At 31.6% G+C, this 71,134-nt stretch overlaps 8 protein-coding genes and 2 non-coding genes across 12 annotated transcripts in view; 4 read left to right on the forward strand and 6 right to left on the reverse strand.

Annotated features, from left to right (window-relative positions):
- Positions 1-1,116: 1,116 nt before the first annotated feature.
- TRNAR-UCG (transfer RNA arginine (anticodon UCG)) lies at positions 1,117-1,190 on the reverse strand. Its single transcript has one exon. It is a non-coding gene; the product is annotated as a tRNA-Arg (tRNA).
- Positions 1,191-1,262: 72 nt separating this feature from the next.
- TRNAR-UCG (transfer RNA arginine (anticodon UCG)) lies at positions 1,263-1,336 on the reverse strand. Its single transcript has one exon. It is a non-coding gene; the product is annotated as a tRNA-Arg (tRNA).
- A 7,321-nt stretch (positions 1,337-8,657) lies between these two features.
- LOC114189622 (trihelix transcription factor PTL-like) lies at positions 8,658-11,273 on the forward strand. Its single transcript, XM_028078243.2, has 2 exons — positions 8,658-9,205; positions 9,856-11,273. Exons 1-2 carry the CDS (start codon positions 8,754-8,756, stop codon positions 10,961-10,963), a joined length of 1,560 nt encoding a protein of 519 aa, XP_027934044.1. The 5' UTR covers positions 8,658-8,753; the 3' UTR covers positions 10,964-11,273.
- Positions 11,274-21,152: 9,879 nt separating this feature from the next.
- Positions 21,153-23,221, forward strand: LOC114189475 (cytochrome P450 77A3). Its single transcript, XM_028078037.2, has one exon. The coding sequence runs from the start codon at positions 21,366-21,368 to the stop codon at positions 22,899-22,901; it is 1,536 nt and encodes a 511-aa protein (XP_027933838.1). The 5' UTR covers positions 21,153-21,365; the 3' UTR covers positions 22,902-23,221.
- A 6,241-nt stretch (positions 23,222-29,462) lies between these two features.
- On the reverse strand, positions 29,463-32,228 carry LOC114192594 (putative RING-H2 finger protein ATL61). Its single transcript, XM_028082367.2, has 3 exons — positions 31,699-32,228; positions 31,038-31,135; positions 29,463-30,109 (listed from the first exon to the last, which is right to left on the reverse strand). Exons 1-3 carry the CDS (start codon positions 31,855-31,857, stop codon positions 29,683-29,685), a joined length of 684 nt encoding a protein of 227 aa, XP_027938168.1. The 5' UTR covers positions 31,858-32,228; the 3' UTR covers positions 29,463-29,682.
- A 3,491-nt stretch (positions 32,229-35,719) lies between these two features.
- LOC114191607 (transcriptional regulator ATRX) lies at positions 35,720-42,653 on the reverse strand. Its single transcript, XM_028080889.2, has 5 exons — positions 42,370-42,653; positions 39,477-39,597; positions 38,807-39,243; positions 37,963-38,281; positions 35,720-36,997 (listed from the first exon to the last, which is right to left on the reverse strand). The coding sequence occupies exons 1-5, from the start codon at positions 42,645-42,647 to the stop codon at positions 35,930-35,932; spliced, it is 2,223 nt and encodes a 740-aa protein (XP_027936690.2). The 5' UTR covers positions 42,648-42,653; the 3' UTR covers positions 35,720-35,929.
- Positions 42,654-44,480: 1,827 nt separating this feature from the next.
- Positions 44,481-54,007, forward strand: LOC114192687 (Galactose oxidase/kelch repeat superfamily protein). Of its 3 annotated transcripts, none has more exons than XR_014996746.1 (16): positions 44,481-44,711; positions 44,821-44,918; positions 45,155-45,293; positions 45,375-45,403; positions 45,520-45,616; positions 45,716-45,771; positions 45,865-45,972; positions 46,679-46,735; positions 48,136-48,227; positions 49,140-49,236; positions 50,114-50,266; positions 50,647-50,744; positions 52,448-52,580; positions 52,693-52,805; positions 53,279-53,360; positions 53,823-54,007. XR_014996746.1 is itself a non-coding variant. In XM_028082469.2 (16 exons), the coding sequence occupies exons 1-16, from the start codon at positions 44,650-44,652 to the stop codon at positions 53,877-53,879; spliced, it is 1,497 nt and encodes a 498-aa protein (XP_027938270.1). In that variant the 5' UTR covers positions 44,488-44,649; the 3' UTR covers positions 53,880-54,007. The 3 variants fall into 3 exon arrangements, 2 of the variants coding, with proteins under 2 accessions (XP_027938270.1, XP_027938271.1); XM_028082469.2 differs by having other exon boundaries at positions 44,488-44,711; positions 52,448-52,606; XM_028082470.2 differs by having other exon boundaries at positions 44,488-44,711; positions 49,152-49,236; positions 52,448-52,606.
- Positions 54,008-54,292: 285 nt separating this feature from the next.
- Positions 54,293-56,549, reverse strand: LOC114192539 (uncharacterized). Its single transcript, XM_028082289.2, has 4 exons — positions 55,974-56,549; positions 55,108-55,218; positions 54,742-54,822; positions 54,293-54,538 (listed from the first exon to the last, which is right to left on the reverse strand). The coding sequence occupies exons 1-4, from the start codon at positions 56,214-56,216 to the stop codon at positions 54,455-54,457; spliced, it is 519 nt and encodes a 172-aa protein (XP_027938090.1). The 5' UTR covers positions 56,217-56,549; the 3' UTR covers positions 54,293-54,454.
- Positions 56,550-61,853: 5,304 nt separating this feature from the next.
- On the forward strand, positions 61,854-67,389 carry LOC114189756 (uncharacterized). The gene is made up of 3 exons (XM_028078429.2): positions 61,854-64,566; positions 65,816-66,126; positions 66,660-67,389. Exons 1-3 carry the CDS (start codon positions 62,312-62,314, stop codon positions 67,025-67,027), a joined length of 2,934 nt encoding a protein of 977 aa, XP_027934230.2. The 5' UTR covers positions 61,854-62,311; the 3' UTR covers positions 67,028-67,389.
- Positions 67,390-68,866: 1,477 nt separating this feature from the next.
- The window catches only part of LOC114191881 (pleiotropic drug resistance protein 2-like), a 14,205-nt gene continuing 11,937 nt past the window's right edge, over positions 68,867-71,134 (reverse strand). The window contains exons 17-20 of the mRNA XM_028081326.2: positions 70,413-70,640; positions 70,054-70,225; positions 69,682-69,936; positions 68,867-69,390 (exon numbers count right to left, since the gene is read on the reverse strand). Of these exons, the coding sequence (XP_027937127.1) occupies positions 69,121-69,390; positions 69,682-69,936; positions 70,054-70,225; positions 70,413-70,640 (925 nt within the window). The 3' untranslated portion in view covers positions 68,867-69,120. The remainder of the gene's footprint in view (positions 69,391-69,681; positions 69,937-70,053; positions 70,226-70,412; positions 70,641-71,134) is intronic.

Consider the following 71,134-nt stretch of genomic DNA (forward strand, 5'->3'; position numbering starts at 1 on the left):
CGTAATTGAGACTTTTTTTAAACCGGGTACCAATTAGAAACTTCAGCACCAAACTGGATACTATACGACTAATTATACTTTTTTTTTCCTTCATTCTCAAGATTAACTCATTCAAATAGATATCATAACATTTAATTTCATGTAATTAATTTTAAATTGTATTATTCTTTTAAATAGACACCTCTACTTTTAATATTACCCTAATAAATCTTTAAAAAAATCAATTTTATATTAACAATTTCTCTAGCCTATTGTTATTAAAATATTTATATTAAATTTACTATTCATTTTTTATTTTTTAAAATTATTTCTTGTATATTAAAATTCATTAAAAACAAGATTTTAAAAAATAAAAATTAAATTAATTAAAAGATCTATTTGATTTTCTTAATACTAAAATTTATTATATTTTAGTGTTTTAAAATCATAATATGTTTTGTATGAACAAAGGTGTGTTTTTATTATACTTATTCTTAAAATTATGGCAATAGTATTTTTCAATTCATTAAAAGTTCGACATTATACTCACAGTACATAATTATTAAATTTAATAATTATTATTTTATCTTTGTATTCAATAATCATGTTAATTGTGGGTGAACCATATAACATTCAAAACTTTGTATTGACCCTCTTATATGGAAAAAATAAATAAAATGAAACTAGGTTTCATTTTACAATTGTGGGTACCTCAAGGGCTTAGGGACTTATTATATTGTAAATTTCATTTCACTCAAAGTTTGGTGTTGTAATAATACTTTGGTCTCACAATGACATTAGCCTTTGCAATGGATAATAATCAGAAACCAAACTCCTAAAACGATGAATTTTTACAGACTTCCCATTTTTTGTTTCTTAAATTTGTTGAATACATATATTATCAAAAAGAATATTCTGCAAAAATAATTAAAATAGATGGGGAAAATTACAAATACAGTAAAAAAAAAGAAAAGAAAAGAAGAAGAACGTAGTTATAATAATAAAGCCCCAAAAATAAACCTGTTTGGACCTAAATTGATTTACGGGACAAACTCACAAAGTCGTAATGGGCCATTATTTTGACTTAGGTGGACCGAAAGAATAGCCCATAGAAAAAATATGACATAAAGAAATAAACGACCACAGTGGGAGTCGAACCCACGACCTTTTGATCCGAAGTCAGACGCGCTAATCCACTGCGCTATGCGGTCTTCACATAAGCTGATGGGCCAATTAATTTTATAAACTATGATAAAGTAAAAACAAAGCATAAAAGAATTAACCGACCACAGTGGGAGTCGAACCCACGACTTTTTGATCCGAAGTCAAACGCGCTAATCCACTGCGCTATGCAGTCCTCACATGTTGCAATTGCCATTCAAAATATATTTCTTATTTAAAATAGTATATAAATATATTTAATTATTGTTTTTTCAATCAAAAATAATAATCATACTTTTTTTTCAATAATAATAAAGAGTTAACAAAGACGTACTTAGATTAATGAGGAAGGAGTTGAAAATTAAATGCTCAATAGCATCATTATTACTATATACATATAAAAAAAAATACAGAAGTGATAATATTAATAAACTTTCCAAAAAAACATAAAATTATTTTGTCTAACATGTTTTCCTCCCCCCCATCCCAATGTTTGCACACAGTATTTCATGAACTTTTCCCCCCTTCATCATGTTTCATTATAACAATATCTTCATTTTCTGTCTCTCTCTCTCTCTCTGATGTGTTTGTACTTTTTGGTTTACATCAATATCATCTTCATATGCTTACCTAATTTTAGTCCCTTGCTTCTGTAGTCGTGGGACATTATAACTATTACCTGATGTAATTAAAGTATATTCTCTCAAATTATATATATTGGAGCATGGTTACCCCACCCATCCACAAAGTCGAAGATCATATAAATTCTCCAAAAAAAATTAATTAAAAAAATTCGGATAAACTAAAAATAAAATTAAACATATATATTTTTATGAATTGAAGAACCGAGAAGAAGAAAGATGGTGTGTGGAAATTGTGAATACAAGATTCTCCGATGATGAAGATGGAAGGAGGGAACAAAAGTTCGATGATGTTTGTTTATTTTACGGAGTGAATGAATGATGATGCAATGGGATCACAGCCGTCCATTCTCCCATCGTGGTCCCACACTTCTCCAATTGTCCGTACAATTGTTATGATCAAACCATGTTGTCTAGCTGTCCTACTCTAATCACCTTTCCTATTTAGGCAGGGACAAACACTTCTTTCTCATCATCAAACACAAACCCACATTTTTCACTTTCTCTTTCTCAAATTCTCCACCTTTTAATCATGCATGCCATCAACTTTAACACAACACTTTCCCATGAGAACGACACCATCCACACTCTATAATCAGCGTTCTTCTGTACAAATTTTCGACAAAACTATCAAAATAATTACACTGCCTTTATAAATACTATTGTCACTTCAATATCAAACTTAAACAAATAAATTAAGATGATGTGGATTCAGCTTTCTATTTCTCTATATTGCAAATTGAATGTATTTTATTTTAAATAAATGCTTTTACAAAAGTATAGTGAGATTAAATAAAGTTCTAAAGTAAAATTCGAAGCTAGGTGCCTAATATCCTCCACTAGATCGACCTAGTGAATATTAAGATGTGATAAAACATCGAAAGGTTAGCATCGAATAACTAATTAAGTTAACATGCAATGCACCAAGTTTGTATAGAACCAAGGCGCGTAAAAAATGAAAAAATATAATTCGAGTACATTACACTATTAAAAAATGTTTTGATCCATTTTTTATTCATTTTTAACTTACATTACACTATTAAAAAATTAAAAATAAATAATTTAAAATAATAAATAAAAAAATAAATTAAAATATCATTTTCCTAAATATAATTATTTATATAAATACCATACTATTAAAAATAAGAAAATAATTACTGAATAGGATCTAGAAAAGAAAAGAAAAGAAATGAAAGAAAAGAAAAATAGAATTAAAATTGTTATGATGTGACATGAGCAGTTGGAGTGACGTGAGAGAGGTTACGAGGGAGATGTTGGTTTTTGTGAATTTGCAATAGTTTGTGGTTTGGTTGATTCTTCTGCGTTTTTGTTATATATATATATATATATATATATATATATTATATATATATATATATATATATCGCGGCTACGTCAATGTGCATGGCAGCAGGGAGAAAGAGAGAACGTGGCCTACACTCACATACGCTGCTGCAAAATCTGCTCCCACCAACGTCTGAACCAAGCAATCAGTTCTCACAGTGATTCAGTCACTACAACTTTTTCACTTCCTTTCTTTTCTTTTTTTTCGAATCTCAATCACTCACTATGTAACACTTCCTTTCTTTCTATTACACTATATTCCTTCTATTTCATTATTACATGTATAACAAAAATTCATTAATACTGTCTTATAAAAAAAAACATAATAGTCTCTCCTGAAGACAAAATGAAGGTGGCACCTCCACCAAATCTAATAACGATTGTAACACTCTTGTCTATTTTCAGATCTGTTGACAAAATGAAACAAGACTAACAAATTATTCATCTAACACGTGAAAAATAAAAATAAAAGAGAAAAAAAGTGATAAAAACTGTTGCGAGTTGTATAATTGTTTTGTGACGGAGGTCAGGTAGGTCAAGTCATAATTCAAGTAGGATTCTTGGTGCTGAGAGAGAGATTGTTGCATGTGTCATCAATTGTCTCGTAACGGAGACCAAGTGGGCTGAACCGTAATCGAATCGTGACACTTGGACTGTTATGCTCATAAATAAAAAAAATTATGTTCTAACTAATGACTATAACTTTTAACTGGTAGTAAACGTTCGACCCTAACATTTGATATCATAACTAAAATCACGAGTTTGATGGACAATTAAGAGTGAATAAACTGTATAAAAAGTATATTTGTGTTTTTTTAGAAGAAGAAAAAAGGTTGAAAGGTGCATGATTATTGTTGGGGTGGTGGTGGTGAGTGAGAGGAATGAGTGAAGAAGATTAGAAAGGGTTCGAAGTTTGAGGCATGTGATGAGGGAAGAGTGGTGAAGAGAGAAGTCAAATATTAGGTACGTAGTCTATTCCATGTAAATGCCTTCAGCAGCCACGATTCCCGATTCTGGCCCCCCAACCCCAATTCTCTACCATTTCTCAAACTTATTATTCTTCTCCTTTCACACAGATAAGACAAATCACAACAACTACCATACTACATACACCAAAATTACTTCCATCAAGAATAAATAAACAATGTGTACACATTATTTAATTTCGTAAAAATATTAATTATTTAGTGTTCTATTAACATTAAAAAAACGAATGATGCTCGACATTCATAAAGTTAAAAACATTTACTTCACAACTTAAAAAAATATTTAATTTTATACATCATTGAGAAATTTGTATATTACTCACTAATAATTATAATTTAAGTTTATCAACACTCACTAATAAATTTGTGTTGATAATTATCGACACCATACAAAAAATTATTAAGTAATAACTAATTTTATAACTAAAATTAAATAGTCATTATAATGATTAATTTAGATACTAATTTATAAAAAAATTATTAGTAATTAAAATAATTTCAAAAATTTATAATAGGTTTCTAAATTAATAACTAAAATAGTTTTTATTACACTAACATTAATCACTCAAGTTTTCACTACTAAATAAATTGGTCTTTGGATTCATCTTTAATTAAAAAATTAGTTTTTAAATATATTTTTTATCACTAAAATTAATTATTATTTAAGAGTTTCTCGTAATCAACATATTCTAATTTTTGACTAAATAGGCAATTGGGTATTCTTTCTCTTCTTCTTTTTTTCTTTTTACTTCGTATTCTTCTTCACCTCCTCGTTATAGGATTATCTTATTGCATCCACCAATGTAACCTCTTATCATCTTCCTCGTTCCTGTTCTCTTTCTCATCCCCCTCCCCTCAAATTTAACAACAAATTTGTCACAAAAAATGTGTCAATAACTATAATTAAAAGTTACCAATAAAAATATCCATTAATAATATAAATTATAATTTAATGACAGATTTGTTACTTTGTATATAAAAGTATATGTTAATAAATTAAGTTATAAATTAATCGTAAAAATCCTTGATAAATTTGAATTTATCCCGACATGTTTTTGTTGTTGTTAATAATAATCTACGAGTAATTATAAATATTATTGTAAAGTGATATTGTTATTATATTTTATAATAGTTACTAGCTTGGCGTGATTTTTTAAGTGGTTGAAAAAAAATTGCTTGTCGATCCAATTTCACGTCCCAACTTTCAATTCTCTCTGATATTTGAAATTAGATGAATAGAAAAAACTGAAATTATAATGGAATATGTTATTGACAATACATAATTGATTTTTATGAACTTTAAATTCATTTAAATAAATATTTTAGTTTTGAAAAGCCTCTGAAAGTCTCACTTTCACATGGTTAAAGATTGGGTATGCTTGTATATAAAACTAACTTGACTTGTGAAGGATCCTACAAGTCAATATGTCAATATTGAACTAGATGCTGATTTATATATACACTTAATATTGTCTTTTGAAATTCCTAAATTATAAATTAAATGAAAATTCTTTAAATTTATTGGTTACGTTTGAAATGTTATTAATAAAAAAAATCATAAAATTATGTTTTATATAGTTATAGATGATCAGAAAATTAATATTAATATTTATGTAATTAGCTAAAATTTTAAATTTTTAGTAGTGTTTTTATTAAATATTAACTTAGTTTTGGGATTACTGTGAATGTTAATGCAAGTGGTAGATATATGAGTATAAACATCATTATGGGGTTTTTAATTTATTTTACTAAATGGTATTTAAAACAAATATATATATATATATATATATATATATATATATATAAAATAGTTTTTTGAATTTGACGTAACATTTTTAATATTTCTCGTAATTATGTTAAACATGTATGAAATAAAGAGATATTTAAATAACTCATAAATAAATAACTTTAATATATATATATATATATATATATATATATATATATATATATGTATGTGTATGTATGTATGTATAAGCATTGTATTTTCTCATGATTGCATGCTGCAGCAAAGTAAAATGAATTGAACATGATAAGGTGAGGGAATCGGAAAAAGAAGATTCTCACCTAGACGCTGAAAACGACTTTACTATATAAACAAGAAAGACTAAAATAATGTTTTGATTAAATAATGTAATATTTTATCAATAATATTTTCGGAGATTTTTGGTTGTTGGAATTTTTTTTATTTTAATGAAGACTTTTATTAAATAATTTATACAAGATGAAATCTTCACAAAATTAGCTACTATTAATATCATAAATATTATTAAAATTCTTGTTATATCCTCATAATTAAAAATGCATTGTGAAGTACCAAGACCAGTTAAATTTTATTAAATATTTTTAAAAAATCATAAAAAGTTTGTGTATTAAATATTTTTAAAACATTTATATATTAATTTATTTTTTTCAAATTTTTATCTTCCAAATTGACTTCTTTTCTGCAATTGTCTCATTAGAAATTCTATTTATTGTGACTTGTCCATCAAACTCATAACCTTGATTCCTTAGTTAAAGCGTAACTCTTAACTGTCTAGATGTTACGATTCAATTTCTAAAAAGCATGGAAAATCGATTTCTCATACAACAAAAATCTAGATTTGTACTTGGTTAAGGATGAAAGTATGAAAATAGTGGAAATGGTGGCACCTTCATCTATACTAGCAGTTTCGATTTGAATGAAAATATCTAATTTATATAAACTGAGGTTACTTTGCCGTTTTGCAATCATTCAATTATTATTATTTTTTTAATAAAAAGGTTCACTGATGGCATACCTACAATGTTGACAATTGAAAATCTAACAACTAAACAAAATGGTACAAAAATTAAGAAAAATAAAATTTCTTTTATCATGTCCTTCTTTCCGGTCTTTTTATTAAAAAGTGCAATGAGTGTTAATATAATAATAATAATAATAATAATAATAATAATAACAATAATAATAATAATAATATCTACATATTTCAAAGAAGATTTAACTATTTTAAAATTATAATTTTACATTCTGCATAAGAGTCGAGGATTACATCTCTTTTTACCATTTATAATATTTTTTAAAGAAAAAACCGTGACTGAAATACTCTTCAAAACACACATTACCTATGAATTTATAATAAATATAAATAATTTAAATTATATATTATTATTATTATGATCAAATTATTTAATCCATTATTGATATCCACGTATATCATTAAAAGTATTTATTTGATGATCATTACAGATTTTAGCTGCATACATTTGGAGAGAATAATTTTTTCCCCATTCCTTTCTGTTCCCTAAAAGTAAAAAAGAGTGCCATTCAAGTGCAGTGTATTTTGGAATTCTCCAGCAATTGAGTATTTAGCTCAATTATAAGTTGACTTCTCAGAACATCTTTATTTATGATGATAACTAAAGTTGATTAATATGGATACTTGTCTCATTTACAATATATAGATATTATTTTCAAGCATATAATTGTAAAATCACGAAGCAAGCACTGTTTTTTTAATTATTTACACTGATATATATTCTTACTAGATGTCACTCAACTGCTACAGTATTATAGACTCATTTTTTACCAGAAAAAAAAGAGTTAAAAGAACCTAACAAAAACACAGACACAAACACATGTTAGGTATTAACTGTAGAAACTCTTTACCAATGAGATTGATGAATAAACAGCAGGAGATGGTAAATACTTGATGAGAAGGATTTGGTTTAAAGAAATGAAGATGATGTTAGATAGAAAGGGAAGAGGAGGAGATTGAAGTGGAATGATTAAGAAAGGTGTGTTGGCTTTAAGCTATGTTATGGCAGCCTCCAGAAAGATGCTGCTGCTACTGCAACTGCTGCTAAAAAGCAAGTAAAAGTAGTGAAAAGGTTAAGTGTGAAGTACTGTGCATCCGTCACGATTCATCGTCTCATCCCCTGCCATTTGTCTCTCTCTCACTGCCTCAAACAATAATATTTTTGGTTTAGAATGAGAGAAGAGAATTTAACAGCAATTGTTTGTCTGTGTAGAAGATGAATAAGGAAAACCATTTGATGATGGTACTTTTATATCTCCTAGGTATGGAAGAAGTAAGAATGGGTCTAAGAGGAACCTATAATTTACACTTTCCCTACCAAGTACTTCAATCCTTACTATTTAAATCACCTTCTTTAATTACCTTCTCTTTCTCTTCCTCTCATGCTCTGACCCAGATGAGTCTAACTTTTAAGAGTTGCGGTAGACTCGGATCCTGTCCCCTCTTCTCAAATAATAATAATAAGTTACTAAAACAATCAACGTCCGTTTCGTCCTTCACAATTAATACTCATCTCTTATTACTACTGCACACTCTCTTTTTTCATCTTTTCTTCTCATTCTTTTTACGTCACATTACTTACTTTCTTCCTTCTCATTGTAAAAACACCTCATAACACTAACTATATTTTTATATAATATTTTTTCTACTAGGTAACGTGGCTGCCGTCAAATTTGTGAAAGATGAAATAGAGGGTGAAAAGGTAAATGAAAAAATAAATAAAAAGTGTTGCTTGTTGTGTGATAGAATAGAACCAAGTGAGTGAGACTCTTCTCTCATCCCTTCTGTGTCTTCTGTACACACTTCGTTTTCCTTTTCCTTTTCTCTCTCACTGTCTTTTCCTTATGGGTGACCCATATGGGTTGCCGGAGGATCTCCGGCGGTTTATACCACCCAGAACCCATATGAACCCTTCAAACACGCACCTACTTGAGCCACTGTGTCTTCACCATGGTCTCAGTGCGGTTGCTGCTGCTGCTACTACAATTCCACCGAACACCTATGACCCCAACATGGTTGGGGACGTTTTCTTCCCTCGTGCCTTCACTCACTTTGCTCATCATCATGACTATTCCTCTTCTTCTGGTGTCAACCCTACTAATGCTGCCACCGGTGCTGTCTCGGATCATGCATTCTGCAGCATGGAGAGTGCAGAGAAAGGGTGGTTTGGGTTTGATTCCGGGAACAACAGGTGGCCGAGACAGGAGACCCTTTCGCTTCTAGAGATCAGATCTCGTCTTGATTGCAAGTTCAGAGAGAATAATCAGAAAGCACCCTTGTGGAATGAGATTTCTAGGTATATGTATACACTAACTTCTGAAAAAAAGGAAGAAAACCACTGTTTTTGCTTTCTGTTTTGTTTTCAGACTCAGAACGAGTTGGGGAAATGCATAGTGAGGTTGAGGAGTGAGGAGTGAAGAAATATGTGGTTGTTCTTTCTGTCTTTTCCTTTTATCTTGCTGGTTTACAATTTTTTGGGGGGTGGGAGGCTAATTTCCTCTTTGCATTTGAAAATGACAGGCCATTACTTACAGATAACTGAGAGATCCATGTGGCTTTTGTTATCTATTTCTAGTTTTGTCCAAGAAATCCACTGACTCAATGTGTATACTTGCACTGGTTTTTCTGTGAGTAAGTAATTATGGGTGCAAGGATTTTCAGCACCCTGAAAGCCTGTCTTTGTTTTTAGTACTATTAGACCTAGCTAGCTACTTTGCTCAGCTAGTTAGGGCTATATATCGGAGTTTATTTCCTTGATTGATTGAACTCGGATAATTGTATTCTTGTTTCTGACATCTTTAATGAAGAGAGAATGTTTTCATTATTTTAATCCTTCACCACACATGGTCAAAGAAGATACAATACAATGATAATAAACATAATGGAGAAATCTTAAATCCTAAATCTTAAATGGATTTACAATTTTTAATGTGCATGCGTGTTTAGGATAATGGCTGAGGAATTTGGGTACCAAAGAAGTGGGAAGAAATGCAAAGAGAAGTTTGAGAATTTGTACAAATATTACAAGAAGACGAAGGAAGGTAAAGCCAGTAGACAAGATGGGAAGCACTACAGGTTCTTCAGGCAGCTCGAAGCAATATGCGGAGACCAAGCAAACACAAACCATGCCTCAACTTCAGATAAACCCCATCGTGGTGGTGGAAACAGTAACAACACTAACAACATTCAAACACCAACCTTCACAATCAACCAAGACAACAACGGCGATTCTAGTAACAACCCCAAGTGCTCAGAGAGCCTGAGCATCTCAAACTCGTCCGAATTCGAGACATCCTCGTCCGAAAACAACGAGGAGGATCTTTCCGCCATTGCATTCATGATGAGGCAGTCGAGGGAGAAGCAGAAAGCGTTGTCGGATGAAAGACACGGCGATGAGAGGAGGTTGAGAAAAAGCTGGAGAGCGAAAGTGGAGGAGATTGTGGATTCCCACATGAGGAAAATCATAGAGACCCAAGATGCTTGGATGGAGAGAATGCTGAGCGTTGTTGAACAAAGAGAGCAAGAGATGTCATCGAAGGAGGAAGAGAGGAAGAGGAAAGAGTCGATGTGGTTTGACCAACAGGTGCATGAGCTGTGGGCTAAAGAGAAAGCGTGGGTTGAAGCTAGAGATTCTGCATTGATAGAGGTTGTGAGGAAACACGTGGGGATCGAACTTGAAGCATTGCCTCTGGATGAAGCCATGGTTGAAGAAGCAGGAAACAAGAACAAGGGCCAGGGAAAGATTGAATTTCCGTCGGAGGGTGTGGATCAAAGAGGTAGCAGTAGGTGGACAGAGATGGAGATTTCGAATTTGATACAATTAAGGAGTGGTTTTGAGCAACGATTCAGAGAAAATGGGTACTTGGAGAATGGGCTTTGGGATGAAATATCAGGAAAACTGGGTTGTTTGGGGTTTGAAAGGAGTGGAAGTGAGTGCAAGCAAATATGGGATGAGATCAGCATCTCTCTGAGAAGAACAGTGGATGAGTGTGATGGTGGGAAAAGAAGGCCTTGGTATTTGGGACTTAAGGTGACGGATGATGATGATCTTTGACACATTCTTGTAATAACGCAGGCTTCATCAGAAAGGTTAAGTATATATCACACTTGCTTTTGAGTTCTGAGCGTTGTTAAAAGGAAAAAACTTTGGGAGAAACATCGTTGATTAGGATTAATTAGCAAGTTTGAATCATTCGCAAATCACCATGTGTTTAACTTTGTATTCAGTGTGTAAGCATTGACTTTGTTGATTATGATCAGTTTTATCCATGCATGCATCAATGCCAGAGTTTAGTTATTAATTATCTATTATGCATCTATGTAAGTTTGTAGAAGTAGAAATCTATAAGTATCTTCTGCGTTCATGTGATTGATTCTAAAAGAATGCAATACCAGTTTATGTGGAAATGTACCCTTGAAAATATGTTTATTACTGGATGCAATAACTGGGTATTTGGATTTGGAGGTAGGCATTTATTATATCAACTCAAGCTTAACAAGATTACATACGATTCTCGTATTAATTTAAGGATTACTTCATATGTTTGTTATTTGTAGAAATGATTAACCTGGGATCACTATATATGTTGTTTTATAAATCTGACTAGTTTTTCTACATATATGTTTAAAATTCTCAATTTCAATAAATTAGTCTCATTCATTTACATCTCATATATATAGAGATTAATAATGACTATGATAGTTTGAATTATCTAATAACTTTTCTTCTTGTAAATATAATTTTTTTGGGTAAGAGATAACACATAGAAAATCAGGGATGAAAAAGGGAGATACATTTAAGGAGATATTTTCTATAAAGAAGAGAATAATGTGTTTTTTGAAGTGAATGCGTGTGCCAGAAGTAAGAGAAGGAAAAAAACATGTGGAATTAAAATAGGAAAACTATATTTTCACACTCATCATTTTTTCTTACTACACTTCCCAACTTCTTTTAAAAGCAAAATATTATATTTAACTAATAAAAATAAATATAAATAAAAAAAATTTAAAAATAATTTGTAAGGGTATTAAATGAAAGTGGAATAAAGAAAAAGTATCAACATAATATCCATTAAAATATGAGGGTATGCATGTTGTCTTACTCTGAACCTCATACGACAAATATACAACTAAAGGCTAAAACTTTTTCAATTTACTAAATTGCCCTTCTGATATTCTTTCTCATTTCGCTTCAAAACGTCATTACCAGTGTCTACAGTAACAGTTATACCATACCTGTTAATTTTTTATTTTTTGCAACTTTTACTTTGATAACAATTAAGAATTATTATCATCCTCCTCTTCTTCTTTTTTTTTTTCACTCCCTGAGTTGAGCATGTAAAGCCAACCAATAGGCTTATAAAATCTCGAAACTTTTGATCGGTTTAAAATAAATCGATAGTAGTTTTTCATCGCATTATTATATCTACATTAAAAACTACTATATGTGTGGATAATTAAGTTTATCAAACAGTAGAAGATGAAAAATAGAAAGAGAAAACAAGTGGGGAGGAATAGACATCTCAAATGTGAGCCGATCCGATTTATACGGGTCGGTTCATTATGAGTCGGATTGAAAATGAATAACTCTAACCCGACTCATTTTATGGTGAGTCAGAAATTTTGTAATCCAGCTCAACCAATCATAGGTTGGTAGATTAAGTGGGTTGTTTTACCAATTCACATAAAAAAATATTTATTTATTTATTTTTTTGTATTCAAATATTTAAATAAATTTTTAAGTAACTCATGAGATGACAATTATAGTAAAATTAATAACCAATGTCTTGATCATGCTCACCTTCAATATAGGATGAATTGTTTCTAATAAAGTATCCATATAGTCTAAGAAAACATAGTTAATATTACACGTTTTCTGTCATGCTATTCAACAAAATATAAATAAAAAAACTATACATTTTTGTCATGTTAATTTAGACAAAAATTAGTTATAAAACGACTGCTTGAGTAATTTACTATAAAGATTATAGTTAAAGATTAAAGTATAAACATATATAACTTGATAATCAAATTAATTCAAATTAATTAAGCATTCAAACTATTCATATATTATTGAGTAACATTTCTAGCATTTAAAAATATGAAATTGTGAACATATATAATAGGAGTAGTAAATAATTATTAAAAAATTATAAAAAAATGTTGATGGATTAAGTGGGCCAACCCACCTTCAACCCGACTCAAACCTGTTTAACCCGTGGGTTAAGTGAGCCGGGTTAAGTTCAACCCACTTTTGAAAAAAATAAATTTTTCTGAATTCAACCCAACTCAAACCCATGATGAGCCGGATTAGCTCACAAGTTAAAACTCATTTTACCATCTCTACAGAGAAACCACTACTGATTAATAGAGATAGAGAAAAGTTATAAGTAACCTTTAAAATCTTGGAAACGAATATTGTAAGGACAAGATAAGATTCTTATAAGCATATTTAGGAAAGAAGAATACTATGAAATACATTTTTTATAAACTAAATTTAGTTTTGAAAAATTATAAATTAACTTATATATAAATTATTTTTTATTTATGGAAAATAATTTTAATTATTCTCCATGTTTTTACCTAGAGAGGAAGGATGTTTATTTAAGCCAAGGCACTTTACTGGCTGATTCTCAACTTTATTATTTATGCTGTCTGCATTTTCCAGTAAAGAATGCCAATAATTTCAAAAAAAAAAAAATTATGGAAAAAACAAATCGTAAATGTAACTCTCTTTGTATGTGAATCCTAATTGGTTATCCTTCCTGTGAAACATAACTTAATAATCAGGAATGTTTCAGTTTTATTTTAAAAAAGAAAATATTTCGAATTGTGTATTTTCAAATAAAAGAGAAAAAATAATTTTACATTGTATTTTATATTTTAATATCCTAAAAATTATATTTCAAATTATATATTATGTAATGTAAAATTTATATTTTTAATTGTAAAATCTGAAATACACAAAAGCTATACAAAAATTTATGGAAGTGCAAGAAAAATATTTGTGGAGGTGCAGAAAAAAAAGCTGGTAGTTACGTTATTAAAACTTTTTAAATATGGTCTCAATTCGGCAATTGTATATGGGCTTTTTTACTCTGCACCCGATGACTACTATCTGCACTATTATTACTTGTTGCACCATACCGCTGCTGCTATGGCAGCTACCACCTCCAAATACTTATTTGGAAAATCTTGTTTTGAAATGCATATCATATATTTGAAAAAGTTTTTTCTGAATTTTTTTTATTTATATTGCATTTTATATATATTTTAAAGAACTTGTTCGAATAGTTGTTTTCCAAGGATTATATTTTGAAAAATTTTAAAAAATAACTTGGTCTGGAATACTTTCAGAACAGGTAAAAGTATTGTTATGTTAATTACTGAAACATTGTTTGTTATGATATAAATGGCAACGAAGGAGTTGGAAAGCAGGTGGATTTCACAATAATTGTTGATAGTTAGTTTTTTGAAGTTATTTAGTTATTGATGCCAAGGAATTATTGTTTGTCTAATTGTTGACAGAGTTCATTATTTTATTTTATTTTCATGTTAACTCTAAATGAATGTTGTAGGGTTTAATGATCGTGTCTCACGACTTCACCTTTTTTTTAATGTGTATTTACACTATAGGAAACATTCATATCAAATTTAGTGTCTAAGAAGGATTTTCAATATTGGTTGTCTTTTATATATATATATATATATATATATATATATATATATATATATATATATATTCTCTCACATCTTTTGTGAAATTAATAGGTATTTGGTATTTTTAGTAATATTAGAGTTTTAATATGTAAAGTATTATATATCTTAGTGTGAGGAAGTGTATTAAAAATTTCAGAAGTGAAGTTTTAAGTTTAACTCAATCTCACAAAACTAGTTTGTAAGATGTGTAAGGCCCATTAATTTATGGTTCCCTTTTTTGCCCTAAAGTGAAGGGTTGCCCTACAACAGTTGGGCCTAGAGGCTGGCCCATAGATTAAATGTCAAATTCGTGCTGCCTAATCCCCATTTGTCTCATTTTCAGAAACAGATCTAGAACTGTGTCGTCATACTCCGCTGCCGTAAGGAGCTCTGTTAGGGTTACGTTTTCCCGATCGAACAGTGCTCAACTCCGTTTTCATATTCTGCGCAAGTCTCCTTCTAACCCTGCTCGTGGTTTTGCTACTATTTCGCTGGATAACCCTTTTCCCGTGTCTCTCATCTTTTTCCAGCACCTTGAGTCGCTCCTGGTTTTGCCGTTCACCACTGTTTAAGATCGAGGTCTCGTGCTAGTCTTTTCCAGGTAAGGGAAGCTAGGACTCTCAGTTGCTGGTGTTTTTCGCGGTTTTGCCGATTATTTCATGTCTGTATTGGTTGGTGGTCGTTGTGCCCGATTAGGATTGATTTAAGCATGTTTTGGTTTGTGGTTTTGGCTATTGTACGCGAAAACAGTGGCAGGTGCTGGTTTTCTCGCACAAGCTAGCTAATCTCGCCTAGGCGAGATTATTAGAGGCTCGCCCAGGTTTTTTGTCCCTCGAACTGTCGCTTAGGCGACTTGTGTTCTTTTTGAGCGAGGAGTGCTCTCGCCTAGGCGAGAAGGGGCTCGCCTGAGCGAGACCCCGCAGAGCCCCCTGTTCTTTCGTCGCGCCCTCGCCTAGGCGAGCTGGGATTCGCCTGAGCGAGAGGATCCCTCTCGCCTGAGCGAGAGGATCCCTCTCGCCTGAGCGAGAGGATCCCTCTCGCCTGAGCGAGCCCTGTTAGCTTGGGCAAGGCAGCAGGCAGGTTTTGATGTGGTTGTTAAATGGTTCACTGGTGTGTGGCTTGCTTATTTGACCCAAATGCTTTACTGGAAGGGTTGTGTGATAATGGCATGATTAATGCGTAAATTTGAAATGGAAATGGCACGTGGTTGATGGAATATGAATGAGAAAACGTGAGTTGCATGATTTGTTGATTATACATGATATGTATGTTTTGAGAAATTATTGATTGTGGGTGAAACATGTTTAAAGTATGGGTATGGCATAATTCCATGACTCTTGTAGTGAGAGATCTTGGTGGCGCCTCACCGGTTGAACGTAATTCCATGGACCCTTAAGGGGAGTCCCTGGTGGTGCCTCGACGAAAAGGACGTAATTCCACGGGGGGTTGTGGTGGTGCCTCAGGGCCAGGGCGTAATTCCACGGAGGCCACGTGGTGGTGCCTCCTGTAAGGGTATAATTCCATGAAGGCCTCGCGGTGACGCCTCATTTGTAGGGCATAATTCCATTGTCATGTGGTGGTGCCTCAGATATGGATCCGGATAGTCAAGTCTTATAGTTTTGAAAGGGGGTTTGATATATTATGTGTGGGTTCCCGTCATTTATGCTCGATTCTATGACTGAATGATAATTATTATAATGTATGAATCTTGTGCACTAGCTTAACCTTTTGCTTATTTGTATGGTTGTGTGTGTGGTCTCCCCCCTTTGCAATGATCATCAATTCTATTGATGTGAGCAGATGTGAGAAATCGAGGCAGTGGTAATAACGATGGAGATGCTACAGTGTGATGGTCATGGACAGGTATGAGCTCACTATGGAGCCCTCAGCTGAAGAAGTTATTGTCTATTTACCTTTCTATACAAGAACCGGTGTTGTTGTGTTTCATGTTATTTTGGGGTTAGGCAGTGTTGTGCCACCTTTTTTTGTTATGGATATGTTGGGGTACTGTGTACGTACTCTCTGAATATTTAATATATGTGACGTTTATTTAAATTGATTTTTATCTATTTAATTGGAACGCTACAAGATGAGATTTGCATCCTATTTATATACTATAAAATTATTTTATTTCTATAAAGTTGAATTTTTGTTAAAAATGGTCAGAACCATTAAGAATTTAGGCTCAGTTAGTTTTTTTAGTTTGGTGTTGTTTTCTTTGACATGAGTTTTTTCTAGCCTTTTATGCCTCCTTGTATTTTGTTTCTTTATTATTCCTTTTATGGATATTTATGTAATGATAGATGATACTAAAAGTTTTGGAGTGTCAATCCGCTTGGGATGCTACAATTTTATAATAATACCCAATATTATTTATTATTTATTAAAAAAATCAAACATATGATGTTATTAATTATTACTTTAACATATATAGAATAATAAAATTCATTATATTTTGGTAATATAATATACTTTAAATAAAATGAATTTATCATTTTAGTATAAAAATGGTATTTTGTTTTAATAAATGTAAAACGTTTTGCTAAGGGGTCCACAATGTTATTTGACTCGTACTTGTGTTCACAAATAACATTTTTTTTTCACATAGGAAAGCATTTAAAGAGGTCTCTTCATGCATGAAGTTTGAAAAGGCAAAATGGAATTTGGGAAAGAAGAATGGAATACTGGGGACACACGTTACCATCTATTTTAGTTCCAAATTGTGTCGGGTTTCATATTGGGACCAAATTTGGTGACATTAATTCCTATCAAACTAAATAATTAACCCTTTAAACGGATCAATTAAATTTCGCCGACAAATTTGGCATCACAATGAGGAAAGAAAAGTAGATCACACCAATTGGTGTAAAACCACAGTATTCATATGTTGTGATCACTGTTTATTACAAAACAGTAGATGAATTTACCCAACCAAAATAATGTTTTTTGTATGGACAAGTAATGGCTGTCTGCTTTATCAAAATGTTCCTTGATATAGTATTCTCAAAATGTTCCTTAAATATGTTGTCTTCAAATCAATAGACAAATTAGTTGAATCGAGGCTGTAGGATAGGCAATGGGTTAAAGTTGGAAGATGTAATGAATAATTAATATTTTATGTTATCGTTGGTATTTTGTTAGTGGAGAATTGAATACACAATTTCTTTTCCTTTTTTTCATATCTTTCAAACTAATTTTATAGTTTTTGTGAAAAAACAAATTAATCTCATAATTATTTTCACCTTTTATTATAATTTTTATTATTAAACCAAATTTATATTTTCTAAAATTAATTTTCAATTGAAGGTAAAATCAAAGTAAAGTATAATTTGTAGTTTTACAGTTCTTCGTATTGAGCTTGAAAAAATAGGAAAAATTAGTATGATATGTTCAACAGTCTTATATTAATTAAAAATTGTGAATAAAATAATTTATATATATATATATATATATATATATATTATTTTGATATTTTTTAAACAAATAAAACTGTAATAAAATTATAAGTATGAAAACAAATAATATCTTAAAATTGGTAATCAAAACAAAATTCTTATTCCTCTAAACAATGTGGGATTTATTGAGTGCATTAATAAAGATATATTTATATACATTCTAATAAAATAACATAATTGTAACATATTTTTATGTTATTAGGTTTAAATAGACTCAAATTATATGAAAAGTCGTAAGTCACACTATTCTTATCAACAAATTCCCATGATCGGTTTAATTGAAGTGTAGGGTTATTGGTATAGAAAAAAGGGAAAAAAAAATAATTTGTAACTGTTTTCAGTTTATAATTAATTACATATTTTAATGTGTCTAGCTATAGCGTGAATTAAAGAGATGCAATTACTCTTATTGATTTTGTTGTACATCATTAATTTCGTTGAAGATATTCTAAAGCTGGAAGAAAAAATTAAACACGGTTTCACTCATCATTCACATTTTGAAGGATAGATTGAATAATATTTTTCTTTTTATATTTGTTCTGTTGTTATGTAAAAAAAGTGTGTTTATCTATTATTAATTGAATTTACTATAATTAAGTGAAGTTTTTTTTTTCCTTTCCAACATTAGTGAGAGTCCTACTTGATGCACCAATTATTCAAATTTTTCTTTTGTGGTGTGAAGTTAAAGTTTGTCTGATATTAATAGAAGTTGCTTTTAAATAAGCAATCAAATAATGTTATCCTAATACAAATTAACAACAAAAACAATAAGCATGATCATTAATTAAATATCAGAGTTTAGCTTCTAAATATTGAACATAGTTTTAAACTAGTATTGATTAATTACTAGCAAATAAAGAAATACGTTTATATCTTTATTTGTTATCTTATGACTTACGTTTTAGTTAAAGTGCTTTAATTAAACATCTTGTACATGGTCCTATATAGGACGAAAATAGGACGAAAATAAATTCTAAGAGAAAGGATTTTGCTATTTTTCTATTCTGTGTAAAAATATGATTTCACTCCTTTGTTTCATTTTTTTTTTCTCTTACATTCTCTATTAAGCCGAATTAATAAGGACCATAAATGCTTCACCGCATTGAATATAAAATCCTTAGTTTATAGTTATCTCATAAAATAAAGAAAAAGGAGAAGGCCTTTTTTTACTAATTAAAAGTACATGAAGCTGATAGAATTTTTAGAATTTTTGAAAATACGATATATATATATATATATATATATATATATATATATATATATATATATATATATATATATATATATATATATATATATATATATATTATCTTATAGAAAAAACATATTTTTGTATTTTATTAATATATTTTATATATAAAGCAAAATATAATAAATATAAAATATAAAATATTTAAAATATCTGATTTCTAATTTAAAATAATAATAAATTTCTAAAATTAAAATATTTTTTAAAAATTAATTTAAATAAAAAATATTAAGTAATATTCGAAGCAACTTTAAATTTTATCTAGATTTTGCAGATGATGATGAACATTGAATAACGTACACCATAAAATACTGATGGTAAAAAACTGTTTTCAGTTTTTTCTTTTCTTTCAATTCAGATGTTAACTTTTGAATTTGACTATCATAAATATATGTTTTTGAATTAGTTGTATTTATTAGTTTATAATTGAAATTTCGACGCTATATCTCAATTGTTTTAAAACATTTTTTTTTTTTTTGCATTTTTATCATACCAATATAAGTGATTATATAAAAGTCATGTGATCAATGTTGGTATAACAGTGTAAGTATCACTTCCACACTATTTTCTCCAAGAAACTTTCAAAGCAAACAAGTGTGCTTATTAACAACTGTGATTAAGCACTAATTTCTCGTTGACCAAGGTTCCCCCACCCACTGCGCTGTTAGTGGCCGCAATCATGCTTAAACTCAAACTTAATTTTTCAGGTGAATTATTTATATTATATGTAGCTCGGATATAGATACGGATACCATACGAACATAGATATGGAGATATAGTTAGATTGAAAAATATAGGATACGGAATACAGTGTATATACATGTTAAGTTTGAAACGATCAACTAACACATTGTCAACTAATACAAAAATAAATCTATCTAATATCCAATATGCGAAAAATAGTAATAAAATAAAATTTATTTCTTATTTTAATCATCAAAATCATATTAAAGATAAAAAAATATTTTTCAGATTTGACATAATATATCCTACAGGTATCATACGAGTGTCGATATTCAATACGTGTCGAATACAGAACACGCCAAATATAGAAATTAAAAAAAATGACTTTTAAGTTATATATATATAAGCAAGCCATTTTCTTGTTTTAATTTCTTTTTTAACAACTATTTTAAATTGTAAAAGAAAACAACAATAATTATAAATCCGCATCTTCCAACAATAATTAACTCTAAAATTCACTATTATTCTTCTTCTTCTTTTTTGTAAAAATTGAGGATGATAGGAACTATAGTACAATCTACATAATTTACTTTCTATTATTTAAAATATCTTTTTCTAAATCATCTAATAAATTAATTTATTTTACATTTAGTTTTTTTTTTCCATTTCCATCGTTCTTTTATTTTCTTTTTCTAAACCAAATGGAATTGATTAGAGGAAAAAAAAAAAGAGTTTGTTGTTTGAAGTAAGAAATATAATGTTAGAAAAGAAAGTTTGGTAGGTTGAGTGTGTGGGTGGAAGACTCTCAACTCAACTCAAATGTCGTTGACCTTGTTTTGAATTTCCATGTTCAGTGCATGGCAATTACTATTGGATGAAGCAGCTCTCCTTGTTCTCTCCGTAGCCCTTTCATATCACCTTTTTACTATCTGCCACGTGTTTGAAAAAATGCCACGTCAAAGTTGTGAAATGATCGTTCTGAATTACTGCAATATTGGTCAGTGCTGCATTTAATGTTTCTAGCCCCTTACCTGTGAGCCGCACCATTTGTTTTCTTGCGGTTAGCCATAAATTTTGCATCACTTCTTCGAAGCATGGCATGTCCAAAGCTGTTTTATCAAAGTTGTTGAGTCCATTAAGTAGCGGTCACCATCAGAACCCGCCTCAACACAAGTGTAGCAGTAACCAAAAAGTACTCGCACCACCACAACCACCTTCGTCTCTTCGCTTCAAAGTGCTTTAATTAGCCTCACCTACAATTTCACGCTGCCTTCCATTTTTATACCCTCCATGCATTCTTCACCTATTGATCATCATCTCCTCCAATAACCCTTTCTTCCTCTCTTTCTCTCTCTTTCTCTCTCCCAAAAATGGTGACACTTTCTTTCTATGATCGCCTTACCTTCACTGCCTTGGCCCTCTTCGTATCAGGCCTCATTTTGTTCCTCATTCGCAGAACCAAATCCAAGAAGTTGAACCTTCCGCCAGGACCCCCCGGATGGCCTATTGTGGGGAACCTTTTCCAAGTTGCTCGTTCTGGGAAGCCTTTCTTTGAGTATGTGAACGATGTGAGGCTCAAATATGGCTCAATCTTCACCCTCAAGATGGGGAAGAGGACCATGATCATCCTCACCGAAGCAAAGCTCGTCCACGAGGCCATGATTCAAAAGGGGGCAACATATGCCACAAGGCCTCCTGAGAACCCCACCAGAACCATCTTCAGTGAGAACAAGTTCACCGTTAATGCGGCTCTGTATGGCCCCGTTTGGAAGGCTCTCAGGAGGAACATGGTGCAGAACATGCTGAGCTCCACCAGGCTCAAGGAGTTTCGCACTGTGAGGGACAACGCAATGGACAAGCTCATCAAAAGGCTCAAGGATGAAGCGGAGAACAACAGCGGGGTCGTTTGGGTGCTCAAAGATGCCAGGTTTGCTGTGTTTTGCATACTTGTGGCTATGTGTTTTGGTCTAGAGATGGATGAGAAAACAGTGGAGAGAATAGACCAGGTTATGAAGAATGTTTTAATCACCTTGGATCCCAGAATTGATGACTATCTTCCCATCCTAAGCCCCTTTTTCTCAAAGCAAAGAAAGAGAGCATTGGAGGTGCGTAGAGAACAGATTGAGTTTCTAGCCCCTATTATTGAGCAGAGAAGAAGGGCAATCCAAAACCCAGGGTCAGATAACACTGCCACAACATTTTCCTACCTGGACACACTCTTTGATCTGAAAATTGATGGGAAGAAATCAGCACCCTCGGATGCTGAATTGGTGACACTGTGCTCAGAGTTTCTTAATGGAGGCACGGACACAACAGCCACAGCGGTTGAATGGGGTATAGCACAGCTCATAGCGAACCCTGAGGTTCAGACAAAGCTGTATGAAGAAATTAAGAGGACGGTGGGGGAAAAGAAGGTGGATGAAAAGGACGTTGAGAAAATGCCTTACCTACATGCTGTGGTGAAGGAACTCCTAAGGAAGCACCCTCCAACACACTTTGTACTCACACATGCTGTCACAGAGCCTACCACTCTGGGAGGGTATGACATACCCGTTGATGCAAATGTTGAGGTGTTCACTCCAGCCATTGCTGAGGACCCCAAATTTTGGTCCAACCCTGAGAAATTTGACCCTGAGAGGTTCATCTCTGGGGGAGAGGAAGCAGACATAACTGGGGTCACAGGGGTGAAGATGATACCATTTGGGGTTGGGAGAAGAATATGCCCTGGCTTGGGAATGGCCACAGTGCATATTCACCTCATGATGGCTAGGATGGTGCAGGAGTTTGAATGGGGTGCTTACCCTCCAGAGAAGAAGTTGGATTTCAGTGGCAAGTGGGAGTTCACTGTGGTCATGAAAGAATCTCTAAGAGCAACCATCAAACCAAGAGAAAAACTGCAGTTGTAAAATTTTGCCGCTTCTGGTTTTTACAGATAACATAAAACCTTTATCATCATTAATATTATTACTATTATATATATACATCGTCATGTTTGTGGTTAATTTGCATACAACTGCAAGTTTAATCTCATCTCTGTTGTCTTAATTGGTCTGGTTTGTTCCGAGAAATTTGTTTTGGAGTTGTCACAAAAATGGATCTTTAGTGGATATTTACACTTGTCTTATTTATTATGTGAACATCCTTTTTGAAGAAATCCAGATCTAGTGTAGACATCACCTTTCCCCTTTGGAATGAAGTGAAAGCTTTGTTAGTTTTCTTCTTTTTCCCTTTTGCTGTCAATGAACTAATTGGCAATGGAAGCCATACTACACATATTTAGAGTTTAATTTTTTGGATTATAAAATCTTGTCTGTTTAAGCTTTGCACATTCTTTTAGCATATTCCTTGATGTGGCACTGAAGACATCTCAAATCAAGTAATGTTACTTAATGAAGCATTGTTATAGGAACATACGAACTGAATTTTTTTTACATATATTAATTAAAAATTAATGTATGAGTTCTCAACAGATTACTCCAAATCCTTACAATATGTAATCACTTGTTTGGTTTTGGAGGAAGGTGCTGCAGTTGAAAAGGAGAGTGAGATTTGTTAGACTTAATTGGCATTATATAGTAAAGTTAAGGGGAAAGAATTTGTGGTTAAGGAATTGTTGAAAAAGGAAGTTGGTAATGAATGAATCCACTTTTGTTGGCTTTAAATTCGTATGAGTCCGGAAAGTGATGTGCAAGTAGCAGGAGCATAGTAGAAGACTGAGACGATTTGGACATAGAAATAACAGAGAAAGCAATGGTTGAAGAAGACAAATAACTGCCATGTTAAACGTTTTGCAGAGATGTTATGTACTTAGCTCCCTCTCTCTGCCTCTGCCAATCAATACACACACGTCACACCTATGCATAGTTAATGCATGTCTCATGCTTCGGATTTTTTAACACGGACAGACAATAAAGATTTAACATTAAGAACCATGATACCGTATTTGTCTTATAATTTTAAGGTTCAAGGTTTACACTTAGTGTGTTATCTTTAACCTACCCCAGTTAAGGTCTTCAAACAATTTTCCTATTTCTACTTAAACCAGACTTTGAACATCTTTTTTAAACTCTCCAACTAAGTATGCAAAACGTTGAAAGAATAGATGTTTTTCTGCAAAAAATTACATAGAAAAGTTTCGAGCAGTGAACAAACATACCAAGAAATAATGAATAATGAAAACCTTGAAGCGTGTGGGGTTAGAATGGTCCACACACTCTGCGTTACATTGTACTTTTACGGGTTGGGCAGTGCGCAGAGTGGACCGAAGATTCACCGTCACTCAAATTCCCAACTAATATTACATTACATCCCCCTCGGTCAACCTCAGCCTCTCCTATGAAGCTATATATGATATCACCCACTTTTATGATTTTAGATTTCAAACTAAACTAAAAACCGATTCATTCAATTTTTCTTTCTAATTTAGCTTTACTTCTTGTTTATAACAAGAATGAAGTTAGGATCGTTGGGTCATGAGAGCGATGGGTTCTTTTCAATCCTTCAATACTTTTCTTCCGGCGAAACGGTTAGGTGGCGCTGGACGTAGATATTTATTGTGTTCAATTAGATTTTACATACAATTTTATAATATCTAATTTTGTTATTCTTGGCACTGCGTTAAATATTGTGGACAACTTTTTTAGTATTATTAAATATACTATGGACTTTTTATTAAAAAAAAATCTCGTAACTGTATAATAAATTATCATCAAGATAAATCTGATAAAATAAAACATTATTAAGGATACATCTATGTAATTAATGGTGACAAAGTCGTGTCTTATCCCATCTGATAGCGATTAATACTTTTAAACTAAATTTACGTGAATACTCAAATCAATTTATTTATTGCATGTCGATATGTATTGATAAAGTCTACGAAACTCATAAATAACCCTCATGCTATGCTATAAGTGAACACACACACCAAAAACATACATATATATATATATATATATATATATATATATATATATATAAATAAGAGTAGCTTATTGTTCACAATTTATTTTTTGCTAAAACATATTAAAATTTCAGAATACTTATTTTCTAAGCATTCATTAACACAATGGTCCACCATTTATTACGTGTAATTCAGAGAATTTAAGTAATGTACTTCGTAAAAATTATCCCAAATCTAGCATGTATGTTTTTTGTAGTGGTTTAGATTAGATGTAATGGAAACCGATATATTTATTATTTGGCTGAAAATAATTATATCGAGGAAGGAAGATATTTTCTCTCCTTATGTTTTTCCTTCCTATATTGAGTAGAGGAATAATAAGATGACATGACAGATCACCCATCCATGTAGATATTGTTTGAAATTATTCCAAGATTTTTGCATCGAGTATAATATATATATATATATATATATATATATATATATATATATATATATATATATATATATATAAACTATCTTATATATTTATTTCTTTCTAAGTTTGAATTTATTAAATAATTTTATATTAATTTTATTATTACTAATTTCGTACCGTATTTATATTTTACTATTTTTACGTTTTTTTATGATTACTTAAATTTTGTATTAATATTTATATAATTATAATTTTTTATATATTTAATATTGGATAATTATGTATATTGACATTAAATATTTATTAATATATGTTTTTCTCTTATGATTTTTATCTTTTGTAAAATTATTATTTAATTAATATTTAAAATAATTAAAAGATAAGTAAGGACAAAAATACTAATATATTTACAAATAGGATAAAAGTTCTATATTCATTAAATATAAAATAACGAAATGAAATTAAATATCTATATTGGGATGTCAACGGGTAGGGTACGGGTAGTAGCTCTCCCGTACCCTACTCGCTGGATAAATATTCGCTCCGTACCTGTATCCATATCCGTCGGGTATCCGTTATGCGGGTACTCGTCTATTTTTTTCATATCCGCGGATATCTACGAGTACCCGTGGGTATTTACAAAAATATTTAAAAAAATAAATATTTACCCATAATTAGTGCTTAGATCAACAAGTCTCCTTCCTCCGATTGATTCTTGAAAAACAAACAAATAAAAAATCACTATCAATTTATATTGTAGTTTATTTTTGAATAGAATATTAAAGAAATTACTAACTTCATCAATGTCTATCTCTTGCAACATTGTATAAAGTTTCATGGTTGTCCAATTTTAATCTAGAAGAGTCTTAAAACATAAGAAGTTCAGTAAAAATTTCTAACAATCACTTAATTAAAATATCTAAGTAAAAATGTTAATTTCTTTACTTTCCATGTTGGTCCATAACCAGTCTTAGAGACACATCAATGCCTCTACAGTATATGGAAGTAATTTACTCATTTGTGGGGTAAGAATCTGACCACCATTATTGAATGAAGACAATATATATATATATATATATATATATATATATATATATATATATATATATATATATATATATATAAGGATAAAGTTTAGCGGGTACGGGTATCCACGGGTACGGATACTATGATACCCATACCCGCAGGTAATGGGTATCCAATCTTAATATCCATTTTCTACCCGTTGCGGGTTTTATCCGCAGATATCCGCGGATACGAATTTTTTTGACATCTCTAATTGCCATATTTCATAAATAGTAAATGTACCAGTTTATACATACACTACATTTCATTATAAAATTTTGACCGTGGTTTCTAATTACTAATATCTTTAAAATATTTATTAGGGCACTTTTAACGTGGTTTCTAATGCAAAAAAGTTATATTTTTCAATGGGTTGTTAATGCAATGGAAGTATAAATTTAATGGCATATACCTTCTTACATATAAGAATTGTTTTTTTTTTTTTATTGAAACAATGTTGTTGAGAGAGAAATGAGTTTGAATTGTTGAAAGAGTTTATTGTGAGAGTTGAATAAAAGGTGGTAAAAAATTGTTGGAAGAGTAGCATAGTTGCATCATTAAAAATAGAAACAGAAGTAAGAGAAATCCTGTGGGCTAAGGAAGTAAGTTGTGGGCGATGAAGTTTTGTTGGTTGGAAGTGTGAGGTTCTAATTAATGGTGAGAGGGTGAAGAAACATCTTCACTGTGGACCACTTTCTCCTAACTTTCCCACCATTAACTCTACCCTTATAAACACAAACAACTTTACCATTTCATAACACAGTACAATATTTTTCTATGTAATCAAAATAAATATAACAATTAATTATAATTTATAGAAATAAATATTAACTTCGTTAGTATGGTCAGTGTCATTAGTTATTGCTTAGATTGACGTTGCAATTACTGTTATAATTAAAAAATAAATTTTATGTATCTTTAATATTATTGGGTACGGTGACATCCTCACAAAATCTTATTATTAATTGATAGGTGTATAATCATTCAGGTCTAACAATACCGATTTAACATGATCTAAGTTTAACATTTTAAATTTAAATTTAATGTTAAATATATTTTTAATCTTTTTAAGTCTGAGTGAATTTTGGAATTAGTCTATTTTGAAACTTTAGACTAATTTAGTCCTTTACGTGAATTTACTTGATGTTTTTTTGAAACAATTCGAAATACGTGAATTTAGTTTTTTTAATCCAATTTTGTTAAGTTTATTTGATGTTTCGTACACATTTCAGGATTGAATTTGAGTTGTTTATACTATTTGACATATTTTTGCTTTAATATAAAGTCAAATACTATCCTGAAACGTGCTTGAAATGTCAAATAAACTTAACAAAATTTGATTAAAAAGACTAAATTCACGTATGTTGATAAATGAAAGATCAAATTGGTCCAACGTTTCAAAATAAACTAATTCCAAAATTCAGTCAAAGTTAAAGAAAAAATATATATTTAACCTTTAAATTTATATTCAACACTTTCACATTTCGAATTAGACAGGATTAAAATGATCGAAAAAAAGAAGTAAGTAAAGTTGGAGATAAAAAAAAAGTGAGGTGACATCAAAATTATATTTTGAAGGAAAAATTTACTTTTATAGTTAATAATTTTGAGTTGGATGAAATAACAGAAAGTTTAGAATATTGATATTTTGACCTATTATTTTTTTATCACTTTTAATTCATTACTTTAATTATCTTTAAATTATCACATTATATTATTATAAAAATTAAAAATAAATAATTGAACGATGATTGAAATAATATATTAAAGAAAAACGAAAATAAAATTATCATTATTCAAAAGTTTAATCCAACCCATATCCAACCTCCGCATTTATCCATATAATTTACACATTTAAATCGAATTTACTTACAACTAACCAATTCTTTTTTTCCTTTTCGAATTTTATCGTTTCGTACGGTTTAAACACTTTTGCTCAGGCCTACCTACGGGACTCGACTTTGATCCATACGGACTAGGATAAAAAAAAAGTTTATGTGGGTATAAAATTCAAGAAAAAGAAGTCTAACGACCAAAGTTGATCGATCAATTATTTTTTAAAGTAAAATATTTTATTTAAAATAAATAATATTCATTTAAGAAAATATTTATATACATAAGAAGTATCTCTTTAATCTTAATCTACATCAATATTAACATAATTGGCATAGATTATGTCATATCAACTTGGATTAAGATGTATCTGAATACGTGCTTTTCATTATTAAAATGTGATTTAATTTTGTAGACAGTTTAGACCCTACAACACCGTCTAACCAACTTATCATTATTAAAAGTAATAATAGCACTTTTAATGTTTATATATTATAATTTATTTTATATAGATTTTTCTTTTCATTATCAGTCTATTAAACTATTTTAGAATCTATCATAACCAAAAAAATTCAACATAAAATAAGTTTTTCTAACAATGTTGATCTAATATGTGGTTAAGCTTAAAAAGGGCTATAGCTAGCAAGTAAACTAGGTTTAGACTTTAAGTATGCCAAACTTATTTAAACAAAATCTTTTCCACCCGTATCACAAAAGAAAGTGAAGAGGCCCACAAAAAGAGTTTGTGATTCCTCCCTTTAAAACCGCTCTTCTAGATTGATCCTTTCCCCAGTCACAACTATATTTTCACAAGAAACTATGGATCATAGTTATGGCACCTTCCTTAAAATATAAAGGAGAAAAATCACCAACTGAACCTGATTAAAAAAACTATTGTTACAAAAGTCAATTGTTGGATATGAAGTCAAGATACATTAATTGAACAGCATGGCTTGAATTGATACAAAGGTTTGTTGGGGAAGAACACAGCTAAAGCTCCACCTGATCTTCAACTAATTACAATTAAAAAGGGAAAAGAGAGAAATAGAGATAGAATTGAAATACTATTTAGTATCAACAAATTCTAGAAGAATCTAGATTCTCTGTTGAGTTTTTAGTACTGTTTCTACTAATCCTTTCAAAATGCAATGACATTTGTATATTAAAAAAGTTTTTAATATATTTTAAAACATCAAACTCAGTGTCTATATGTCTATCTTGAAAACTCAAGAAAAAATCGACACAAAATTCAGTAAATAATCCAAATTTCCAAATTTCACGACAAGATAGGAGAAACAGTAAAAAGCGGCTCAGGGGAGGAAGGGGTGTTCTCTGCTATATATACAGTAAAAGATATTAACCATCCATTCAACCTGCTAAAGCATTTCACATTTTCAATCCAGTAACTTTTGTACTAAATGTGTGATTTGAAAGTATGATAGTGAAGCTATGATTTCCATGAAAACAATCAATTCTGGAAGTTTGATGGACTCTCTACATGCTTCTTCCCTTCATCTTTAACGAAGTCACCCTCACTTAAACATATGATGTTGTCTAATGAAACTGCTCCACCAACCTCAGATGGAAAATGATCTTCTTCTACAGGATTCACCCCATGGTTGTCAGGGGTTCTTGATGATAATCCATTATCATCCATCATACACTGATAATGTTGCGTGTCAAAGGATTCTATTCCAGGTTGCAAAGCAGAGCTGAACAAGGGTTGCATTAACCACTTTCTATCTGGAAATTCGCGCAACGATATTCGACAAACAGGACATGTGGAATTCTGCTGCAGCCATAGATCTATGCAGGTCACATGGAAGGAGTGTCCACAAAAAGGGAGAATACGCAGCATATCCTCACCTTGGTATTCTGAGAGGCACACTGTGCATCTACAAAAACAATGAAATTGAACGTTCAAAACAAGGAGATTATTATCTGAATGAGAAATGTTATCAATAATCTCATATGTGAAACTTCATGAGAAAACCTAAAGCACTCTCCTCAGTTAAGTTCCTTACAGCATAAACCACACAAAAAAACTTCATACCATTTTGTATCCTTTGTAAGAATTATAGGAAACCATTGGGGTCAACCACTTCCGAAGCTGTATTTAACTTTCCAAATTTGTGGTATGATTAGATGGCACTGTCATCCCACAAGTTTTGCCTACATAACTGTCTTTTTGTCGTAATGTGTCAAGGTTATTAAAGGATCATCAGTATATAATAACCTTCCAGACATTACGACAAGAGGTAGTTAGTAGACAAATCTTGTGGGAGATTAGTACAACTAATTCATATCATAAATAGTTTTTGTAAGATTTGTTGATATGACTATGCCATGATAAAATTAGTCATGAGAGGATCCATTCCCATGGCATACACGTATAGAGTAAAGAAATTCACTCTATCATAAGCTTCTTTTGCAGGAAAACAACAAAAGTGATGGTGATAGAACAATCTAAGTAAGACTCTGACAAGAGTTAGCCAATGGAAACTATTATCATATAACTTTCTCATGAGTCATGACAGATACATACGTTTTCAAATTAAAGAACATACGAGATGTCAAAGTTCGTACTGATGCATAATAACATACTGATGCCTAACATGACCTTATTTGGAGAAGACTTACCATTAGAAACCACAGAAAAAAAGAAAAAGGCTATGGGATTGACACCTTCATTACAAATTCCTGTGCATGCAATTCTTTTTTAACTTAACTACTGAAATAGGCATAAACTACCTTATGCTATTTTGCCATAAGAGTATCATACAGTAATGAATATATAAATGAGAAACAGATATTCAAACATACTGAGAATTTTCTGCTGCAGCAAAAAACTTGTCACTGAACTTCTTTGTTGGAAATTTGGCTACAGTCACGCGTTCGAGACCATGGGAACCCCGCTCCACCTAAACACGGGAAAAAGGTCTAATTGATAATAAATCCAATTCAAATAAAATGACATCATATTTATTAGGAAAACAACACAAAGCTTGCACTGCATCAATTTACATATATAAATAAATAAAAAATTCAGTTGCTATGTTATATCAGTGTAAAGTGTAAAAATCTGTATGCCATATATATGTCATGATTAGTATCACTTTTAAGATAATTATTATAAATTTAACAAAAATATTTTGTAATTGGATGATAATGCAAAACCCTTTACACTGCCATGTGCATGGTCTATGCGTATCAAAAATGGAAAAATAATATAAATAAGGGGCATAGACCATTTAATCAAAAAGTGGAGAAATTTCTTTTACTCTGTCAACCAACTAACAGAAATTGTGCTAAATTTGTTGACTTTCACATGAATCACCTTGAGAGTCATAACATAACTTCAAATTATTTGAGAGAGTAATTTTTTACGCCAACAGTGGATAGTGGATAAAACTTAAACTCCAAAAAATAATGATACTAACAGCAGAAATTTTAAGATTAACTTGAAAACTGAAAAAATGTGCACCATGCTGAGATTGGATCTGGAGACAATAGGAAAGGATCTCCTTGCAGCATTCAAGTGAATTCGAGCACATATGAGCCTGGTGCAGACGAAAACAATGAACATGGTGCTCACCGCAAACCCAATCACAGTCATCACCAGGTTAATCCCAGAAGAAATCATTTTGCAAAATAAAAAAAAAAAATCCCAAATTGATAAAGAACCCTCCAATTTCAGATTCCAGCCGAAAAGGCCCCAGTTGAACAGTGAACACTAACAGACACCGCCAGCAACTTCCTCCATGGGTTTCAGATGAGAATCCGAAGTGAGCTACACGCGCTGGCACTAAAGATGCATGCTTTTCTGGGTGGGTATGGAGGTGAAAGGTGAATCAGATAATGGTGGTGTGAGAGGGTGAGAATTGGGACTGTTGTATTGTCCCAGAGACAGAGAGAAAGCAAACCCTAGAAGGCATGGTGGGTGAGTTGGTGAAGAGTGAGAGTGAGAAAGGGGTGAAAGATCTAAGGGTAATGATTGCTATGATCAAGATTTTTTAGATCTAAATCAAGTTTTGAAGTACTGTTCTTTGGCTATGGAACAAAGAAGATGAAGGATGATGACTCACTGGGGTGTTGTAGACTTTTTTACTTCATTAAGAAGAGTGTTGTGCTAACATAAATATTTTTATATTATCATCTAATTTACATTTGACCAAGGAGATGTGAATGAACTATACAAATTTAATTTAATTGATGGTATTTAACTTTTTTTTCATATAAATTAAATTGGATTTATATATGGGAAGTAAAAATAATAATAAAAGATACAAAGAAAATATATTAAAAACTAAAAACTTTAAAATCTATAATATGAAAATAATATGCTAATCAATATGTATAATTAATTACCCATGTTTGTAAATGTTTAATTATTATTTATGTATATATAATTAATCGTGTTTGCAATTGTAATTAAATAATATTATTAATATTTTTTAATATATTTTATTATATATGATAAAATGAATAATTAAAATAAAAGCATTAAAATAATCAATAAATAAATTTATTACTTTGTTAGTATACGTTTTATATTATGACAAAGGTAAAATTGAAAAAAAAACGAAAAAAAAACAATAAGTTAATTAATTTAATTTTTTATGTTTACTTTAACATTTTCTTTCTAAATATAATTTACTTTTAAAGTTTTATGATAAATTTATATTTTAAATTTCACTTACATTTTCAGAAAAAAAAACAAATTAAAGTGTTCTTAAAGATTTATTTTCTAAATATGTTAATATATAATTAAATTTAATTTAATTTCCTCATATTTTTTTTTCTTAATTGAACAATTTCACTTTTCCTTATCCTACCATTCTTCTTCTTCTTCTTCTTTTTCATTTTCTACTCTTGTCAATTCAAACAAAATTATAAAATCAATTTTTTTGGTATACACAAAAGTTTCATGTATATGATGTCGAGTCAAATATGATAACTTCCAAAAAGTAATATGTGTTCTATTTTTATTTTTGGAAATTTTAAGAAAAAAGTTAGTAAGCAGTATTACTACTACTTTTAGTAAATTATTGAAATTCTTTCTCTCCCTTCTTTTCCGATCACAGAAGAAGGTTTTCCTTTTTTTTTTTTCTTCTTTCTTGTCTTGATCCAATCAAGGAAGAGGATGGTGATTAAACAATTGAATAATAAACTAATTGATCAGAAAGCGAATAATTGCTCCATTAATTAAATCAGAGAGTGGTTATAAGGTGAGAATCAAGTTAGAATTTAATACATGAAAGATTCTTTACGAAATTATATGTGATAGTTACATGTATGGCCTCCTTTTTCAGTTTCACCAATCTGCACTCATCTATTCTTGTATACATTTTTTTTAACTTTAAAAAACTTGAAGTTTGATTCCTCTAATTTGAGGGACCACACCTTAAAATGCAGTAACAAACCTTAATTTAAAAAAAAAAATATAATAAATCAAACATATATTTAACAAAATTTAAAACCCTCATAATTTGAAATGTTATTTATTTACTCAATGGTTATTTTTATATTTATCCTCTAACATACATTCATGTTATTCAGCACACTTTTTTTAGTAGTTTTATCATATAATTTTAGAAAACTATTTTTGAAAAGAAAAGAACAAAATAAGTCTGATAACTGTATTATTCATAGAAGTTGAGTTGTACTTGAGTGATGTCACACCTTCCCATATTTTTCCACTTGGGTTGAGGATCATTCATTCCAGTTTTTAGTAAGTTTGACAAAAGGTTATTAAAATTCTCAATGAATCTCTAACAAATGTGACGAAATATAATTTAGTGATTTTTGTTATTCAAATAAAAAAAAACTATGTATCAGATAGAGAATGATGGAAACTGATAGGTGTGGACCTGATAACTAATCTGCTTTGACTATTGACAATCAACAATCTCACCTCCCCCAAATAGTTTCCTATGGATTTCTTGTTGGTTTAATTTAAAAGATTATTAATTTCTAAATAACTTGTTGTTACTCACAAATAGGTTTGTTATTTATTTATATCAAAATTTTAAAACTATTTCCATATCAATATTTTTCTTTTCTTTCAATCATGACTTTGGAGCAAGAAAAGTGAGAAGTGATTTAAAAAAACATGTTGTCGGTTGCTTTTGTCAGTATGGAGGAAGTAAAGCTGAAAAGGGTGTTGAAATTTTCTAAGACAGGGTTTGGGGGTGATGGGTGAGGACTCAGGAGGAAGTTCTTAGGGAGACAAAGTGGCGGAACCAGAAGCTTTCCTAATATCGATTACAAATAAATCATAGCAAATTTATATTCGGTTCAAACCTTATAATATCATCTTACAAAAGTTTAATGAAAGGTTAAATTAAGTTTAAAATTTATTTTATAATATATTATTAGTTATGATTAGAATTTATTTTAACAAAATTGATTATTTATTGAATTTATTATTTATTATCTGTTATCAAATTGTTCGTTAATATCTAATTATTTATTTAAGATATATATGTTTTAATACGAGAAAAATATTTCGAGATCCCGTATCTAATAAGAGTTGGAGAAACAGGCTTTTGTTACCAAGGCTGAGTTTTTGTAATACTGTGCACTAATAATGTGATAAAAACCAGATAAATGCAATTACATAATAAGTTTGGATTGAATGGGGGGCTTTTAAAATGGACTTTCATACCTTCCAAGAGAACAAACCGATAAACAAGAATTAGTTAACTTTCTCTCTTTTTTTTCAGATGCACTGAAAGTTTTCTGTGTAAGTCTCTATCAAAATCGATTTCCTTCTTTTACTTTGATACACTTTCAATGTGTGTTAACATGAAAGTATGAAACTTTGGAGAAATTTCCTGCTAGAAAGAGTCTATATTTCTAGAAGAAAAACTCTCAACCACTAGTGCCTTTTTATTCAAACAGACCCATGGTTTTGACACTCGATTAATTTAATCACATCAAATTACATTCAATAATTTAAACTCAATTCATATTTTGTTTTCAACTTACCCAAGAATATGTTTAATTCAACAATGGGAGAAGGGATGACATTTTAGAAGTGGGAACACGAATGGAAGGGAGAGGTGGGATGTTTTTAGTAGAAAATTGTGTGCGGTAGAATGGAGAGAAATTTTAATGGAAAAAGAGGCAAAATAATCTTTTTCTCGTTTGGTTCTCAAGAAAAGAAAATGTTAAAAGAATAATATTTTTTTATCCATATTCTTGTAATTTTGGATTTAAAGGATAAATAAAATTACTTTTATCAATATACTTAAAATATTTTAACTAACCTCCTCTTTCTTCCTCTTCCAATATTGAAGGGGAACACAACATAGAAGAGAAAGAAATTTGTTCTCCTAAAAATTGAACTAAACAAAAAGGTTTCAAAAAACCCCTTCTTCCATCCCCTCCATTTTCTTCTATCACTGTGTAAGATTAACACACTAAAACATGTTTCCCATCATCAAATCCAATCTCAGTTTAAAATTATCAAATCTAGAGATAAATCTACGACAGACAAAATCTTGATGACCAATAAATAGTCAGTTCGGCATTTAAAGTAAAAACAGTCCAGATTAATGGAAGAATTAAGAGTGTATTTTGCCACAAAAAAAATCTCTTCCCAAGACAACTAAAGAGAATACAGAGAATCACCTTAAAGTACATAACAAATAAAAACCATTATTTTTACACCAAGCTTAGTTGCTAACCTAATGAAACTATATATACATGTTTCATCTTAAATGATCGCCATTAAATGAGAAACGATTTGCAAGAGGAACCCCAACAGTGCTATTTGAATAGGGTCTTGAAACCTCATCACCAAATGGCATCTGTGGTGTTGCATTTTCATAAGATGGATTGATGGGAAACGTGGGATACGAGTATTTACTGGAAGAGAGTGGACCTCCGTTTGAGAAAGGGTCAAAAGGGGACTTATTAGAACTAAATCTTGACCCATTTTCCAAGTATCGGGTGGAAAGAGCTTGATCATCAGCAGATAGGCTCAACATTGTGCCAGAGTAAGGAGGATTGGTTAAAAACTGACCATCAGAAGTTCTAGACATGGTTCCATTAAGATGATAGTTTGAACCAAATCCAGCAGCTGGATGACGGACATTGAATCTAGCTGTTGCTTCATCAGAAAAATCTGTTGGTAGTCTGAAGAGACCAGAACACCCAATAGGAATGTCAAATCTATCCTCATTTTTACTAACAGAAGGCAACGGTTTAGCAGTGTACCCACCCTCTACTACTGGCAATCTATTGAGTTCCTGTTGTAGGGATATTCTAGCTTGTTTAAGAGATTCAAGAACACCATCGAATTTGTGAGTTTGTTCGCGAGTAACTAATGCATAGAGATCCATTTTGTTTTCTGAAGCATCATTTTGGTGCTGGACACCATGAATATCAGTTGGAAAGGAACGAGTAGGCCTGAGATCAGAATAACTATGCCTACCTGGATCTAGATGGCTCGTATCAGAAGACGGAGATTGGCCATTTACCAAGCTCTCATTCTGATTTTCCTTCAGTGGGGAGTGTGAGTTTTCTTGACCAAGCAAATCAGAAGTGCTAAAAGTGGTGCTTTTCTGGTTTCTGTAACCATCTGTATCATCATGTGTTTTTGGCATAATTTCTCTGTCCCCAGCTTTGAATTTTTCTTCTGATAAGCAAACACCTCTTGGTTCTCCTTTGCTCTCTTCAGCCTTTGAGGTAACCACCTTAGCAGCATATGGAATCTGAACCTTGCCTTCATCTTTATCCTCAGTCATATCTGACTGATTGCCCGGATCACATGAATCCTGAATAATTTAGGGTCCAAAATAAGTTTGACACTTCAGGTGAATTTTACATGGAATTAGAAAGCAGTAAATAACCTATTTTGAATAATAAAATCATTAGATGCACAAGGTTAATAGAAAAAAATAACATGAACTACCTGTTATTACTTGTTTAATACAGTGGAAGCATACATATTAAAAATCGGACACATAATAGACAACAAACACTCTACCTCAAACATTTTGATCAAACCGAGATTCATACATGTGTTTCATTCAATTCGTTCTCTACATCCTTTTTGAAAAAGAAATGTCTTACATAGTTTTGCATGTGAGCTTACTTTAATCTTTGGATAAAAAACAGTTTTCCTATCTGTTATTTAAGAAGTACTTCGGTACTTGTTATTTTTGGTCGGAGAGGACAGGAAATTGAGAGGATGGTTAAGTTAGTGTGTTTGGTGAGAGAAACAGGGAAGAGAAATTAAAAAGTGGTCTAAGCAACATTTTTCTACTCTATTTTTAACTCATTTTTAAGCTTCTTTATATCCCTCTCCTCATTTGTTCTTTATTTCTCTTCAACCAAACACATTTAATTTTTTATTCTATTTCTCACTTACTTCTACTCACCAAATTTATTTCCACCTACTCTTTCTCCCTTCTCTACCAAACAGACCATATATGACAACCACAAAATACATTGGTCAAAATAAGAGATACAAGACTCATCTTCAACCTTCAGCATTAACTTTCGTTAAAACATCCATAGGATTATTTGGTCAAGAGCTTTATTCAGTAAACTACACTTCTAATTAAATTTGAATTTAACAGATATTTAACGTCAAACTATAGCCGCTAATTCTGTTTTAATGTCAAACTATGCCGAAAATCATTTCTACCTTCCTGCAATTTCATAAATGCAACAACCAAACACCAAGTTTCAAGAAAAAACACTTAGAATATAGTAAGTCTAGGCGAATCATACATACTGGTGTTGTGCTGTTATTCTCTCTAAATTTCTCCTCCCATTCTCTTTGAGCCTTCTCCATTGCTTCATATTGGTCAATAAGTTGGGCTTGGTGTTCAATAGCCTTCTCCATTTCCTTCTCTCTTCCATATCCATCTATGTGACGATTTTTGCTAAGTAGGTTGGCCTCTGATCCATTCTCTTCTTGAATTTTAGATTCTATTTTAAGAATGTCAGATCCACCATCTTGGAAATTTGGAAATTCTTCAGAAGAGGATACAAGTTCATTTACTTGGCAGTTAACTTGGACAAACTTGTCTCTAGATTCTTCCATAACTGACCTGGGAAAACACAGCATATTTATCAACTTCACAAGCAATTAGGAAGACAAGTGTTACAAGAGAAGAAACATGCAAATTACATTCAGGGGTTATTCATATATGAATTTGGAGCAGATAGGACAAGACTATCAAAACTAAAATAATAAAACACTGTCAAGCAGAGAATTTATCTGAGACACTTCCTTAAAAGATGTAAAACAAAAAGGAGGGATCAATAATTTATCAAAATAACACCAAGTTTACAGGCACAGTTTTTCTAAAAATCAGTTTTCATTGCAAGACAGTAATTGAGCAACCACAGGTATTATATAACCCTAGAAATTTAGAGGCCCAAAGCCTATGAGTTGGAACCAAGTCTAAACTAGAAACAAGCAGATTTTTTGTTATTTGTCGGTTACCTCACATAAAGACAATAAGAACAATAAGAACAACAAGCAGGAAAACAGCATTGTTCTCTGTGGAACATAGTCACATAAATGGAGATAAAAACAAATTTGATCAGAAAGAGTAAAGGTTATGACTTACCTGGGTTGTCGATGTCTTATCTTGCGACATGACTTTCCTAAGCGGTGCTTTGGTGAAGAACTAAAAGATGAAAAACTGCTTTGCCTCCTCACATTAGTAGTCTTGGTCTTGCACTTTTCAAGAGAATGGGACAAATCATGGCGTCCTTTCCATGACAAACTTTTACTGGATCCTAGTGAAGAATCTACATTGGAACCAGACATTTCATCTGACCCATGTTGTCTTCCTTTTGAGTTCATAGGCCCCTCATCCTCTTTTGAACAGTCATTACTCATACTAGAATCAAAAGGATTTTCAAGGTCTGAGCCTGAATCAAATTCATCAGAAACACCACTTATCCCTTGATTCTCCAAAATGGCAAGAACATCAGCAGTGGCCTTCTCTGCCATCTTCCTCTGAAGAATCACCATCCTTAGTTGTTCCTCCAATTCCATGACCTGATTGAAATAGTGGAGAAACATTTAGTGCCAAAAAGGGAGCATTAAAGGCCAGTTTGGGTACAAAGCTAAAAGAGCTTTTCAGAGCTTCTGTACTGAAAGAAAAAAGAAGAAGAAAAGAACTCTATATTTCTTGCAGAGAAGTTCTCCCCTTCTAACCTGTATCCAAATAGGCCCTAAAAAAGGTCAGGCATGTTTGACTACATAATATAGGAAACTTAAACTTAACATACCTTTTTTGCCAGTTCATCGGCTCTCTGTCTAGCACTTTTTGAGATGGACCTTTCAGAAAGCAATCTTGCGCGCAGGAACTCAATAGTCATTGCAGTTGAATCCTCCGTACAGGAAGCAATCCTAAGTGACACACATTTAATTAATACAGTTCAAAAAATATCTGATAGAGAAGAAAAATAAAAGAAATCTGATTGTAATGCTAAGTCAGTATTGAAAAATCCTAAATAACTATTCCTTAATTTATGCTGACTAAATTTGGAGGGAGGAAGGGCCTTCAAGATGACTTGTTATAAACTTATATCCTTCCTTCCTTTATTTCCTCTCAGTGCCTTGCCTTGTTCCAATCTCTCTCTCTCTCTCTCCCTCTCTCTCTCTCTCTCCAGCTAAAGAAAAATAACAATGAAGTTCAATAACAAAATGAAAATAGAGGAGTTCAAACACATTAAATAGAAAGAAAAACAGTCCTTCTCCCCAGCCAAAGAAAATGTCCACTTATTTTAAGACTATTTTCCTTAAGGAAAATGTCCTAAAATATGCTATACCCAGAATTTAGCAAACAAAAAAGCTGAATGTGGTATTCAAGTCATGAGACTCTCCCACCCAATAAGCTAGCATTTTGGGGGATGAGCTCTCTTCATGGATTTGTAATGCAAGAGCATAAGAAAAGTAAATAATTATTAGCAGAGTTATCTTAAAATTTGTAAAGCTGGACTAGATATTGAACTAGTAAAAATATCTGGTTCATGTTGGATGGTATAAGCTGTTGAACAATGGTTGAACAGTGTCTCATATGAGTGTTATTCAGACAGAAGATGGATATATACACATACAGAGGTACTTTTTCCACTTCACATATGGGCTTTATATTCTCTACACCATCAACCATAAGTTTGCGTCCACTTTCAGCTGGGAAGTAAACTAGGTTTCTATTCTAACAGTCTCTGACAGTTGTAACTAGCTGACTTATGTAGGGTTACGTTTGAGACTGTAGAAAGAGAAAAAGAATAGATGGGAGAGATGATCAGAACTGTGTCTATGGATAACGCAACAGAACCCATTTTATATAACCTGATTACGATAAATACAAATAATTATATGATATTCTATTCCTAGATACATGAAATGACATACCTTTAAATCACATTCCAATAAATCTGATTCCAATCCGATATTCCTATAATTATAAAGATCCTTAACTATCTATGGAAATAAATCAAAGTATTAAAGAAGAATAAATCCTAAGAGATTATCCAAGATGTTCTAAAATATTCTATGACAATGTCATTATATTTCTAACAGACTTTAAGCTCTCATCATTCGGAGACACTAGTTTCAATTTACTAATCAGAGCTTCTACTGCAGATTTGGATCTCTCTCCCTGACTACTTCACGTTCTTACATTTTCTCTGTTTCTTTCCAGCACAGTTTGTCAGATTATGGTGAATTGGATCAACCAGACAGGTTTTGAATAACTGGTCTCAAGCTATTTTAGGGCCTGTTAGTGTGCTTTTAAAATAAAAGGTGCTTTGAAATTAAAAGACATATTTAAAAAATCTATAAGTACAGAAGTTTTTCTAGTTTTATTAAGCTTAAACAAACAAGCCACCAATATTGGTAGCTTCAAGTAAATGATAATGGGTAGAATTTAGATAATATTTATTTTTATTTTATATTCCACAGGCTTATTTATACGTCCAAGGATTCCCAATGTGTTTGGGTTAAAAGTAATATAAAGAGATTACATTTTGCAATTGGTAATGAGTAAGAGATAGGCCGGAAAACATGTAACCTAGAAAGGCTTAGGTTGCACTATAAAAGAAAAACCTCAACAGTTGTACGGCAGACCTTTACCTTGAGTCATAAATCCATAATTATAAATAACTTTCTTTTCCTGGTTTCTTACAGAAGAAACAGCCCATTCATTGGTTGTGTTTATTAATTGATCATCTCTTAATCCTTGAATCCTTGGTGAAACCCTATCTAGAAGCCTTGAACTACATCAGCTTGTGAGCCATGAAAGCTAGTACCTTTGCTGAGACCAGAGAGTTGGGCAAAGTGGGAGAGGCAGCTTATAAAGGAGTGACCAGGGGAAGGACTATTCTGAGTGCGCAGCTGAAGTTGACCACTGTGGATCCCAAAAATGGAAAGGATACGTAACTTTATGTCCAAAACGAGAAAACATAACATTGTATTTACGCCGTGAGACTCCCCCAGGCTAGTCTCCTGAGATTGCCTTTCCTTACGAATTTGAACTATAATAGACGTGTCCAGAAAATTGGGTTCAAACTTGAATTCCGAGGATAGATGAAGTCAATTAGTCCTAGAGTTCCAAAATTTTGAGGAATGAATCCCAGAGAAGAGAGCATTCTCACCCATCTGCAGGTAACAATTAACTACTCGCGGAGCCAAGACAAATGGAACCCCGACTACGCCCTAGAATTAGAAGATTATAATTCTCAAGAACATACCCGATACGTTTCTATAGAGCAACCTCACAGTTAGATTCACAAATCTCAAGTAGATCTTAAACTTTCTCTGGATTACTTCGAATAGTAAAAACATGTCCGAAGAACCAAGCCAAAACTAAAAATATTGTCGGGTCCAACCAAATCATAAAAACAAGAAAAAAATCCTCACGCGTCAAATAACAATTATGGTAAACAATAAATCATACAACAAAGGCACCAAACCACAACCGGTAAACTAAAAACACGAAGCCACTACGAAAACAGGAACACCATCGAACTCCTTCCCATGAAGTAAACGAGAAAAAAAAAAAAAAAAAAAACTCCAAAAGCATCAAACACCACTCACAGCCGAAAACCAAAAAAAGAAAGTACAAGGCAAAGCAGTACAAGAAAGAGGGGAAAGACATGGGAAAATCGGAAATACCTCTGATCTTGCGGATCGAGCACGGAGTTTTGCATGATCTTGGGCAAACTACGAAGTCGAAGTGGTGGAGAAGAACCCCAGAAATATGAATTATTGTTAATATGGTGAAATTGAGAGTGATGGAAGAGAAAATAGTTGTGGAGAGAGAGAGACAGATAGAGAGAGAGAAAGAAGTTGTGGTGTGAGTTAAGGAAGTGAAGAGAACGGAAAGATGGTGGGAAGCATCGAAGGGAGGATCTTTTCTCGATCACCTTCTCCTTTTCCTTTTCATTCTTCATAATCAATGTTATTTCGGATTCTATATTGAGAAATTTTAATGGTATTTTTTTAAATGTTTAAATCTACATTTGCTTTTTTTTATTTAATTTGATATTTTTTTTCAATTAAATTTTTTATTCTCATCAAATTTTAGTTAATTTGATGTTTTTTACTAAACTTTAAATAGTGAATGTTTTTTAACAGTACATGTCACGTGACTTTAGGTGTTTTTGATTTTTTAATTTTTTAAATTTTTTTAGTTTCAAAAAAAATATTCAAATCACAATTGTGTTAGCGTCAATACTAGTATTACGTGTCAATTTGTGATTATAATATTTCTTTTTGTCTAATTTAATCTCAAAAATCATTATTTTTGTTCAATTTAATTTTCATTATTTTAGTTTAATTTAGTCTTAATTTTTATTAAAATTGAACAATTTAATTTTTAAACTTGACATTATTATTAATTATTTTTGAAATTTAATTATAAATTATTATATTTAATTATAAATTAAATATAATTTTTAATTCAATTGTTAAATATAATATAATTATTTAAATATTATTAAAATATAATTGTTAAAATTTTAAAAATATATATTAACATTTTTAAAATTTACATTTAAATATAAAATATTTAATATTTTTATTACATTTTAAATATTAAAATCTAAATATTTTATATTTAAATATTAATTTTGTAAGAATATTAGTTTACTTTTCTAAAATATTTTAAATATTTTTAAATATCAATTTTAAAAGTACTTTAAAATATAAATTTTAGAAAAAATATTTAATTATTATATTTTTATAATATTTTAAAAAATAATATTCTATTTAGGAATTAAATATAACAATTTTATTCAATTTATAATTAAATTTAATAATTCATAGTTGAATTTAAAAAATAATTAATAAAAATGTCAATTTTAAAAAAAATATTAATATAATTTGTATAAAATATATTAAATTTTGTGCCCATTTAAAATGAACAAAATTGATTTATTTTAACAAAAATATGAATTAAATTAAAAAAATAACGAATATAAGGATTAAATTGAAAAAAAAAATAACACTACCACAAATTAACACATGGCACTAGCATTGACACTACATGTATATTTAAGTCCTTTTTAAAGGTTAAATTTTGGTCCTCATTGTTGTAGTAAAATATTGATTTGGTTCCTTTATTTTTCTTATCTTGATTTGATCCATATTTTGAACAATTTGATGCAATGGGTACTTTGCCTTAATGGTGTAGTAAGAGCGGGTGTCACGTGTCAGTTCCTAAATTTTTTGAATTTTTATTTTTTATTTATTTTTTAAAAAATTTTAAAAAATTGTCGTGTCAAACTGACGTTGTGTCACGTGATAGTAATAGTGTGACGTAGTAGTGACCGTGCTAGGTGTCATTTCCTCATTTTCAATTTGATTTTTGTATTTTTTTTTCTCACTTTAATCCCGAATTTTGTAGAAATTAAATAATGTTGTCTTTCTCCAAATCGATTAAAATGAGTAAATCTACCTAATTGGAAGGATGAAGATTAAATTAATCTAAAATTTAAAAATGAACTAATTTCAAAATTCACCGAAAATTAAAGGATAAAAACATATATTTAACCCGTAAAAATATGTTTTATTAAGAAGTTGAATTAATCATACATTCAAACTACTTATATATGATTTTAAAAACATGAACAGTTAATATCTTCAATCTACATTATTTTTTATTTTGTACTTTAGTTTTTTCTTTTTTTTTCTCTATTGTTATCTTCTTCCTCCGGTACATTATCTTCAATCTTCAAAAAATTGATTGTAGTTAAAATAAGGAATTACTTTGAATTCCCTTTGTTGTATTTATTTATCTAATCTATTATTATTTTGTTAATTAGTTCACTTCACACCCTGTTCCCGAGTAGATTTGTAAAAGAAGCACAGTGCAGTGGGTTGATCTTGATTTGTATTACTACATCACAGACCTTTGATTAGAACAGAAGGTATTACAAACAAAGCAGCAGAAAAATGTATTATTGGGTTAGTGCTAATTCTTCGGATTTCGCCGGAACCCCTCCCCAACGTCGCAGGTGATGAACTGAGTCATCATGTCGCTTATTCGCTTATTCTCTTTGTTGTTGCTTTCTTTTCGCTTTCTTTTCCATAATCTCAGTCGTTTCATTCGTGTATCATTGTTAGTGGCCACTCCGCTGTTAATATCGGGAAATCTAAGGTTGTCGTGTTTGGAGGCCTTGTCGACAAGAAGTTTCTCAGTGATATCGCTGTCTATGATATTGGTAACGTAATTCCTTTTCTTATTTTCGGTGTTTTCATTAAAATTGAAGAGTTTAATTTTATGCAAAGTTATTAGTATAAAAGTTTTACACTATCCATAGTCTGAAATTATAGCTGACTTACTTTGACTTTCACGATAGTTATTGGAAAAATGACGAATTTATCACAGTGATTTGTGATTGTGGTTCGATGAACATTGGCACAAAATTGAACTCTTCATTCGTTTAACATATTTTAGAGGCCAAGCAATGGTTTCAGCCTGAGTGCACTGGAAGTGGGTCAGATGAGCATGTAGGTCCCAGCCCTCGGGCTTTCCATGTCGCTGTTTCCATTGATTGTCACATGTTCATCTTTGGTGGTCGTTTTGGAAGTCAGAGGTTTGTGTTGCATCTCGGTGTTTTTGTTTTTCTTTCATAACTATAATGTATGGTATAATTCATGGTGTTTGAATTTTACAGGTTGGGGGACTTTTGGGTTTTGGATACTGGTATGTAAGACATTTTATGTGGTCATTGTTGAGCTCATATTGTGAGGGAAATTTCTGACATTTTTGGGACTTTTGTTTTGGCATGCTGGCACTTGGAATGAATAATGCTGCTCTAGACATATGGCAATGGTCTGAACTAAGTGGATTTGGAGACTTGCCATCACCTCGGGATTTCGCTGCAGCTTCGGCTGTTGGAAACCGAAAAATTGTTATGTGAGATCTATAGTGTTTAATTTGACGTTTTCTTTATGCTAATTAGATTGAGTTGGAGTAAATCAAAACATGTAATGAGGTGGATTCTGTTTGATGCAGGTATGGTGGATGGGACGGAAAGAAGTGGTTATCTGATGTTTATGTCTTGGACACTAGTATTTTTCTAATACTAATTTTTATCACCTATTGTCTAATTACCTCATTATCCAATTGTAACCAAGTATAACATCTTTTTCTTCATCTCTTAGTTTCGCTTGAGTGGATGGAGCTCTCAGTTTCTGGAACATTGCCACAGCCCAGATGTGGGCATACTGCCACTATGGTTGAAAAACGATTGCTTGTATATGGTGGAAGAGGTGAAGTGACACAGTTCTCCTTGTTCAGACGTTGATCTGATTTTAAGATTATAGTCTTTTTATTTAAATAGAAAGAACACATTCTGGTGTTACTAGGCAATTTCCGTGTGTCAAAGAGCGGGAGAATATTTATTCTTTTCCCTATTTGTTGTTTCTTTTTATATATTTGAGTGTCAGCCTTAATAGAAGAGTGTGTCTTAATTTCTCAAACAATGATCAATTTGTGCCACTTGGTGGATTTCCTCACTTTCACTATCATTTCAGTTTTAGGAAGTAGTTTTAATATAATAATCTGGGAGCAAGGTTTAGCTCTTCATTTTTGGTTTAAATTAATGGGCAAGATTGGTGAAATTTTAAATTAGCACGATGGTCACGAAGTAATGTTGAAGATACTCAATTTTTTTAATGAAACTATTAAAATTGAACTCGTGAAGTGTTAGTTAATTTTTTCTATATTCAAAGATGCACTGCTGTTGGATTGCTAAACTGCATAAAACTTATCCAAAAACCCATTCCATAGTCTATTTCTTTCTCTGACACACATGATGTTAGAATTAGTTTTGAATGTGAAACTTTTCTTCTTCTCTAACTTGCATGTAAATAAATACCTGCTCTGAATTGATGAAAGGGGCATACATATTGATTGCTGTAATGCCAATTTGAATTTGTTATATCTGAAATGAGTGCTATATCCTGACTTTAACAGGAGGAGGCGGACCTATTATGGGTGATTTATGGGCTTTGAAGGGCCTAATTGAAGAAGGTATGCATAATTTGCCATCTTTATAATTGAATTATGTTTGCTTTTTTCTTTTTTCGTTGCTTGCTGCTAGTTGTTATTATCATGTATTTCCTTTTCTTGAGGTCAGGTGCTGTATCTTCCTTTCATGGGAGATTTGTGTATTTTATTCTACTTTGAATCTGTATTTTAATTTTGCAATTGTCATAACAACAACATTCCTCTTCTTTCATGTCTATTAATAGAAAGAACGAGAGACATAAGATGAATTCCGTGTGCCTCAATTACACAACAAAGACTATTCTATGTGTTAGGAGTTATAAATACTAGTTTTGTGGTTACATAATATCTTAGAACACACAAATACCTTTTTCACATTATTTCTATCAATTTCTGATATATTAAACTATGTCCAATAAGAACATAATATCCTAAAGAAGAATGTCTATTTCCAGTGTAGTTGTAAACTTCCTATGAAAAGGGGTCCTAACTGCTGGCACTCAGAAGTTGTAAAAACTACCTTACAACTGTATTCTTAGTTATTGTTTTTAAAGCTTATCCTATCATAAAAAAATGAAAAACATTTTCTGCCCTTGCTATCCAACCTTGTGGGTCATTCCCTTCAAACGTGGACAACTCCACCCTTTTAACCCAAGTATGAGGTGGTTCTTCCTCCTCTTTGTTAAATCCATTACTGTTGATGTCCTCCTCTTTCCTTTTCTCGTCACCATTGATTTACTTTTCTCCTCTATCTTACTCTTTCTTTCCTTTCTTGATTTCAAAAAGCAGTTCCTTTGTTTCTCTCATGTCTGGTATGGTTTGTTTTACCAGAGTCATGTCTGTTTCAACTCTGCAATCATCTTCCTCTGTCTGCTAGCCCACTTCTTCAAAACCACTCACTGTGCTTCGCATTATGCTACTCAGAGATCCAGCAAGTTGGCCAAAAAATGTTAGGAATCAACATTATTTTCAGAGAAAACAAAGAAAAGTGAATCTGAACTTCTCTAATTTCACCAATCATACAACAAAAGATACAAAGGAGAACTCTCCTTCCCACTAGATTAATCCAGTTGCAAAACTCAATTGTCTGAAAAATTGCCCCCCTTCCCCCTAAACTTCCTATAAAATGGGGTCCTAACTGCTAGCAAACACTGAGCTATAAAAACACTATACAACGGCATTTTTAGTTATTGCTTCCACACCTCCTCCCATAATAAACTTGCAATCCTTTCTTATTGTCAACATGCTGTATTTGCTTCTGTATCAAGTAGCTTCTTAATAAGATGGGTTATGTACTTATAATGCACATATGCTTTCTTTCTCGTCTTTAATACTATTTCTTATACTAAGAAATATTTAGTTCTTGGTAGCTTCTAAATAAGATGGGTTATGTACTTACAATGTGTATTTGTTATGGAGGAAAGAGAATGAAGCACCTGGATGGACTCAATTAAAGCTTCCAGGTCAAGCACCTTCTCCCCGATGTGGCCATACAGTTACGTCTGGAGGACATTATGTAATCTGATTTGCAAAATCCCTCTCTTTCTAGTTCTGTTATCTTTGTAGATTGCTTCCTTTATTTTTATTTTTTTTACTGCCAAATATGGATTTCTGTACTGTTCCCACTTTATCCTCTAATATAGTGATCTACATTTCAATATCATTATCATCATTCTTTTTTTATGGTGGGTTGGAGGTGACAAAGATTGGCAATTTTGTGTATTTGAGAGTTGTTGAAGGCTAGCAGCTTCCTTTTGAAATTAATGGTATTTAAAGGGAGGTATTTCATGAACATGATGGAGATTGTGGACTAACTGTTTAGTGCTAGGGTTTTAGAATTCTCTCAACTACTTTTTCTAGTTATGGGTATACCGGGAATATGATCCTCTCCCAGTGTTTTCTACCTTACCTAGTTAATTTAAGGTAGAATGTTCACTAGAAGGGGCTTTGGTTGCTGAATAGCCCCGGTGACCAGCGAACACGTTGATTGTTGGTCTAGGTTACTTAGGTTTAAAGAGCTGCATGAACTTGTTTATTTCAAGGGATATAAGATTTCCTTTATATGGTACTAGGAAGTTGGTAATCTTTGTTCTCCTTTTACATCTTTCCTTAATGATAAATTGTCTGCCTTAATTGTCTTGTGACTTTTGTCTTAGATTCATATGTGTGCTCTTGTTCAAGAGTATCAAATGTTTGCTTTTAATGAAGTTTTACCAGTCAGAAAGAAGTTTATGTTTATAAAATTGAATTATAAGATCAAATAATATTACATTATGGTTGATGTCATCAAATAATTTTTTATACTGTTGTGATTCCCCTTTTCCCTCTAAATTCTTTAATATGTCTTAATCCCTAGTCAGAATTGCATAAATTTACTGTTTTAACCTGAAATCCTGTCATTTATCTACTTATTTTATATTTGTTGGAGAGGGTTTTACAGTTGTTGATGTTTGGAGGACATGGGACTGGTGGATGGTTGAGTCGTTATGATATCTATTACAACGACTGCATTATATTAGACAGAGGTGAGAACTTTCACTATACCTGTTAGTGTATCTATCACACTTGTATTATTAACCATTATAACTGTTGTCTCTGTGTCAATCTATTGTTAAAGCCAACTTGTTAATGATCTCTGGCATCCTTGTACATACATTTCTGACATACAGAATACGGTTGGGGATTTGGCTAAATGCTTTGAGGGAGAAAAACAGATGATGTATGTTAGTTGCATGAGGGAGTCTTTGTTATTTTCATTTTTGTGTCAGTGGAAATCAGAGATTCTGGTTCCTGTTCAGAAGTTCAATTTTATGAAGTTAACCTGTTTATCCAAGGAAAATTAGCTGCAGTTTTTTTTTTTCAATTTATACTATTTTTTAATATCACTTTGTAAGCATTAAAAACTAAAATTTATCAAAATAAATATATGGCTCTCTTCTCAATAATCCAGCATCCCTTGTGTTTTTTGTTCTATAATAGATTAAAAATTCTCATACAACTTATATATCTTCTTTATGATGCGAGCTTCGTGAATCTTCTCGAGTTGGAGAGTTACAAATCTGTCCTTTATTGTTATTAGAACCTTAATGATACTCCATGAAACGTTTTACATTCTTGTTCAAAGAATAGTTTCCGTTTTTAGGTTTTGGATGAGTACCTTATTTTTATAGAAAGAAGCAATAAGCTAATGATGCACAACAATGCCCTTGAATGCAAATTCAGTGTAATTTACATGTTACTTTAATTTTTGCTGAAGTGGCTTGTCTGTAAACTATTATATTCAAATGCATGAGCATAGATGGCACCTTTTTATTTTATTTAAACTATGACAAAGTTCTGCACAAAATCAATGTTTGGTGGCATATACTAAATTCAATTACTTGGTCTGTTCGGTTGCAACAGTTTCAGCACAGTGGAAACGCCTCTCCATAGGCAGTGAACCCCCTCCTGCTAGAGCGTACCACTCTATGTCAGTTGTTGGACCACGGTATCTGCTAATTGGTGGTTTTGATGGGAAAACGACTTATGGTGATCCATGGTGGTTAGTCCCTCAAGGTATTCATTGCTCTATCGTGGTCTACAAATCTATTGCTTTTGTTGTCAAATACTCCTTTTTCAATTGTAGATATTTTCACTGAAAAGCCGTGCAAATAAGGGTAATTAATTTTTTTTGTTTGGCAATGAGTTATTTCTTGGAGTACTGTTTTTGAGTTGAATGGAAGGAATATTCTATTCTTTGAACTTTCTATTTTCTTGTACTGTAATTTAATACTCAATCCAGAATCTTCCTCTCTAGAAATGCTTGTTTTTTAATGGAGAAGTTTTATTATAAAGCTGAAACCTTTCAACCTTAGATGAAAAGAGTAAAAAGAACCTAACTGCTCAGAGGCTAAAAGTGGCATCCTAAACTCTCACTTCTTTTGCATGTTTCACAGAGGACCCAATTGCAAATAGATTAACTGCAGCTCCACCCAGAAATATTGCTGAAAGTAAGGAATTTGCTTTTAACGATGATTTTCAACCTCAACTAAAGGTATTGGTTAATCTTGTTTTGTTCACACATCTCTCTTTGCGATCCATCCTATATTTGTCTTATCTAGTGAGTTTTTTTTTTTTTTTAGATGTGTTGAACATAGAAAAAAAATGTCTTAACTTCTTGGTGCTTCTCTTTCTTCTTAATATTTCTTTTAATTTAAATAGAAAAGTCATAATTTCAGTTAAAGAAGAAAATTAGTAAATAATATTAGCTTACTAAGCATTTCTGTTGATATATAGTGGAGCATTGTTGTAGTCAATACTCACTAGTCACTTCTCTAGGTTACTAAATGCTTAATTTTGCTACTGTGCGAAGTATCAAGACTTTTGAGTTCCTATCTGTTGTTTTTAATCTTTAAAATGCTTTTCATTTAACATAGTTTTCCACATCACAATCTCGTCTTATTTTGATTTTGTTTAAAGAACAAATCACTTAGGAAAGAATAGAATCGTAGAATCAGGAATTTTCCTATATAGATGAAAGAAAGACAGCGGAAAATTTAAATGAGTCAACTCAAAGAGCAACCCAATTTTCACAAATATGAAATAGAAACATCCTTAAAAGAAAAGCAGGATCGCATAATGAGGCTAAGGCAAGTCTATCCATTTTCCAATAAAAGTTATGGAGGAGAGCATTAATGCTAAAGGATCCAGGAATTATGTTTCAAACACTTTTATTGACAGAGCACAATGTGCAAAAAATGGACAAGTGCTTCTTTCTCGCTGGGATGCCTCTAATTCTTTATTGAAATGTATTCTACGTTCAGTCTTAAGTATTCATATCTGTAGTAAACCCAAAAAACGGCCTAGCTAATTTGTTAATTGTGATGTTAAAAGGAAGGAAACAGTTATGATAAATTGATAACAAAATAATTACATACTTGGGTTTGTGTCTTGGACTCTTGGTGGTCAAGGTTTTTGTGAAAAATTAAATTTTAAAAGATGGGGAGATAGTGAGGACCAACGAAGATGAATATGAAAGCATATGTTGATAAAGACAAATCTATCTTTGATGATGTTGGAAATGGCAGCTATCGGTTGGAGTTAGTAAAACAAGTCGAAATAATGCTAGGAGCCAAACCACAGGCTAATATGCAGAGTCATCATCAAAAGGCACCAGCTGCATATGTTGAAAATGACTGGGAAACAAGTGGAGATGAAATGGAAGTGTTGACAGCTGCGGAATTGAATCTAATGATGAGTTCGTGGATGTACTCTTGGATTGATTTCTCTTGTGATGGTATTAGCGACCAAGGGTTCCCTAACATACAGAAGTTGTTTGTTTGTGTCTTTTTGTTGAGCTTTTTCTATGGCTAGGATATTTATGATTTTTATTGTGATCTTATAATTTATATCTTATTATCATGTTCATCACTTTACCACTTTAATGTTTTTTTTTTTTACTGTGTTAAGCACGTGTAACTAACTTTATAGTGAAGAATTAATTTAAAATGTTCAAATAACTTTTTCTTCTCTTTATCATTTCTTTTTTATGGTGAGGTGCTTTTTTGGGCACTCCAAAGGCAGTATCCCCTCCCCCCAAAACACAGTTTTTTCGTTTTTATTATTTGCCAATTCTTCTTTTTTGTCATGTCCTTTTAGTGGCACTGGCATGACAATCTTGGATTTCATTTGTGAATTCTAAGTAAAATTTGAACACATTATACTCCTTGATTAATTTATTGCTGACACCTTTGTCAGGAAAGCCAAACAGAGAAATTTCCTTTCTCTGAACTACAAAGACGGTTGCAAATATCAGTTTCCAGTTCCAGCCTTGAGATTGTAAATGAGTTCGAAGATAAAGAGCTGCTTGAAGTAGCATCAAGATTAGCAGGTGAAAACGTTTCTACTAATTCACTGGTAATATTCCCTTACTTGCATGAAAATTTTCTATAAGTCCAAATCATCGTGATTTTAGTTGAAATAGTATTTCATTTTCGAACAAGGCGATCTTAACAATTCGTAAACACTGGAGAAACTCTGAACCAAATATGGTTAAACTCAAAGAGCTTGGACCATTGCTTCGGGATTACCAACGTCTCATATATAGGCACTATCTGTAAGAGCTATATCTTTCATCCAATTCTTTCTATGATGTTTTTGCATTTGGTCTCTGTCTGCAAAACTTGACGCCTCTTATTCTCAGCAAAATTTGGGGCAGATTTTTATACATGCTTATTTATTACTATTTTTCTTTGGTATTCCTGTGCAATTGATCACACAATATCTACTCTCTAAGTACCTACTGGCCTAATTTGCTACCTGCTATATTCGCATTGAAGTTGCTAGGTAGAATTTTCTAAAATTTATCAATCTGCTGGCAATCTTTGTTAAGGTTGCTTGAGCAAATCCTTGAAGAGTGGATCTTGAAAGAAATTGATGCCAAGAATTGTTTTGATCGAAAAAAACAAAGAATCTTGATACCCGCGCACATTAACGTGTTTATATCTGTTTATGAATGATCCCTTTTTCTTTATGAACATGAGTGGTGAATAGTTTGGCTTATGTTGCTTGTTGGTTTAACCTCTTTAGAGAAAGGAATGCATCTGTTCAGAAGCCTGGATTTGGTGAACACGTGCTGCATCAATTTTACCACGTCAAAAATGCTACTCAGGTATATTTTTGTAGTTAATGGATATTCCCTTTTACCGGTGTTTTTGTTTCTACTTGGATATTCCTTTTTACTTAAAAAATATTCTGGAAATATATTTTTGATATTTTCCTTGGATATAGTGATACCAAAATCATAGATATTTTTCTTGGACATGCTTTATCAAAACTATACGGTAAAAGTGATATTTCAGTAGTAATATTCTGAGTACCATAAAAGTATTATCAAAACTATATGCCAGTGGCACTGATTTGAAAATTGAAACTAGGGTACATATCAGGTTGTCTGGTATTGCATTTTTGGTATATATTGTTGCAGAGACTTTATTTTGGTTGAAGTCTGTGATTGATTACATTAAATACTAGAGTTACTCTTGTAACACTATTATATAACTTCTGTCAATTTTTTTATGTTTAACTACACAACTTTTTGTTTTCTCATTGTCTTCTGCTATTCCCATTGCAGTTGCGCATGGACGATATTCCAAAACTTTTGGCAGAGTATAAACAGCTACCTGTATGAAGAATACTTGTTGTATGAACAATTTCTAACTTACACTGAACGAAAAAACATGGTTCCCAAATAATACATTATTTTATGTACATTAACCTTTTAATATCTATTATCAACATTTCAATAATTTTTTTCCATACTTTGGCGCATTCAGCCTCTAAAGTTAGCTAATTGAACATTATATATATTTTAACACTTTTTTGAGAATAAATAATATATTAAATTTGTAAGGGTAACGTCTGTTATGGTTTATATTATTTGTACTGCTACACATGAACATATCTAAAGATCTAGGAGTGTAAGTGATATGCTAAATTTGGTCTAATTTTTTGCTTAATTTAGTTTTGGTTACAATTTTGAAACTCTTGCATACTATTTGTTATCTCGATATACACAAATTTTAATCAAAATATCTAAAAATGTTTATCATAAAATAGTATTTCATTTGTTAATATAGAGAAATTTCCCCTTTTTTTTCGTTGTTACGTGCATTTTTATTTTTGAATAGTAAGAATGCAAGTACATTTAAACACACAAAAAATTGAATATACCAAGCTAGTAAACACAACACACCCAGGCATAAGTTATGGTTTCAAAGACAGAGACTCTATTGTCTTGCATAGCTCGTCCAGTTTCTTCATCCTCATTCTTTCACTCTCAGTCAGCATCTATTTATGAAATACCAAATACGGCAACAGATACATGGTTACCAGAACAGTTAAAAAAAGATGACAGGAACAAAAATTAAACTGAAAAAGGGTATACTTTATTTTCTCAAAAATAACAAATTGATTTATCAAATTAAAATTAAAAATTTAGAGAAAATGTACGTGAGAACTTTGTATAAATTAGTTTGTACTTGTATGTTTACCTCAACTAGTGTAGCAACTAGATGAGCCTTCTCTTTGTTTTTTTCGTTGAAAGCTTCCAAGGCTTCTTTACACTCTTTCTCCTATCAGACAACACCAAAGATTAGTTTTCACTCGTCTTTAGCAAACATTATTAAGAAAGTAGTTCCAGAATACAAAACCATCCCATTTTTAACACTTCTGGTTCATGATTTCTTTTCCCTTCAAAACCACGAGTTTAATTGTCGTAGTAAGTATGATTTAACAAGTCCATAAATTTATTATTGTTAGTCTGTGTTAGATAATAATGTAAACAAATTTCAATGTGTTTAGGAAGCAAAAAAATCTTCATATGTAAACTCAGCCTTTAACTAATGAGCAAAATGTACCTTTTTCTGGTAGTTAAGTCCCAGTGGCTTTAAATCTCTGTTAGCCAAGTCAATCTTCTTGCGTAACATTGCAACTTCCTTCCTCATGGGATCATCAAGCACTTCAAGCTCCTAGTAGAGAGTGTGACAATAACAACTCGTGACATATTAGCATAACTTGGATTTAACTTAAAGAACTGAAACTATGTTCTGTCAGCATCATAGTAATAAGAAGTAGAGTTAATGTACAATTTTAAGTGACAACCTGTTTATTTTTGGTTCCTGAAAGTGTTTGTTTGTACAATTTAGACCTCATCTCAGTTAACTTGTTCACATTTTATTTATTTCATCACACACACACATATAAACAAGATGTCACTTTCAGGATCAGGCAAAAGCACCATTGTGGAGTAATTTTTGAAAATTACCGAAATGGATACATTTGAAAAAAAATTATAGATGTGTAAGTTGTGTCATCATTGAGAAGTTGTATCAGTATGACACAACTTTAATGTAAAACATTTTTAAGTTAAAGTTGTCTCAATATGGCATAACTTAGTGTAAAACATTTTTAAGTTAAAGTTGTCTTAATGTGACATAACTTTAGTACAGTACATTTTAAATTGAAGTCGTGTCATAATGACATAGTTATTTTTTGTAGTGTGTTAAAATGACACAACCTCATTTAAAATTCTCTGAACTAAACTCGTAATAGTTTACCACAACTTTAGTATTATAAATGCTTTAAACTAAAGTCATGCCATCTCATTTGATCTTGGGATTGAATCTACTAAGAACTCTTTCCCATTACTTTTTTCGGACCATGTTTATATGTCTGCTAATGAAGTTAAAAAAGAAAATGACGTTGTCCATGTCATGAAACTTACTTCCCAAATGTGTGCCAAGCGCCTAGTCTCTTCTTCAGCACGACCAAGTTGGAGTTCAACTTTCTCTCTCACCTCCATTTTTTTCCTCTCAATTTCTTCTTCCTTAGATTGAAACGTGGAGATGGCCAGCTTTGAAATATCCTCATCCTCATACTCTTCTGCTGATAGCCTCCCACTGCTTCCAATGCTGCCAAGGTTCTTCATTTTCTGCATTTCCTCTCTGCTGCTGCAAACTAAGCCCATGTGCTTCCCCACAAACTTGGTCCAATGATTTTGCTGTTGGTTTATTTCAACAAGAGGCCTCTCTGTTGCTTTCACTTCAATACTCTTTCTTCACATTTCAACAACTTCTTCTCTCTTGGCTTCTAAATGCAGTAAAGAGACTCCCAGAAACTCTTTGCCTTTATCAGAAGTCTGTTTCCTTAATAAGTATTTGATGCATTCCAGGAATGTAACTGATCCTGGAGATTTCTTAAGAGGGATACTTATAGTGGCACTCAAGATTTTGTAGTAAAACTGAAAGTATTATGATGTTGCATCCACAATGAACAGCTAAGTGATGATGGATTATGATGTGGTTTTGCATTGTTTGTGAACGGATATGCCTTAGAATCTTTGCTTTTCTCAGAAGGTATTTGCAAAGTTGCAATCTTAAATTCAAAGTCAGATAATGGGTAAGGAAGAATGGAGACTGAATAGGGAAGCAATGTACGTGTTTGGGGTGCCAACTTACGTTCCTTCGTGCATAAGATACATTTGGGAAACTCTTGCCAGGCAAAAACATCAGGTGCATTTTTCTTTAGTTAAAATAATATTTGTTACTATTTTTTTACTAAAATCTCATATTTATTAGTTTTAATTTATTTCATATTTTTTAAAATATATTACGATTATGTCCATTCCGTTAGTACAATACTAACAACGTTAAGTATGTGTTTATGTCACATATCGTGTCATATGTCAAGTCATTATCTCAATTTCAATTTGGTCCATATATTTGTTATTTTGATTTCATTTTAATTTCAAAAATTTTCAATTTCATTTTTCCAAATTAAACTAAATTTAACTTTTATATAAATGTTATAATGATATTTTTATTAAAAATAATATTTTTATTACATATTTTTAACAATATTTAGTTTATTTAAACTTTATTTTAAAATTTTAAATATGTAGATTGATAAATTTGTATTTCAAATATTTGTATAATATTATATATCAATAATTTTTATACAAATGTTGGAGTTGGTTTAAAAATAACAATTTTATAAATTCTAATGTAAAATTTTAAAACAATTTAAAATATAAATTTAAATAAACTTAATATTGTTAAAATGTTTAATAAAAATATCAATGTTAATAAAAATATCATTATAACATTTATATAAAAGTTAAATTTGCTCTTAATTTGGAGAGAATGAAATTGAAATATTTAAAAAAAATGAGACCGAAACAAAATCAAAATAAGGGAACAAATTGAGATTGTGTCAATGACACATGGTATGATACTTACGTGACACGTGACAAAATGAACGTGGCACGTGACAAAATGAACTTTTTAAAAAAAAATTAAAAAAATTATAAAATTAAAAAAAAAAAAAAGAGGAGCTGATTCATGACACAAACTTAACGTTATTAGTACCATATTAACAAAATAGACCTAATTGTTACGCATTTTAAAACATATGAACATAATTGAGACTAATAAAAATCTAATGACCTATTTGAGATTTTAGTACATAAATGAGGAGAAATAAATTATTTTAACTTCTTTTTTTCAAAATTACTTAAATAAGTAGTTTTCAAAAAAATCATGAAAATGAACAAATTTTGTCAAGGTGGTCCAATTTTTACTGTGAAAAAATTGTGTCGAGGTGTCACAACTTTAGTGACAACATTTTTAAAGTTGAAGTCTTGTCGATGTGTAATGACTTTAATTAAAATTAGTTTAATTTAAAATGATGCACATATTAAAGTTGTGTCATCTTGACACAACTTCAGTTTAAAATGCACTAAACTAAAATCATGTCACATTAACACGACTTTAACTTAAAAATACTTTGCACTAAATCCATGTTATTCTGATTTCTTCAAAGTAAGAAGTCGTATCAAATTCACGTGACTTGCTCATTTACGTAATTTTTTCAAAAATATCTATTTCAATAATTTTGAAAAAAAAAATTGCATCATTTTGATGTTCTGCCACTTACCAAGTAACTTTTGTGACAATTATCATCTTGGTCAAGTAAATTTAAGGTATAATTACTGATTTGGTACCCCAACTTTTTGGTTAAGTTCAATTTGGTACCCATACTTTTGGTTTGTTCAATTTAGTACCCCAATTATCTAAAGAGATTCAATTTGGTCATCTCCGTTAAGTTGGAGTTAACACCGTGTTCGTACAGGACACATGTCAAGCCATGAAATTTTTAATTTTTTTAAAAAAAATATTTTTTTTCAAAAAATTAAAAAACAGTCATATGTCACTTTATCATCGTGCCACGTGACAACTTACATTCCGTGGCAGTGGTAATAATTATTTTCAATTTAGTCCTCTATTTACATTTTTGATTCAATTTAGTACCCAAATTTTTAAAATGATCAAATTTCGTCCTCTCCAATTTGAGACCAAATTAGTAAATAAGCTTAATTACAATTTGAATATTTAGGTGTAGTGATTTGATGTATAAACTCAAAATAATTATTTTAACATGTATATATAAGTTATAATTAAACTTAGTTACTAATTTGGTCTCAAATTGGACGAAATTGGATCATTTTAAAAAATTGGGTACTAAATTGAACCAAAAATTTAAATAGAGGACAAAATTGAAAATAACTATTACCACTGTCACGTATCATGATTGTAAGTTGTCACGTGACACGATAATAAACTAACACGTGGCAATTTTTAAATTTTTTGAAAAAAGAATATTTAAAAAAAAAATAAAAAATAAAAATAAAAATTTTCATGGCTTGACACGTATCTTGTACGGACATGGTGTTAACTCCAACTTAACGGAGAGAACCAAATTGAATCTCTTTAGATAATTGGGGTATTAAATTGAAGAAACCAAAAATATAGATACCAAATTGAACTTAACCAAAAAGTTGGGGTACCAAATCAGTAATTATACATAAATTTAATCTTAGAAATCACTATTCATAATTAACACTCTCAATAATACATTTTTTTATTGAACGAGTTAAGATAATGACCGAATTAGTTATGATAACTCTACTCCAAGCTTGTATGTATTTTTTTTGTGTTTTGTTTTCCCAATTCTTTGTTTAAATATTGTTAAAGAAAGTTGGAATAATTTGATCATTTTAGGATATTAGAAACTAGTTTATTTTTCTTTTTTAATATTTACATGAAAATAGTTTAAGTTTACACTTATGACACGTAAAAGCAGGAGAAATCCAAACATAATATACATTATTTTAATACTTTAAAAATAATTTTAATATATTTCAAAATTAATAACTTTAGTGAATTTTAAAGGTACATGAGATAAAACTTAATAAAGAATCCAAACTTGTTGTAACATTCTCAGATTTAAAACGTGGAAGATCGTGAGAAAAAAATACTTGTCATTCTATAAGTGTAAAATAAACCAAATATATGTCTTTTAGAAAAAAACATTACATTATGTTTTTCGTATAAAAATGTATATTACACTAATATTATTTAATTCGTTAAATAATATCACTTGGATACATTATTTTTTACTACTCGCTTCAGTTCTAGCTATAGAATAATTTGTTCTTGTGTAAAATATTATTGTTGTTGAATATTGTAATCCAGTTAATTTATTGTTCTGTTTACAGCTAGAATAACATAATCATTGTACTCTCTTAAATACATGTACTTTGTATAAATACTGTGAATGAGAAAAATACCATAGTTTTTTTCTCCAATCCCTGCATTTTCTTCAAGAGCTTTCTGTATTTTCCCTTTTTGTGTTTCCCTTGAATGCGTGAGGGTCCATTGTTGCAGGTACGTGTTCTCCACAGATAAAATAAAGAGATTGATGAGGAAGAGGTAAGTAGAGAGCACAAGAATGTGGTGAGTGCGTGACTCTAAGAAATGAGAGAAAGACTTAGTACAGGTGACTGTATGGATCGGTCCGATCTGTTTAGACCTATCGAGCAATTGACTCGCAAAAATGTAGGTTAAGCTAGATTCTATATATAATATATAGTATTACAATTTAAATTAGTTTCTTTATTCGTTTCGGTTAGTCTAAAATAACTAAGGATTAGAGAGAGCTATTTAAGAATGTGATTGTTTGGGTCTCTAATTAAATTAGCTTGCTTATTGGTTTCAAATGTTTTTCTCGTACACATTTTAGACACATATTGTTATAAGAAGATCATCATCTCTATACTCATGGTTGGGATGTTTTGCATTGAGAAAAAAAATGTACATGTAGAAAAGATAATGTATATGCTCTAATGTAGCTCTCTTTCAATTTCTTATTTAAATTTATCTTTATCTACATAATTAGATAATGTTTAAATACTATTTTGATCTTTGTTTTGATCTAGTTTGTTTTTTTTTTTTTTGCACTTTCAATTGGATTCTTGTTTTCCTAAATTATGTTCAATTTTATCTTTTTTTTTTACGTTGTTTAAATTGATAAGGGAAGAGTGGACAAAGTGACATTATTCACATTACATGGTTTAATTGTGATTATTTGTGTTTTGTTTAAATAAATTTCTATTTTAGTTAAATTTGTTCAATTTAGTCTCACATTCTATTTCATTATTCTTAACCTCCACTTCATCACGACGCTCACCATGGACTCCTTCATCACACTCACTCTCTATTTCATGATCTTTTACCACTACCACCACCATCACTATCGTCATCATTACCACCACCACCACCAAACTAAACCCATCACCACCACCTGCAACCACCACTACCACACTAAAACCATATTCACCACCATCACACTAAAACTCATACCACCGTGAGTGTTGTTGTTGGTGGGTTTAGTGTAATGGTGGTGAACGTGATTTTAGTGTGGTGGTGGAAGTTATTGTTTTAACGTAATGGTGGCGGTTATTTTAGTGTGACGATGGTTGTGGTTGTTGTTGTGGTGGTGGTAGCGACGACAATGATGGTGGTGATGATAATGATGAAGGGTCATGAAATAAAAAGTAAAAATAATAAAATGAAAAGTGAGACTAAATTAAATATATTTAACTAAAATTGAGACTTATTTGAATGAAACACAAACAATCATAATTAAAATAAAATAGTTCATGTAATATATTCTACCGTTATCAAATTAAACAGCGTAAACAAAAATGATTAAATTAAATATAATTTAACATAAAAGATACCAAATTAAACACAAAAACTAAGTTGAACAAATATTTAAACCATTAGATAACATGAAACTAATATATCTATATATATATATAATTCAATTTTACCTCGCATGTATATGATGTCGACATAATATATATAACAATATTATAAAATATCACATGATCACTGTCTTATTATATTGTTGTTTGAGAAATTTCAACGTCATCATTATATATTAAAACAAATCTAGTTGACTTGTGCGATACAGGTATTGGTTATATTTCTTTATACACGGTTGACACAGTACCAGTTAGAAATTATCATTATTATAATTTTAAATTTTAAATATCAAAATGACCATATTTCATAGTAATTTATTACTGATAATAAATTATTTTTAAAAAATTATTATTTTGTGATAATTTATAACTGTTAATATTTTTAAATCTAAAATTTATTTAGAAAAAGAGATTACATTAAAGTTTTTAAAAAAGGTGAAACATAAAAGTAAATTAAAAGACTATCATTATGATTTATCAATTAAATAAATATCGAATTTGGCATTTTGCCATTACCTGGTGGTGCGAGCAGAAACGAAAAGCCATGAATCTCAAATGGAGTTTCAGTTGAAGTGCTTCACCCAAAAACCCAATCGTCCATCACACTCTCTTCTCTTCTCTTTCCGATTCTAATCCTCAATTCCCTTTTTTCTTAGTACTACAAGCTGAATATATTACCCACTCAAACTCTTGCCATGACTCTACTACTTCTCTCTGCATTTATTGAACTTCGCGCTTTCCCCAAAAAGGTTTGCCACCATCAATAAATTTCATCTCGTTCATTAATCGCTACTTAGATTTTTGCTTCATCTCTATCTGCAATCTCCGGTCAAAATATTTCTAGGGTTAGGGTTTGTGCATCGGTAGGGTTTCTCGCTTTTCCTAAGATCCCTTTGGGAATTACCCAATTCAACCGAAAAGGTATATAGGGTCTGCGTTTGTTTGTTGAATTAAGCATGCAATACAGTAGACGGCGCGAGGAAGACCACGCTGCACCGCACCGATTCGAATCGGGACCCGACCCGTTTAGGAGAAACAGGAGAGACGGGTCGGATCCGGTGCAGCAGAGAAAGATGAGCCCTCTGAAGGTGGATGGGGCGAGAAGGGGTGGTGGTGGGAGCAAAGGGGGTTCTGATGGGTTTGAAGGGAGGGATTATGATTGGCAGCGTGTGGGTGGTGGTAGAAGGAGTGGTAGGGTTCGGTCAAGGTCACCTCCAATGGAAGCAGTAAGGAAAAGGTCACACTTTGATGATGGGGTTAGCTGTGATAGAAGTTGTTCACCACCACCGCCAGGCCCGAGAGCAAGGTATGAGTTGTCAAAAGCCATGGATTACTCTGTTGATAATGGAAACTTGGATGCAAAGCGCATTTACCTTGATAGAGAGAAGGACTTGGTTGAGGGCAGGTTGGGTGGTGGGCAGGGTGGTATGGTGGATCAGAAGTTTGTGGTACGTGAAAATGAAGTTGGAGGATCCTATAAATATAGGTCTGTTCAAGATACGGGTGTAAGTGTGACAATGAGGTACGAAGAAACCGGTAGACACTTTCCTCCACCGTCGAGGGGTGTACCAACAGGTAGGAGATTTGATCACGATAGACTACAACACAGAGACGGACTACCTATGGAGAAGATACCCCTCACAGAGTCCCACAGTGGGGCAGATAAAACTATTCTTCATGCTAGGGATGTTTCTTATTCTGCCTTATCTCCCTCCTATGCAAAGGATTTTGCAGGCACTTCTCACATGAGGGATTATGGAGGTTCCTCCATAGAAATGTCAAGGAGCGAATTTCTATGCTCACACGGTGATGGCATCTGTTTACCTGCATCTTATGATCTGTCAAGGAGCAGCGGGAAACTTGCAGAACCTGCAGGGTTTAGTGGGCACGGGCAAAGGACAGTTTTAGACCCTGCTAGAGCTCTTGAAATTGGATCAAGGAATATGACATGTCACCAACGATGTGAGTTTAGTCCTACCAGGACTGAGCATGTGGATTATCTTAATTATAAATCACAGGTAAGGGCAGCACAGGATGAACGTTTATATCAATATGATGATTTACCTAGAAGGACAGTGCCTCATGGTCGATTGGACTATGAGCAAGCTGTAACGGAATATGATAATAGGGAGTTTTCCAGACCTTATATTCCACATCCAGATTTAGATAGAAATGGTAAAAGTGAAGATTCTTATGGTAATCAAAGAAGGGCTATTGTACATGATCACCCTGCAATACAGAAGCCAAAGTATTATGACTATCATGATGTGAGAAGAACATCAATTACATCAATGCAAGATGAGGCTTATATGCGATCTGGATATCATCTTGAAAATGGGAAAAGAATGCCACAAGATTATGAAGTTTCACATATGGGTGCACCTGAGGCTGACCGGTTACCAATTTTAAGAACAGAATATGAATCTCGAAGAGATGTTGGTCCAGGGCTCCAGCAAGAAAGGTTTCAAAGTTCACCTATGTCTAAACATAATTCAGAAACCTATAGACAAGCTGTCAGGGCGGACATGAGACAGGATATTGGCATTCATGAGTACTCAGAGAGACTTATGAAAAGAAAATACAATGCCAATGATGAAATAGATATGCATGATTTGAGAACCATAAAATCAAGTAAATGGGGTGCAACTGAAGACTTTCAAGATGCATATGAAAATGAAGAATGGGTAGACGAGGAGGACATGGATATGTTGTATTCATCTGGTAATGTTGAATTTAACCCCAAGATGTACAGGAAGTATAAGAATGAATATAATGAGTTGGAGAATGAAGAAGATTTTCCATCTGATGAACTTATTATACCTCAAGGTTCTATGGGACATGTACCAAGGAATTCCCTTCAATTTCGGAAGTATTCCAATCAAAATATAAAGCACCATTCAAAGTCTAGTTCTTCAAACTGGTCAAAATCCCAGCATTTTTCTAAGAGAAATGCAATTCAAAAGCAACCTAAAGTTTGGAAAAAGTATCATGGATATGATGAGAATAAGCATGCAGCTAATGATGAATCATCTGAAGATTGGATAAGTGCTGCAGAATCTGAGCCAACCGAGGGCTCTGAGGAGTTTAATCAAATGGTACATGAGAATTTCTTACTGTACTCCAAGAAGTTGAATCTGAACTTATATGTGCAAAGAAGGTACCAGGACCAGGGAAAAGCGGGTAGTTTGTACTGCATTGCTTGTGGCAGAAGGTCTGTTTTCTTTTCTGTGACGCTGTTTTATTAAATGGAGCACTTCTGCTCTCACATATTGAATAAGGAATCCTCTAGCATTTAACACAAAGATGGAGTCAAGTACATGTCCTATTATTCCGGGGATCACGTTTTAGGTTCCCAAACTTTGGAAGTAAACATGTTGGTATGTATAATTGTTGTGCTTTACTAAGGCAGATATTTGGGGAGTTTGATAGCACGAATCCATGCTATAGGATCAAACATTTGGTTAACTCCTTTGGAACGAACATGAGTCAGAAAAGCTAGCTGAACTGGTGTCCTTGCTTTTTAATGATGGTGAAGTTAGATTTAACTTTACTGCCTTGTTGCTTGGTTTTAAGTTAGGTTAGAATTTTGTTACCATCTTACTATATTTTGAAAATGGATATAATCTCTTAAGAGTATTTATTTTAGCCTTTAGGTGCCTTAGAGATTGCAGATTAATTATATTTAGGATGGAAGGGACAAAAGGTATGGTAATCTGGGACAAGAAATTTTATGCTTCTTATCTTCAAAGGGTAAATGGTAGAAGTATTGACTTAACATCTACAGCCACTAAAAGGATTGTTCTGACATAGTGATATGTCATGACATAGTAATGATGACTTCTGGCTATAACTGATCATCCTGGACCTACTAAAGCTGTGAATTTTGGGTTTAGATTTTAGCAGCAGAGGATGGAAGCTTCAGGTGCTCACTGACTTGTGCTGCATTTGTGTAGTGATTAAGACTTTGAAATGTATATAATGGGGTTTTAATGATTTTTCTAGTAGGAATTACTTGAGAGAATTTATGATTTTTTTAATCTCGTGGGAATTTGTGAATGAAAAAAAAGGATTGTAATCTGAGGTATACTCAGTCAACCATGCAAGTGATTGTATGCTATCGTATTTCTGATAACTGTTTAAGATTATGATTTCCTAGTAGTTTGCTATTTATCTTTTTTTTTTATTGACTTCTCTGTTATTAATCTTGAAGATACCACCAAATTTTATTTTATTTAAATGCTTGTCATTTCCTCTAGGCTTTAGACTTGATTTTTGTTTGTTATGCTGTAATGGAAATAGTGTAATTTCATTTTTCTGAATTCCCTATGTTCTGTTTCATATGCTTGAAATTTTTTTATAATGTTCAAGTTGCCAGTAAGTTTTATTTCTTAAGTGTAATTATCGCTGTTGCAGTTCTTAACATGTTCTTGTGTCCCATTTATCCCTTTTAATGGTAACAGCTCGTCAAAAGAATTCATGGACACTCAACGTCTAGTAACTCATGCTTTTATGTCCCATAAGGCTGGGTTGAGAGCCAAGCACATGGGTCTTCACAAAGCAATCTGTGTTCTGATGGGATGGGATACCGTTGTTCCTCAAGATACAGTAACTTGGGTTCCCCAGGTATTGCCCCCAGCTGAAGCTCTCTCTCAAAAGGAGGATTTGATCCTTTGGCCTCCTATCGTTATCATCCATAACATATCCATGTCTGATCAAAATCCACAAAACTGGAAGGTTGTAAGCATGGAAACAATTGAGGCGTTTCTAAGAGGTAATTTGTGTTTGGATATTATGATAGTATGCAGTATTAATTATTTGAGTTAAAACATAATTTTTAGTGAACCAAATGTTACCTAGTTAAATATTTTAATTTGATTATATGCATCAATCATCCACTGGAATATGCATGTTTCTAAATACTGCATGTTGAATTTAGGTTAAAATAATAACTAGGTCCTTGAATCTTTTTGGTAATTTTTAATTAGGTTTCTAAACATTAAAATAAACTGTAATTGGGTCTTTTATATCATAATTTTTTTGTGATCTAGTCTTAGGATTTTTAAAATGATCATGAATTGTTATTTTAAGCTGATGCAAGCGTCCTTTAGGAATTATAGGATCAGGGTCTAATCACATTTTTTTAGTTAGGGATCTAATTATCATTTTTATATAGTTTACGGAATTACTGATAAATTTAATCTCAAATTTATATTGCATGTAACTCGCATTCCTCCATGGAATTTACTCATTGTTACCCTGTTAAACTGTGAATTTGGAAGTTTTTAATTTATTTTGACCTTTCAGGCAAAGGTTTTGTGAGAGGAAGAATCAAACTGTGCTTAGGGAAGCCTGCGGACCAAAGTATTGTATTGGTGAAATTCCTGGGCACGTTTGGTGGGCTGGGAGATGCAGAGAGGCTTCATAAATATCTTTCTGATAATAATCGCAGTAGAGCTGAATATGAGAGAGTAAAATCTGAAGGTATTGAAAACTGTAACATGGGAGAGACAGAGGAGGGAGCCAAAGTGGAGAATATTCTTTATGGTTATGTTGGAATTGCTGAGGACTTTGACAAACTAGATTTCAATAGTAAGAAATGGAGTATGGTAAAGAGTAGGAAGGAGATTGATGACCTGGATAAAGCTCCTGTTAAAACTGACGAGAGGCGATAGTTACATGGCGTTGAATTGAAGAAGGTCGTTTCATGTTACTCTGATGAATTGAATTGGAGTGTGGACTGATCTAATTTACATAATCTATTTTTCCATAAGCAGTTTATGATATGTATGTAGTTCAGGAACTGGAATTTCATTTCAAAGTCCTTTGTGAGAGAGATATGTGTTCAGCTTTTGAATGCTTTCACCGGACTTGACGCAAAGCTTATGCAGCACCCTGAGCTTTTTTTAGGATTTAACTATTGCACCCAAATCATGTCTCAAATTTGTATTTGATCAAACTAAGTCTAAGGGTGCCAGTTATTTTTGGAATTTACATTTACTATATTTTTAAAGATAAATATTTACAAAGTTTATTAGTTTCTGGTTGTCATTTTTAAGTTATTTTAAAAGTACGTGGCTAATTTTATAAGTTGTTGAATTTGTTTCAGACAATTCATGATCAGACATTACTGCGAGCCATGTGGGACTTACGCATCTTTGTATATTATGTGAGCGCTAACAATTCGGATTTTCCAACGGTTACATTTTTAATTTTGGTTTTGTGAATGCCTGCCCTCTGCTGTTCTTTTAACCTTTCTTTGGATTAGCTTTTGTTGGAATTGAAGGATGGAAAATGAGAGATTAAAAAAGGAAAGAATTGACGAGAAAGAGGTAAAAATGACTGAAATTTGCTTGGATTCAAAGAAATTAAAAAGGTATTATTATAATATTATTTTATTTGATTTTTTATTAATTATATATTATTATATTTACAAAATATTTAAAAATGTAAAATCTCAATGATTATACTGTGACCTAATGAATTATGTTGTTTTTTGAACGTGAAACATGAAAAAGTTAAAAAGAAAGGAACCTGATCTATTCATAATTATTAATTATATTATTAATATAATTGATTATCTCTTTTTCTTTTTCTCTTATTCGAAATTCTTATTCTTTATAAATAAATAGAATTGAATAGTTTTACATAATTTATTACCAATTTTACTTTTATCAGTATAATTAGTTTTTTTTTTATTATAAAAGTTACCTATAATAAGTAATAATTCTTCAAATATATATAATTATAACATTATAAAATGAATAAAAAAATTATAATTCCTTTAAAATAATTTTTATTTTAACAAATATTATAATATTTAGTTTTGTATTGAGCCGATATTTTCACTAACAATAATAATACTTTGATTTTTAAGATTATGTGTAATGTTAATCTCTGTTTTTATGAAACTCTTATTAATTAATTTAAGTTCCGAACATGAAATTTGAGTTTTTGTAGTTGGTCCTATTTTATCTTCCTACCCATACGGATCCTTATTTTGATTTGGTAACTTATTTGTTTCATGCTTAAACAAAATTGCTGTTGTTCGTCTAAAATAGTTTTTGTAAAAACACTATAATTACCCATTTATTATTCCAACAGTATTTTCAAGATACTTAACTTCAGTAAAAGAAAGTTGCTGCAATTTAAGAATCAACATGAACAACTAAACTAATAAGATTATGTTTAGCATAAGGAATTGGTCTCTCACACCATGACGAACTAAAATTTGAATCTACGTTGAAAAATTTGCCCACATTTAACGACCACCCATTTCTTAAGTTGAATTATCTCCGAAGAAAAATACTTCTGACAAACCGGAAAAAAATATAAGTAACTACATTATTATACTTTCAGGTAGAATTTATCTGCTTTCAGCAAAAAAAGTTATTCATTTACACTATTGTTTGTCTCTAAATGTCATTTTGCAGATTCATAAAATAGAAGGTGAAATTTACTGTGTCAGAGGCTAACATGATTGGTGCTTATAAGTTCAAAAACAAATACAAGAGTTTGCAATAACGTAGTTCATATGCTCAAACAGCCAATATCCACAACAGTCATTTTCATTTGTACACTTTGGAAGGGTATGTTGATTCAGTTCAGATATTGAACAATGACCACTAACTAGATACAATTGAAGACTTTCAGACAGTATGGAAAAGCATAATGCTACTTATCTATTCTAAAAAAAACTTCAAATGTCTTACTCTTTCACTTTTTGTTTGTGTTTATTCTGTTCATGTATAGTATCTGTGTTACTTACTTATCTCTTCTGGAAATTAAGAACCTTGATACCATATGCAAAAACAAGAAGAAACAATGTGACAAAAGCAATAAGAGCCACAACAACAACTCCAAGGAAGTCATAGTCATAGCCGAATTCTTGTAGAAGGTGTGCTTTTACTGACACAGATTTTGATCCAGGTACCACAATATTATTAGTTTTGTCTCCCACCTGGGAAGTCACTAGGCCATATAAACTCCATGCAGTTGGACATCCCCAGTAATACCACCTCCACCATATTGGAATTTTCTGCAAAAACATGTGAAGCAGATAGTTTTAGTTTCTGTAAGCTGTTATGGAAGTTCTTGTGATTCAGTACAAATAAAATATCAATCAAGTTTCTAAAATTAGCACAACCAATACCATGTCTCTCATTCAGTTTCTTCATAAGTTGGGTGAGAAGTTTATCCAAGCTGACTTTTAAGAATAGATTGCAAAAGGGTTTCAATTTCAACTAGTACATTTTTAAAGTATCATGTTTGAACTACATTTAATGCAGGCCAGTGAACAGTTTATTTAGTTATTGTTTGGTATACTTACCGATTTTGGGATAATGAAGCCTGAGAATACGTTCCAAAACACCAGAAAGAAGGCCATAACAATTGCAGCAATTTGAGGGTTTGGTGTTAGAGCTGCAGTCATCATGCCATAAAGAGTGAAGTAGACAAAGGAAATGAACATAAAGAAGTAGAACCACAAGAACTTATCAACTTGCCAAAGGAACCCCATCATTGAGAAAAGGATAAGACTAAATGTAAATGTCTGTATTGCAACATATATACATTCCACTGCCACCTGCACCACAATGTTCATAGATATCATAAATTTGCTCAGTCATTGAGAATTAGTACACGCACATAAACTATCAATTGTTTTTGTCTTGTTTTTCTGTGAAATGATAGCTGCATTTACCTGACCAATTGCATAAGGTAAAGCTGAGTACAATCCAGCAGCCTTTTCACGGTATAAGACTGTTCTTTCTATTGCAACTATGGGTTGAACGCTAGTGGTGTTGGACCCTCCAAGAAAGAAAACAGCAGTGAAGACAGCTCCCATTAGATTCATTAGATCTTGCTCCGTATCTCTGCAGAAAATGCATTTTATCCTCACTTTAGTCACCTTTCATGATCGAGAAAATAGACATGGTATTTTCCTTTTGAGGAATGTTCTATCAGTATCATTTGATCTCACTTGATTCATGGGTTATCCTATCAAAAGTTAATCCATTTTTTCTGTAAGCACAATACATAGCAGAACATATATGGACTTACATTTTCTTTCCCTTTTTCCAGAAAACGAGTCCAAAAATAACACCTATAGTTGTTGACATGAAGAGCCGGATTGCATTATACTGTGGATTCCTCCAGTAGGACAAGTTCTGTTTCCAGAAGCAAGCTATACATTGAGTAATGAAGGACTGAGAGTATTTATTAGGGAAATCAAGTTCCTTTGTTCCCTCTGCAGGTGTGCTTAGCTCTTTAATGAGTTCTTGATTCCTCCTGCAAATAGTTGATGTCAGAAATGAAAAGAGAAGACCATGAATGGTTTCAGATTAAGAAAAGTGAAACAGTTGACACTTGTGAGATTTGCACTCACAACTATATAAGTCAACCCCACAAAACAGGTTTGTAAAGTGAGGTTTGCACCCATATATATATATATATATATATATATATATATATATATATATATATTTTAAATTGGTCTTTTCTCTAGTCGATGTGAAATTTCCAACACACTTCCTCACGTCGAGAAATATATGCCCCGAGCGAAAGACTTGACATTACTGGTTGGTCTGATAGCAGGTGAAATCATATGTCCAACAAAAACAAATTTCACTAGCTCTAACTCATAACTCTGATACCATATTAAAAGTTGGACATTAAGCCTAATTCAATCTCATAAAATCGGTTTATAAGATGAGATTTAGGGTTTAGGGTTTAGCCTAATTTAAATTACCCTTATCTCTACAACTTCCCACAAATACAACTTC

This window comes from Vigna unguiculata, chromosome 7 (assembly GCF_037176805.1).
Source record: "Vigna unguiculata cultivar grain cowpea cultivar isolate G323 ecotype 2 chromosome 7, ASM3717680v1, whole genome shotgun sequence".
Taxonomy (NCBI): domain Eukaryota; kingdom Viridiplantae; phylum Streptophyta; class Magnoliopsida; order Fabales; family Fabaceae; genus Vigna; species Vigna unguiculata.

Coding starts and splice junctions, on each gene's coding strand:
- LOC114189622 (XM_028078243.2), top strand. CDS start 8,754: ATGGGTGACCCATATGGGTTGCCGGAGGATCTCCGGCGGTTTATACCA. Junction 9,206..9,855: donor TTGTGGAATGAGATTTCTAG/GTATATGTATAC, acceptor ATGCGTGTTTAG/GATAATGGCTGAGGAATTTG.
- LOC114189475 (XM_028078037.2), top strand. CDS start 21,366: ATGGTGACACTTTCTTTCTATGATCGCCTTACCTTCACTGCCTTGGCC.
- LOC114192594 (XM_028082367.2), bottom strand. CDS start 31,857: ATGATTTCTTCTGGGATTAACCTGGTGATGACTGTGATTGGGTTTGCG. Junction 31,136..31,698: donor CCAGATCCAATCTCAGCATG/GTGCACATTTTT, acceptor TCCCGTGTTTAG/GTGGAGCGGGGTTCCCATGG. Junction 30,110..31,037: donor GCTGCAGCAGAAAATTCTCA/GTATGTTTGAAT, acceptor TTGTTTTTGTAG/ATGCACAGTGTGCCTCTCAG.
- LOC114191607 (XM_028080889.2), bottom strand. CDS start 42,647: ATGAAGAATGAAAAGGAAAAGGAGAAGGTGATCGAGAAAAGATCCTCC. Junction 39,244..39,476: donor CCGATGAACTGGCAAAAAAG/GTATGTTAAGTT, acceptor TATTTCAATCAG/GTCATGGAATTGGAGGAACA. Junction 38,282..38,806: donor ATAAGACATCGACAACCCAG/GTAAGTCATAAC, acceptor GTGTTTTCCCAG/GTCAGTTATGGAAGAATCTA.
- LOC114192687 (XM_028082469.2), top strand. CDS start 44,650: ATGTATTATTGGGTTAGTGCTAATTCTTCGGATTTCGCCGGAACCCCT. Junction 46,736..48,135: donor GAAGGGCCTAATTGAAGAAG/GTATGCATAATT, acceptor TATGGAGGAAAG/AGAATGAAGCACCTGGATGG. Junction 50,745..52,447: donor ATTTTCAACCTCAACTAAAG/GTATTGGTTAAT, acceptor CACCTTTGTCAG/GAAAGCCAAACAGAGAAATT.
- LOC114192539 (XM_028082289.2), bottom strand. CDS start 56,216: ATGGGCTTAGTTTGCAGCAGCAGAGAGGAAATGCAGAAAATGAAGAAC. Junction 55,219..55,973: donor GCTTGGCACACATTTGGGAA/GTAAGTTTCATG, acceptor ACTCTCTACTAG/GAGCTTGAAGTGCTTGATGA. Junction 54,539..54,741: donor TAGTTGCTACACTAGTTGAG/GTAAACATACAA, acceptor TTTCATAAATAG/ATGCTGACTGAGAGTGAAAG.
- LOC114189756 (XM_028078429.2), top strand. CDS start 62,312: ATGCAATACAGTAGACGGCGCGAGGAAGACCACGCTGCACCGCACCGA. Junction 64,567..65,815: donor TGCATTGCTTGTGGCAGAAG/GTCTGTTTTCTT, acceptor TAATGGTAACAG/CTCGTCAAAAGAATTCATGG. Junction 66,127..66,659: donor AATTGAGGCGTTTCTAAGAG/GTAATTTGTGTT, acceptor TTGACCTTTCAG/GCAAAGGTTTTGTGAGAGGA.